Source organism: Amblyomma americanum, chromosome 11 (genome assembly GCF_052857255.1).
Source record: "Amblyomma americanum isolate KBUSLIRL-KWMA chromosome 11, ASM5285725v1, whole genome shotgun sequence".
NCBI classification, from domain to species: Eukaryota; Metazoa; Arthropoda; class Arachnida; order Ixodida; family Ixodidae; genus Amblyomma; species Amblyomma americanum.
Genome location: NC_135507.1, coordinates 101,097,811 through 101,169,899, shown reverse-complemented (window position 1 = coordinate 101,169,899; position 72,089 = coordinate 101,097,811). Strand labels below are relative to the sequence as shown.

Sequence of the window (72,089 nt, the reverse complement as noted above, 5' to 3'; positions counted from 1 at the left end):
CATTGGCTGGATCTTGTAGTCGGTTGCCAACGAAAGAAGACTATAATCAAAGATTCGACAGAATCCTGTCTGGCGAGGGGGAAGCATATTGGAAGCATTAGAAACATACACTCGCCAAAGAAAAATATTTAACACATGACGTTTCGAGACCCGTACGGGTCCCTTGTTCACAATGAGGATGGGCGGAATGGGCCGCTACTTATAAGCGGACTTGACTGCACAGTGAGTGGGCGTAGATATCGGGGAGATTCCCTCTCGTCCTGTTGATAGCATTCTTGGTCGTCTGTATGTAAAATGATTCGAGAAGTAATCGTGAAGATAGAGGTTTCTTCGTGTCCAAGATTGTGGCGTTCTCCCGGTCAATGGAGGGCTGCATCATTTGGGCATGCTCTGCAAGTGCGTTGGAGGACGCCCACTCACTGTGCAGTCAAGTCCGCTGATAAGTAGCGGCCCATTCCGCCCATCCTCACTGTGAACAAGGGACCCGTAGAGGTCTCGAAACGTCATGTGTTAAATATTTTTCTTTGACGAGCGTATGTTTCTTGTGCTTCCGAAAGAAGACTAGCGGCAGCAAACATAACAGTGTGCTCCTTGCTTCGAAATTAATAACACGCTTATATGTGTATATTTCTGATTGATTTAAGTGCACTCAGGTGTGAATGTTGAGATTTATTTATTTGTAATCTCTTTGCATTTATACTCCTTACATGTGTATCGTGCAGTTGTTTTACTCCTCTGGTACTACATGAGTTTGTGGTTGTGCTACATTAATGCGGAAGCATTAGATATTTTCACATCGAAACGCCGCCGATGTCCGAGATGAAATTCCGAATCGCCGAGAAAGGTCGCGCGACTTTGTGGCGTCATGATTGCCTGTCAACCATGGCAGGTGGTAACAGGCCCAATCGATTGAGAGGTTCCGTGACCTTGTGACCTCATAAAAATTTCTCCGCCATGGCAGCGGCAACGGGTCCACCGGATTGCGAGCAACCTGCACACCGTGGCAGGTTGGGATTAAATTGATCACTGGTCGAGAGAGATTACGTGATTTAGTGGCGTCATCGCAACGTGCCCAGGGTGGCGTGTGGCAACCGCCCAACCGTAATGAGGGATCACGTGACCTTATGACCTAGGTTCGGCTGCGTGATTGAAGTTGCCTCGTTGAATGCTAAAGAGTTGCTGACCAGCTGTCCAGAAACGCATAAAAAATGAAGAGGTCCCAGTTTTGTTCTCAGTTGTTCTCAGAAACACTACGCAGCAACAATGGGGATTTATAATGCTATTGCATTCCACTCTTGAGACATGTTAAGGCTCCCCCAAGAGTTTTTAATAAATAGATGTGCCTGACATCCGCAACTGCTTCTGTTCAGCTGCATAATTTTTGCAGTATTGAGAACAAGCTGCACCCTAAATGTCAGTTCGGCATGTCCTCCTACAAATTATTCTCTACGAACTTCAGTATTTTAATGTGAATAAACTTAAACTTCACTGATCTCACAAGAAACAAAGCCAGTCTCACGGCTTTGTGTTTCCGGGTTCTCCTACCCTGTGGGCCTTTGCCGTCCAGCCGTTGCAGACGTGCTGGTAGAAGTTGTCGCACGGTGAAATGCTCCGGTCAATGCTCTCCTGGAGGACAGCGGACAGTGCACGGCACGAGCGCGTCTTGCACTGCTGGCGCAATGTGCTGCGAACCGCGGAGAGCAAAAAAAAAGTTGCAAACATGATTACAGCTGTATGTGCGAGGCGCGAGCAAAGCAACATACCCACCGATTCTGGATCGCAACTTGCACCAGCTATCTGCTGCCGCTTGAGGGTACCATACTGAAAGCTCTTCATGGAAGCATCGCTTCCTAGTTTCCCTCTTAATAACGAATCTGTCTTCACCAGCCTGAGTACGCCCACTGCTGGAGAGAGGCCCCTCCCATATCTCCCCCATTCATCTTGTCCTTTTCCAGGTGCGGCCGCCTCATACTCTCAAACTTCTTTATCTCGTCCGCCCACCTGACCTTCTGGCGCCCCCTGCTACGCTTACTTTCTCTTGGAATCCACTCCGTCACCCTTAAGGACAAGCGGTTAACTTGCCTTCGCATCACATGCCCTGCCCAAGCCCATTTCTTCCCCTTGATTTCGACTAGGATGTCTTCGACCCGCGTTTGTTCCCTCACCCACTCTGCCCGCTTTCGGTCTCTTAACGTAACACCTGTCATATTCTTTTCCATAGCTCGAGCGTTGTCCTCAATTTAAGTTGAACCCTTTTCGTCAGCCTCCATGTTTCAGACGATAGGTGAGCACCGGTAAGATACACCTACGTCTCATATACTTTTCTCCTCAGAGATATTCTCTCTTCAGAGATAATTCTGTTCCCCTCTGTAGTGCCTAACGGCCCTTGAGGGTAAGTATAAATGAAAAATAAATGAAAGTGATAAACTGACATGCATGCTCATAAAATTTGAGTATGGGCTAGTTGGTTCACATTTCAAACATTAGGTTTATCAAGCTTGAACATAGGCTCACTTTACCCCAATAGTTATATAGAGGGAATATTTTTCGCACTAAGTATTGTTTCCGTTGTAGTTCACCGTATCCGAGAAAACATGCGTTAACTTTTAAATCAATGAGAGCGTTGTAGTGCTTATTCCAAAAAAAAAGAGAGCCGATGTTGTTTGCTTCCAAGCCATGCAGTAGGGTTACTGGAGCATACGTGCATGTCCCAGGCCTTTGATGAAGGAGTTCGATGGCTCCTCCACTATTCAAGAAGTTTGGAACGATGGCAATACATAACGAAGCAGGTGGCATGGTCCAGAGGCTTAGGTAGTTTACTTTTTACATAGCCCATACATGTGAGCCGGGGAGAAGTAATGTGTAGAGGCATCTCTAGAAAGAACCGTGAATAATGTGCCTCAGCTCGCGAAGGCCGGGGAGAAAAAGTTATCGGAAATGTAACCTCTCTGATCATGTGGTTATGGACTTCAAGGCCTCATACAGATACCCAGATGAAAGGACGTCGCTGCGATTATTTCTGCACTGAAAACATGCCAGGTACTTACTAGTTTTATTGGTTTACTAGACAGTTTGGGCACAAACATGAAACCAGCTGCGGAATCATAGTCGCTACGAGATTGAGGCACTATATAATTCCGCAATATTGACATAAGAGACTAACTCCTTATTAGTATCCACCCGAGCGTAGCCGAACGGCTACAAGCAACCTCTGCGGACAAATAGCTGCGCTTGGGATGTCCCTTAACACACAGTTGTAAAATATTATTCAGAAAAAGTTATTCTTTAGAAAAAGTCTTAATGTTGAACTCACGATGAAACTGAAAACGCGGAGCGAGAGAGACAGAAAATAAAGCATGAGACGGGGACAAGCTCCAACGAAGTGTCTTGCAAGAAACTGCCAACAACTAGAACCTTCGGCAAAGGTTGAATTAAATGTTTCCCTTTAAAGTAATATGTGCACCATACATTTTTGCCTCAACCACATGCGGACATGATTCATCAGTTCACTTAACGTTTTTTCCGAAACACCGAGTAAACCCAATACGAAGTTGACCCGTGTAGGGGTTCCCGTGGTAGGCGAAACACTGTTTATGAAACACCTACTGTAGGTGACTCGTGTTTTCCTTTTATGTGATTCTGCGAAATCACTTATGCGCCTTCGCGATGTGGCCTTCGGAATGGAAACTACTAGACCTACGACTGAAACCCTGTCTCGGTTGATGACCATAATTTTAAGTTTTTTGTTTTCCAGGATTATTTTCTGAAAGCACAGCTAAGTGTCGTATGTTCCGCTTAGGAGAATTCTGTAGATGGGTGGCTCCAAAGGCCACCCGAGTTTTGTAAGGCCATCTGATACTGTGCCGGCTCGCCCAAAGTTCGCATTGACAAACGAGGTAGCGCCCGTTGTTTCCGTAATCGTCTATGTGGAAAACATTCGTAATGGTCTTTCGTATCCGAAGGCTTTGTCACTAAAGGTTCTATCAGCCATTTTCACGAAATCGTCGCCACGCTACGAGAGCACATCTAACTCGTTCGATAAGGTTCGGCAAGCGCAGAACACCGTCGTTTGCTCCGCTGTCTGAGTGGCTAGCCGACACATTCTGACTTTAGTGTTAGAGTTTTCCTGAAAAAAAGTTACGTGAATGTTTGCACGCTAACGAGGTAAAGGATACGTTAGGCGTCAATCGTGAGTCAAGCAATACGGAGAAACCGTGGGAACAGTCGTCAGTTTCCACGCTACAGTACAACATCTGCAGCGCGACGACAGCGCATTTCTTACAACAGGCACTGCGCCTACACGTATGCATCAGCAGATCATTTCCTTCCACTAGAAGGATCTTTGTAGATACGCAGTGGTGCTACGAATTATGGGTGGGCACATATTACTGACAGCACATTTCAAGCGCAAAAACTTTTCTGTATGTCTCTGAAATTAAGCGCCTTGTATGCAAGTTGGGTGACATTCTGCTGTCTTATCTTTGGAGAGCAAGGGAGGGCGACTATTTATCGAGCGGTAAGCATTCAACCGAATGAGACGAAAAAAGATGCATTACAGCATTCTTTAATGCGTTGCATGTCTTCCATCCAGTGCTTATGAACAAACTGAGGCTACAAGGCATGGTTAACTGCGCCGAGAAGGTTTGCAGAAAGTGCGGCTCTTATCGTCTTCAGTTTAACCATAAAGCTGTAAGGTGAGATAGAAAAAGCAGCCATTACCCGGTGACATCCACACAAACAGTACCCAATGAAACGATAGAAGGGCAGATGGCCGCAGATATACGCACACAGACGGACGGACATATCAGAAGGCACAGTGGGGTAGACAGCCAAATGTTTCTTTCCACCACAGCTTTTTCTCTTTTATCAGATACTACGGTGATAAGTTTGACCTAAACAGTGGAAAGAAAGGAGAATACGTGCAGGTGCGGTCACAATATTACGAAGTATGCTACGGCGTTTGAAATTTTTCTCACGTGTTCTGTAGAGGAGATAAGAGTGTGTCTTCTGTTCACACGCGAACGCGCCAGTGACGTGTGCTAAGTTGTGCAAGAAGTACCTCCGAATTTTTGCCTGGTAAGATGTGGCAAAAACTGGAGAACGTCAGTGGACACACAATACATTCTCCAGCGATAAGCGTGGGAACTCCTTTAGACCGGCTCCAGCATTTCGTGTTGAACCTCGCGCGCGAGAGATCGAAAGGCTCGCTAGCATTATAATCGATCGACCGACCACTCCACAGAAAAGGCTCGCTAAGAAGCACCACATTATGAAGAAACATAGGGCAAAAGCAAATAGACAACCGAACAGACACACACTAGGGCTGTTTAGCAACTCATGTGCGTCTGTTCTTTTCTGGCCCATTCCTTCATAATTTTCGGTTACCAACTCGCCCAACAGCAGGCATTAATACAGAAGCACCAAGGATTCGCGCTCAGACACCAGACGCGAACCGCCCGGAGTGTAGCCCTGTAAGTGCAAGAATATAGTTACTTGGGCACATAGGGGAAAGTGGCGGCCAGGCCCACGATGAGCACCGTGGCGAGCAGGGCGACGGCGAGCACCCAGTAGGGGTCGCCGGCCTTCTTGGCGAAGGTGTGCGTGGTGACGCCACTGGCACCCGACGGAGTGTGCTGCACCGGACCGCCGTACTCCTGCATGCACCGTGGCGCGCATGGGGCGCCGGTGAGGGCGCATCGGTGAGCGCCATTCTGAGTATAGGCACGCACATAACCGCTAAGGTACAACAATACAAAGTCTCAAATCTGATCACGTGGTGCACTTACTTGGCGCGCAGCTCTATATTTATGCTATGTTGGATGTATGTCTACACGTTTCTTGATTTATCCCATATATCGTGTAACATGGGCAAAATGGGGAGATAGTTTAGCATGATAGAGCGATGGACACACCTCGCATTTAGCCGTGGCGTGATTGGTTGTTTGTTTACGCGTTAGTGTTTAAGGCCCCGTTCACGAGAAAATTCGGTGTCGGCGTAGTCAGCGTCGACGTTGTGAGCGAAAAATCGCCAGCATGGCTTGGGCAGGCGGTACACACTGAAAACCTAGGAGGGAGGTGGGCCACCTAGGTCACGTGATCTTGCGGCTTCATCACAACCGGCCCACGGGATAGTGAGCGAACTGTCCACCGTGGCAGGTGGCAGTTTAAGATTGGTTGCTCGGGAAAAACAACCTTGGTCGCACAAGGCCCACCGCTGGGAGGCAGCGGTGGTGGAAAACACTTATTGAAGGCTATTTACACCACAGAGAGAGCGGGGACTGGCCTTAAGGGCCAGCCTCTTGCACGTTCTAAGGAGGGGTTCCTTGTCCGGGGCAGCACTTGCCATCGCAGCGTAGTGGCGCATGGCTTAACCGCTGCACCACTGCGCCAGCGGGCGGATGACGATACCCAGGGATCCATGAATGTAAAGCAGAGAAAGACCTTCTTCGTATATAGGAATTAACCTTTTACGCTATCGCGTAATACATTTAGGGCAGAGCTTAAGTGTCTCCTCCAATTTTTGTTTGTCGGTCTGTTTCTCTGAAGTCTGCTTTCTGACTACCTGCCTACCTGCCCACCGGGTTGTGATCAAAGTGCCAGGTGTGGAGCAACCTAAGTCTCACAAGTCTCATAAGTCTCGAGACTTAAGTCTCACGGCAGAACCTCCCATCACAGGGCAGTCCTGCATTACTTAACCGCTGCAACACTGCGCCAGAAGTGGCACGAGGACTCCCAGTGATCTATGAACACAAATTAGAGAATGACCAATTCCACATATACGCGTATTAACCCATTATCGTCATCTGAACACCGGAACCGAAGTGCTAACACACCCAATTCGCATTTGACCAGACTGCCAAAACCGAACGTGACTTTTCACCCTGCTGCTACAGTCCACTATTTGTGTATTATTTGCTGGTACTTGTGGTTGTGTTTCTGTGCTTTGGAAATATAGCGTCTCATTGATTCCCGTTTTCATTTCGTGAATACCATTAATGCATTCGTTTTCTGGCACCATCTGTAAAATTTTGATGCCTGTAGTGTGAAAAGATAAAGAAAAATCATTTTCTGCCGTTAGGCGACCGCAACGCCTGGCCGAGAGGTGAGCTCTGTTTCTTTTATGTTGTTCTTAGATTTTCTGAGAGGAACATTACAAGAGTAAAAGGCGTCTGGCCCGAGTCATGAGGGGTTGTGGCCGCCGCACGCTCTCGTCGTTTTCCGCAGATGGTGCATGGGAAGTTTCCGCACCCTTCGCTGCCCGCAACTTCCGGTTGCGGGCAGCGAGGTGAGAGCAACAGACGCGCGCTCTCGCCGCATCCCCTGGCAAATGACAGCGGATGGATTTGCTCCATGAATGCGGCGCGCATTGTAGGACCCAGCTCCCTTTCTCTGCGCGTCGTAACGTCTGTCGCGATACCGCTGAACTCGCGGCCCTGCCCTAGTCAGTAAGTCGGAAGCCCTTCTTACGCAGCCATCTACTTCCGAGGAATGCCTCGTTCAGGTTTTGTAGCTAGCTGGCCCGCTCTGTGTATTATTTGCAAGTGTAATTAATGAATAGCAACTGAATGTTTACACCTTGTCGTCCCTTCCTTTCTGCCCGATCCGGCACGATTCCCCCCCTCCCTCCCCCGCGGTTAAAGGGCGTAGGCGTCGCATTGTTTCCGTGGAGTGGGAGTGCGGGGCGGAAGGCTGTCACCAAAATGCCACTGATTAGACTTGTCACGATACCTTCCTGATAGGTGAGTCTACCAACGCGGTCGCTTATCGAAGTATTCGACATTGTAAAAAGAGGAAATGAGTTTGTGAGTCATGCTTTTGTGTTCTTGCACAGAAAGAAGGATATGGTTGCAAAGAATATCTTCATTTTCCATCCTTGTTGAATATTGTAGTGTGAAATTAATGTGCTTCAGCGAACTTGTGCTTTCGTAAATAAAGACCACATTTTCCCTAGCTGCAGTTGCAACCCATCGCTCATCCTCTGTTTTACGCTTCTCGTGCTTTGGCTTTTTGCGTCATTTCCTTCAAGGTGCGCCCCTAGTAACAAGCCTGAGCCGCTGTGCTGTCCACAGGTAGCTACAGCTATGGTTCCCGTTAAAGAGGAAAATACGTGCGTTTCCCTTCATATAGCTTCAGTCTGATTTCTCACATGGGCGACTTGGTGCATGCTCCAGATAAACAAAAAGACCAGGCGAACAAATAACTTTCTAACAAGCTACCATTTTGCTAGCAATGCTTCTTGTTCGTCCTGCATTTCTGTGCAGTTTTTTTTCGTTTTCGTGCTTTACTGGGGCTGTTCGTCCCAAACCGAAACAAGGGTAGAAAAAAGTAAGACTGCTGTGTGTAGAGGCAAAAAAGATGCCGCCGCAGATGGTGGTTTCTGCGGTACAATGCCTCAAAAAGCCCATGGGATATGATTTGGGGTTAGACAGCACGGCTTTAGCCGCAGAATATCAGTACCCTTAACAAGCATGCCGCAGCTAGCTGTCTACTGAGTAGGTGTTGCGCTCATTCAAAGTAAAAAAATTGTGATGGCCTAGCTCCGTTAGGCCAGGATATACGTAGCGAAAGCGCGGTGACTTCTGGATCTGAAGAGTTAATATATGAAACCCGTGCATTAACTAGATGCGCCTTTATTCATGATGAAACCTTGAGCCGTCGTGGCGGAGTGGTAGCGTCTCCGCTTCAAACGATTCCCAGCCTTGTCACAGGTTTTTTTTTTCCGTGAGTGTGCGAGGGTTTCAGTGGCTTCCATAGATGCCGCCACCGAATACGTTAGTTAGCGGTTAAGCGCGTAGGGGCGGGTAAGGGCGGCTCCACGGCGAGGCGCGCGGTGTGACGTCATGCCAGACGGCGTGGCCAGCGCGTGGCGTCCGCCCAGCTGCGGCGGTTGCTAGGCAACGGCTCGAGGTCTGTCTCTGTGCCTCCTCGGAGCACCGCCACAGCGAAATTGCAAGCTCGTGGCCAATGTAGCCTTCGCTACAAAAAAAAAAGATATTAAAGAAGCCAAGGGTTTGGTGAGGTGGTGGCACCGTCGACGTAGCGCAGTTATGTGTTTTCAGGTACTGCTACACAAGACGCCTATGCAGACCGAGAGGGTCCCCCTCCTAGCCGTCTGTTATCTAAACATGTTCACAGTCCCCTCCTTTATGCTGTCACTTGGTTGGGTAGTTTTCTGCACTGCAAGTAAAGACACAGAGACGAAACCTTCCTCAAGCGTTTGAAAAAAATGCCATGTTCGTGCCACCGCGACACTTCAGCGCTATTCCGCAGCTGCTGTCAAGACGCAGGCCACTGATAGCCGGTTCAACCCCTCGCAACGACGCCACGATAATGTGGCAACTCAAGTTTTAGATGCGAACTTCCAGTCTTTTGTCTGGCGGCTCCCCCACTGAAAATGAAGGCAGCGCTATTAGGAACACCGCAGGGCAAGAGGACTTCAGTTGTGGTTTCCCTAATACCGCTACCTTCACGTTCAAAGAATGAGTCACTAGTTAGCTCAGCACCAAGTTCTACGGGATGAACATAGCACGCGCGGCTTCAAAAAACCGGTCTATGCACGAACTTCTGTTCATTAACTAATGGTTGGTCACTTGCTCGTGCTGAAAAAAATGCCAAGAAATGATTGAAGCGCTTTTGACCGCTGAGGAATACAGCATTATATCTCCGCAATAAATAATACTAGTCGAAAAAAACGAGAACTGCTTCTTCAAATAAACAGCGAAAAATTGCGCTGAGTTTTCAATAAATAAAGAGCGGAAGCTCATGCCGCTTATGAGCGACGCAGTAGCATAGAGGTCTTCGCCTGCCGTAGAATTAACGCTTGTGCCTTAAAAGCTGGAGTATGTTTCTCATTCTAATACGTACTTGAAAGCTCTCGTAGTGGATAGCGAACGCCAATCCTTGCTTTCGGTGTCCAGGTGAATACGCATTAGAGCGGCGCGAACACAATATACCGGTCTCTCCGGAATACCGGAATCTCTGGCCTGATTACAGTCCGTGGGAAAGCTCAACATTTAAATGAATTTTATCGGTAAGAAAAAATTCAACAGGATAGAAGTAATTTGCATTGAAATGTGACATTGGACTTGTTTTAAACTGGAAAAGCATACGCAGCAACCTGTAAAGGTTGCATATAATATTTGAGCGTAGCTGACTGAGTTTAAGTCTGCAAATTTGTTTCTTCACACTTTTTGGTAATTAATGTTCGCACATATACATGAATTGAGTAATTTGATTTGGTTAAGAAGCTTCGTTCATTAATTATTTATATTCTACACGATACCATCATGGACGCCTACAAGAGGGACCTGTGCTTATGCAGGCTTCAGATTAGTTTCTAATTTGAACAATAAATGAGCATGCCAGCGTGCATGTGCGCACCCACGTGCGCGAAATCGCGCGGGGTCGCTCACGTGTTGAGGCAAGGAATGAAGCCACCGAGAATTCGCCGCGTGCTGTCCCCTGACGCAGGTGAGCCTGTTAGTAGGAGCCCTTGTTGAAGAGGGGGCTGTGGCATCGCCTCTGCTTCCACTTTTCCGCTTAATGGGAGGGCGGAATGCGTGCTTCTTTTACTGGTAACTTTAGACCCATTTCAACGGGACAGCGCTAAAGGGGCACGTGAGGCGGAAAAGCCAGCGTCGTCGTCGTCGTTCTTGTCCGAAAAATCCCAGGAGCAACCGCGGCGAAGGCCTTGCGCAGCTGCTCCGGCAAAGTGCGGAACACCCCCCCCCCCCCTTCCACCACCACCACTCGGCGCGCGGCGGCTGACAAGCAGGGGTGGTCCGATAACGCAATCGCGTTCAACTTGTAAAGGCCAAGCTTAAGCGCCCCTCAAATTTTTGATGCAGCAGTGATATACATATAGCTAATACTGTTGATATTCCTTTATCTCAGACGTCGCTCTGATCAGATTAAAGGAGTATAGAAGCCTGAGTTTGGTGACATGTTTTCTTCTTTGCAATGATGCGTAAGGCACAACTTTGCATGGATCACCCTGCGTTAATCTCCTCCAGCCACTAAATGTCTTGTAACTGAAATTTTCTCTCAAGCGGTTCCGGCTTCCGCTTCAACACAACTATGAGGCCAAAGTTACGTATAGGTTCATTTGAGGCATGAAAAATTTGCCTATAACCTTGCTGTCGTAGCCAATACCTCGTAATAATCTATTGATACTAATGCCCTAGGCATCGTTATAGGGCAGAGAACAAGTGCTCCAAAATTAGGTGTCTATGCTCCATTCGGTCGCAGTCCGCTTTCTAAGGTCTATATAATCTAGACGATTGGTATCACTTCATATGGTCATCTGCCATTGGCCGCTGCTTCCAGGGACATGGGTCTTGGAAGAACACGCCAGGCTGATCGTGACGGGTACACGCAAATGATCCTAGAATGCCACGCGTTGGACGCCAATGCCACAATGTTGAACCGATGGTGACGCCGGATAACGACGGAGCTCGATGACGCTTTTGACGCGCCTGGGAATCTTGATCGCCTCTAATCCCGTCCAGGAAAAGAGCTCTGTGGTGATTGCGCGATGAGCAAGACTGAATGGATACCCAGTGTTAAGGTACCGGTGGCAGGTGGTTCCGCGACAAGATCTGCCTCGCCTGGTGGTTGGCCGTATTCTTCCCTACCTGCCGTTGCTCTCGACGCCATTCAGTTCTCGACAGAATGAAATGAAATGCAAATTAATTCATTCCAATGTACTGCCCCAGGTCCTCGCTTGTCGTCTATTCCATTGTGGCATTTCGTAATTGCTCTATAATCACCGCGTCATTAGCTTTTGCGCTGGACAAGAAAAAAAATCGCGGCGTTGCACAGCGTGCGCTCACCGCCTTGGCCGGGGCTCCTTTAGGTGAGAAGGGAGTGGACGGCTCGGTACCCGGCGAAATCGGACATTCGTCTAAGGCGAAGTCCTGCGTGATTCCGGCGGTGGCCATCGCGGCTGCCGGTGCTGGCACGCCCATGGCTTCTGTCGAATCGGGAATCATAACCTCCGGAGACGAAATATGCAGCCGCTGTTGGCACGCCGAAGCTACACCGCATTCAGGCACTCTTCTTTTTCTTCTTGACCACAGAATGTTTTGAGCCGCCGTGGTATTGTTTCCTAAGCACGTGCATCCAAATGAGAACCGCTACGGTAATTTTACCTTGTAATTCATAGCTGCTCGGGAATTATTTATATCCAATACCGAGAAGAATTATTAATTATTTAAAGAGCTTCACTGAGAGGTTAAGAACACGAAAGAAAATGAAAAAAAAACAGTGTGTGGTCCTTTTCCTACACCCTGGCATGCCTGAGCATTCTACACTGAAAGGCATAAATGACGACACGAATGAGATAAATAGCACACGCTGCTGCAAGATACAAGGTTGAGATTGCGGTTCTTGTTATCAGCAGGTGGGCTTAGCCTTCCGGTTAAACTCCGGGAAAATGGTTGTCACATATATTAAGGAGCCAAAATTAAATTTTAAAGGAAAAAGGTGGGAAGAGGACGCGAATTAACCGAAGAATAAAGACGAGCAAGAAGAAGCATTCGTTGAGGTAGAGAGAGATGTTTGGTGGAGAAGCATTCGGTGAGGTGGAGAGGAGAAGAAGGCGATGACAAGGCTTACGTGGACTAACACCGAGACTATAAAAGCGCGAGCGAGAGCGAGGCTCAGCGGGGGACAGCAGAGAAGCGGAGGCTCCGGCGGGTCAGGGACACCTTGGCTGTAAGAGAGCGACGCCGGCTACTGCTCCGGTGAGCTCGCGTTCTACGACTCCGCATCGTGGACTCAATGTCGTGCCTGAGCCCGTTCCGGGGAGTCAACAGAGGACGCTACCACCTGCTACGGCCAGGGGTGTCTCCAGCGCTGTTGCCACCCATCCGGGTGGAGCCCCCAACGCCAACAATGCCGGCATCATCTCCACGGGCGCTTGGACGTGGAGCTTGTACGACACCGCCAGCGACGCCTGCCCGAGCACGGCGAACGCCGCCTCGACGCCGCCTACTGATCCATACAACGCCGCAGCCACACCGAACCAACCGTGAGCACGAACGCCGACCGCTAATTGTAGAACACTAGTAGTAGACGCTAGTAGCAGTGTGCTCGGGTCGTGTGTATTTATAGTCTCGGTGCTTTGTGTTAGTTTTGTTAGTTTTGTGTTCTAGTGTGTGTGCCACGTAGGGTGTATTAAATGTGCGTTTGTGTGGGTACACCCGTCGCCTAGTCCATTCTTTCGGTCCGAGTGTTCTCCGGAGAGATCCGTGACAAAGTGGCGAGCCTGTGCCAGGATACATTTCCTTTTTCTTTTTGCTTTGTCTCGGATTTTTCCGATCTCTCGACGGCAGAAAGAATGGATTTGGCAAGAACGTTAGAACTGGCGCTCAAGCTAGGGTTAAGCAAGGAAGAGGCGATGCATGAGGAGGACGGAAAGAGGCAGGGAGAGGAAAGGGCGCAAGCACTCGCAGACGCTCGTGAAGCAGAAGAGCGCGAGGCGAAAAGAGCTCGCGAGGCAGAAGAGCGGGAAGAGAAAATAGCTCGCGAGGCAGAGAGAAGAGCTCGCGAGGCGGAAGAGCGAGAAGAGAAAAGAGCTCGCGAGGCAGAAGAACAGGAAAAACGAAGGATAGAATGGGAGAAGGAGTTTATTTTGTGGAAACAGGCGCATGTTGCGGGAGGATATGAGGAGATCACGGACAAGGACCAGCGCTCCTTAGCGGGTACAGAATCTCCTAGACCGGCCAGAGTGTGCCCAAAGAAGCTGATGACTCCTTTTGATGACAAGACAGATGATCTGGACGCATATCTGCAACGATTCGAGGGGATAGCTTTGGGGCAAGGCTGGGAGTGCTGTGAATGGGCCACGGCATTAAGCATGTGTTTAGTCGGAGAGGCACTGAATGTTTTTGGAAGGATTCCCGCTGCTGATTCCATGGACTACGAGAAAGTCAAAAAGGCACTCGTCTCTAGATTCAGGCTTACGGCAGAGGGTTTTCGTGAGAGATTTCGCACCGCGAAACCCGAGGATTCGGAAACCGCGAAGCAGTTTTCCTACAGGCTGACCAACTATTTTGATAGGTGGCTTGATAAGTCAAACACAGAAAAGAGTTTTGAAGGGATGCGTGACAAGCTGGTCACAGAGCAATTTTTAGCGTGCTGCAGCTCAAAGCTGGCGCTATTCCTGAAAGAAAGAAACTTGCGTTCATTGGAAGAGTTCGCAGACACTGCAGACCAATTCCTCGAGGCTCAAGGGCTAAGGAATTTGAGTAAGGCAAAGGAGGAAACCCAAAAGACCCTAGAGACAGATGCGGCAAAACGAAGAGCGTATGGCAGTGCATCTAAGGCGCCAGTAAGGTGTTTTCTATGCGGCAAGGTGGGACACCGTGCAGCTGACTGTCGGACTAGTAGCGCTGCCCAAAAAAACACAGATTGTGTGTCAAGGTTGTAAGAGGAGGGGTCATACTCTGGATGAGTGCCGATACAGAATGCAGGACCGAGCTGCATGCGTTGTCGACTCAAAGGTAGAACTTGTCATGCCATCCGAAGTTCCACAGCTTAAAGGAGTGCAAACGCCGCTGGAAAATGAGGCAGTGACTGGAACACCCAAGTCGAAAGCAGCAATGCCAGTGGTGGTTGGGCAAATAGGGGACCGTCCTATATTGGTGCTTTGAGACAGCGGAGCTAATACAGTCTTGGTTCGTAGAAGTCTGGTGAAGGACGAGGATCTTACAGGGGAAGCGTCGGCCGTCACTCTTGTAGATAGCACAGTGAGGTACCTTCCTGAAGCTAGGATTATAGTGTCCACACCATATTATACGGGGCAGGCAGTGGTAAAATGCGTAGACCAACCCATCTACGATCTCATCTTGGGGAACATTACGGGTGCAAGAGGTGTCGAAGACCCCCATCCCGAGTGGGGGATGCTCGACGTTGAAGAACATCCAAAGGAAGAAAGGCCTGCGACAGCTCAGACGGGTGCAGTCAGTTTCTCGTCGGCAGTGGAGACAAGAGCTCAAGCGACAGCCCGAGCAACGCAGCGTCCGCTCTACTCCTAGTGCGATGTGCTTGAGCGTAACACCGGGAGAAATTGCAATTAGGCAAAAAGAAGACCCGAGCCTGAAGACCTGCTTCGAAAGATTCGGGGAAAGAGTGAAAAGAAAGAAGAGTCGGATGTCATTCGAGTATCAATTGGTAAATGGTCTTCTGCACAGGGAATGCATATTTAGTTCAGGAAGGCGGGTCCAACAGCTGATGTTACCAAGAGATATGCGAGCGACCGTACTACGCTTAGGACATGACGCCATTATGGCCGGACACCAGGGTGTTCAAAAAACGGTGTCTAGGATCACCGAGGAGTTCTTTTGGCCGGGTGTTCAGAGTGACGTTAAGCGCTTTGTTCGCTCATGTGATGTGTGCCAGTGCACAGTTCCGAAGGGGAGAGTTGGTCCCGTACCTCTGGGCAAGATGCCAGCCATCGACCTACCGTTTCAGCGAGTTGCAATTGACATTGTAGGGCCAATCTCTCCAGTATCCGCCAAAGGCAATAGATATGTGCTTACTCTAGTTGACGTGGCCACTCGTTATCCTGACGCTATTCCACTGAGAACTATTGACAGTATCGAAGTGGCGGAGGTTCTTGTGGAAATGTTTTCGCGTTATGGGTTCCCGAAGGAAATTTTGAGTGACCGAGGCTCGAACTTCACATCGGAGCTAATGAAGGAGGTTAACCGCTTTTTGTCTGTAAGACAGTTACTGACGACGCCTTACCATCCCACGTGTAATGGGCTTGTAGAGGGGTTCGACGGCACCCTCAAAAATATGATCAAGAAAATGTTCCAGGAGAGGCCTAACTGATTGGGATGATATCTCCCAGCTCTTGTTCTCTTACCACGAAGTACCACAAACGAGTCTTGGTTTCTCGCCTTTCGAGATGTTATATGGGAGAACCGTTAGGAGTCCACTTGCAGTACTCAAGGAGCTGTGGGCTAATAAAGAGATTGCATCAGATCTCAAGACAACATACACATACGTTATTGAGTTGCGGAACAGGTTAAAGGAAACATGCAGGCTTGCACAGCAAGGCCTGGAATAGGCGCGTCAACACCATAAGAGATATTATGAAAAGAGAGCCATTCACAGGATTCTGAATCCGGGCGACAGGGTTCTCGTCCTGCTACCCACGGACCATAATAAGTTACTGATGCAATGGAAGGGCCCGTACCTTGTGCCGCGGAAAAAAAAGGATATGGATTATGAATTACTGATAGATGACACTAAGGAGGTTTTCCACATAAATATTGATACGTGGCGGCTAGAAGAAGCAGTAGAAAGAGCAGAGGTAACCTGCTACGCAAGGAACCGATGGCGTGGAGTAGACTCTCAGGACACAGACGTGCACCTCAGCGTCGTCTTCGTTACCAATCACTTCGTCGTCCTCCCAGCGTCCGTAGCATGACCCCCCCTTGCGGCAAAAGCACCGTCCCGGTGCGCACTACACAGGCCAGCTAGACGGCGAGTTGTAAGGTTTGAGGCGGGACACATGGACGATGTCGGTGCGGGGTGCAGCGGCCGGAGATGGCGGATGTAGCGGGGTGATCTCATACGTCACCGCGGTCACCGGACGTACGACCTGATAAGGGCCTGTATATCGGGGGAGCAGTTTTTCACAAAGGCCCACACGGCGGGAAGGGATCCAGAGTAACACAAGGGAGCCAGGAGAGTAGGTGACTTCACGACGGCGACAGTCATGACGTCGTTTCTGATTGACTTGGGAGGCCGACAGCCGCTGGCGGGCGACAAGACGGGCAGCGTCGGCGCGAGCGATGGCGTCCCGAGCGTAAGGACTCGTGGAGGCGGTGGCGGGCAGTACACTGTCGAAGGGCAGCAAAGGATCGCGGCCAAAGAGAAGGTAAAAAGGGGAGAAACCGGCTGTATCGTGACGCGTAGAATTGTAGGCGAATGTAACAAATGGGAGGCTACTATCCCAGTCGCGGTGATGGTCGGAGACGTACATGGAAACCATGTAGGTGAGGGTACGGTTCAGACGTTCAGTGAGGCCGTTCGTCTGCGGATGGTAGGCCGTGGCGAATTGATGACGGACGGAGCAGGAGCGGAGGAGTTCGGCGACCACTTTGGAAAGTACCCCGCACCTCCACCAAATGATACGTGGCGGCTAGAAGCAGCAGTAGAAAGAGCAGAGGTAACCTGCTACGCAAGGAACCGATGGCGTGGAGTAGACTCTCAGCACACAAGCGCGCACCTCAGCGTCGTCTTCGTTACCAACCACTACGTCGTCCTCCCAGCGTCCGTAGCAATATGTTGAAGGAATACGAAGAAAGGGGTCCCGTACGGTACGCCCTTAAGGTAGCATGCTCGGTAGTGGCCGAGAATACAGATCATGTAGCCGAGATGCCCCCGTGCAGTGGGAAGAAAAACGCAGGAGGGGATGAGGTACTGAAGAAGCCCAATTTGAATGCAGACAGAGGATTACAGCTCCACTCCAAATCAAGAGGGAGACGTTTTCGGATGGGCCAGGCAAAACGGAGGTCATATGTTGCAAATTAGACTTGTGTACAGATAGAGCTAACTGAACAGCTCTAGGTATCTCTGGGATGTATCTTGTTGTTGTTGTTGTGTTAATGCATCTCTGGGATTTATTTTGTTGTTGCTATTGTTGGTGTTATGTGATTATTCAAGGAAGTGTGTCGTGGACACGAACAGGTTTATTAAGGATTCTGTGCGGACAGTGGCAGTGGTGCGTTTATGTTCTGAGAACGCAATTTGGTGTGCTGTGTTAGTGGCGTGCTTTTGGGGTGTGATGTACATCTGCGGGGTAGTGTGTGCTGGGTCCAGAATCGCCACAGAAGATAGTCGGTTGGCTGGATGGCTTGGAGATGAGGGTGACGTGAGCAGTTTTTCATGGAAAAACTCTTGAGAGAGGGGGCCCTTGTCACATATATTAAGGAGCCAAAATTAAATTTTAAAGGAAAAATGTGTGAAGAAGACGCGAATTAACCGAATAAAGACGAGGAAGAAGAAGCATTCGTTGAGGTGGAGAGAGATGTTTGGTGGAGAAGCATTCGGTGAGGTGGAGAAGAGAAGAAGACGACGACAAGGCTTACGTGGACTAACACCGAGACTATAAAAGGGCGAGCGAGAGCGAGGCTCAGGGGGGCACAGAAGAGAAGCGGAGGCTCCGGCGGGTCAGGGACCCTTTGGCTGGAGGAGAGCGACGCCGGCTACTGCTCCGGTGAGCTCGCGTTCTACGACTCCGCATCGTGGACTCAATGTCGTGCCTGAGCCCGTTCCGGGGAGTCAACAGAGGACGCTACCACCTGCTACGGCGAGGGGTGTCTCCAGCGCTGTTGCCACCCATCCGGGTGGTGCCCCCAACGCCAACAATGCCGGCATCATCTCCACGGGCGCTTGGACGTGGAGCTTGGACAACGCAGCCAGCGACGCCAGCCCGAGCACGTCGAACACCGCCAGCGACGCCAGCCCAAGCACGGCGAACGCCGCCTCGACGCCGCCTACTGATCCATACAACGCCGCAGCCACACCAAACCAACCGTGAGCACGAACGCCGACCGCTAATTGTAGAACACTAGTAGTAGACGCTAGTAGCAGTGTGCCCGGGTCGTGTGTATTTATAGTCTCTGTGCTTTGTGTTAGTTTTGTTAGTTTTGTGTTCTAGTGTGTGTGCCACGTAGGGTGTATTAAATGTGTGTTTGTGTGGGTACACCTGTCGCCTAGTCCATTCTTTCGGTCCGAGTGTTCTCCGGAGAGATCCGTGACAATGGTACACCGAAGCACCTCATCATCATCATCGCCTCCAACCTCCCCACTGACCACTGCAGGACAAAGGCATCTCCCATATATCTTTATTTATTGATATAAATATTATTATATTAAATATTCCCTCAAGCTTCCTGATCTTATACTCCCACCTAACTTTCTGCCGCCCCCTGCTACGCTTGCCTTCTCTTGGAGTTTACTCCGTGACCCTTAAAGGGACATCGAGGAGATACTGAAGTTGGCTTGTGTCGATAGAATACCAGCTCCTAAACACAACAACTCCACTCTTTCTGAGAGCAAAGCTCTTTTAAGGTAGAAAAGAGCAAGAACTAAAATACAGGTATCGCCGCCACAGGCCAATCTAGCAAGTACTAGCGTGGGGATGAAATACGAGAAAAGAAAGTTGCATGGCGGTTACGTGTTTCATCGATATTGAAGTACGTCAGTTTTGTTTTGGAACCACTAGTGCAGTTCTATCACACGAGAAAGACGGAAATGACTATTTTTACTCATCCATTCGCTACACCTCTGTCGTGACGGTGCCTTCGGCGGCGACAGCGACGCTGCCAACTCCTCGGCCCTAGGACCTTTTTGCCAGACCCACCGCCTCAGCCCTTGAAAACATTGCACGCTGTGTGGGGTTGAGGTCGCTGAATGCAGGCCGCTGTTGTCGTTGTCGGAATCGGGAACGGGGTACATCGTAACGTTGGTGCAAGCATAAACGAAGCGACCACGGCTCATAGAGGCCTTCAACGTCCAGCCTAGAGTAGTTTCCATTTCGGCTGCTGCGAGAGCGCAGCGCTCGCTGCCAGCAATCATGGAGTGGTCGTTTCTGTTTCCACCGCTTTAGGTCACCGTTCTCCTACTTTGGCATCAGAGAGTCTCGAGTTTGAATCGTAGCGGCAGGATAAAGTTTTTCAATTTCGAATCCAAATCTCTTAGGAATAAATGCACCTTTCGCTGCCGGACAAGGGCAACAAAGCCACAAAATGCCGAACATTTGACAGAATTATTTGTTTTTTATAGCGTTATTTATTGCCTCTGGGCCTATGGGGAGTTGGGAAGAAAAGAGAAAGAAAAGAATGGGGTGGGTGTTAAATGAAGAAAAGGTGGGCCGATCTAATGAAGGCGAGGAGGGAGCGATGATGCGGCCCCTGCGTCCAAGCAATATATGAGGACGGGTTGTCCGGCTGGAGACCCGCTGCTGCCAGCTGGCGAATTCTGGTTGGTTTCAGCGCCGGGAAAACCCACAACAAGTGGTGAATGTCAGCCTCAGTATTAAGCCGTGTATGATTCCTGACCTGCTTTCTCCTCTTCCTGGCTCTTAGTGTTACACCTGTCATTTTTGTTCCCGCACCTCCTTGCCCTTTCCTTAACTTAGTTGAGCTCTTTTCGTTAGCGTCCACGTTTCTGGCCCATAGGTGAGTACCGGTAAGATACAGCCGTTATATAATTTCATCTTGAGCGATACCAGTAAACTGCTTTTCATGAGCAGAGTGAACCTTCCAAACGCGCTCCACCGCATTCTTATTCATGTAGTTATATCACCCTCGTTATCCGGATATGTGGTCGGCACCTGCCCGAAGCACTTCATTAAACAGTCATTTTAAATTTTAATTAGTAAATTTTAAAATCAATTAAATTTTATAAGGTAATTAAATAGTAATAGTAATTCATAAACGAATTCGTGGCACAGTCCTGTGACCTAGCCAAAGGCACAAAACCAGAAAAGTGTCTTTGTCACTGTTTCAAGTGAAGTTCGCATCCCTGGAGAAGTTGTTGGAGAAGGCGAGAAGACTTCCTCTTATTTCCTAGGTTCCGACGCAGGTAAACAATGTGCAGAAATCTGTGTGGAACCTGGGCTTAATCTGTGTGGAACCTTAAACGCATTAGAGAACCCGTGAATAACTAAGCATGCAGTGACCAGCATTTTTATATTTACCTTTCTTTTTTTCATACATGTTATGTATAATGGTGCGCATGTGGTGGTACTTTGATCAAGGGTATTTATCTGTGTGTTTCCTGCGATTAAAATCAGCTGCAAGTCCAGCGTCGTCCTGGGTTCCTCCCTGCGCGTCCTTCCGCTGGTTTATTTTTCCTTAGAACTAAGGCCGTATCGTTTCCATGGAAGCCTATATGAGGCAACCTACTGAAAAAATATTGAACATCCGCTGCTGTTGTTGCTCCACCAAATACAGCGAGCTGAGGCATAACCTTTGGGAGGGGAACCTTACTCTAATCTTTGAAGTGCCGATTACGAGGCCCTCAGAATTGCCACAGGTTGGGCCGACAAAGACCTAAGTTTTGTAAGGTCGTCTCAATGGCAACGCTCTAGGCCACCGTGGTTGGCACAACAGCACCACTGTGTGTACAAGAACAAAAAAGCACACAAGAACGTATAAAATGCCAATATTTTATTAGTGTAACACACCGAGATATCAAATACACGGCATCCGTTATAAAATTTGTCAGAATAATTTGATTGCTGCGAAGAGAAAAAAAAAGACATCCAGTTATCTACGCTCTTTGAGCCATTCCTTGTTGTTTTCTTTGTATTTCGCAATTGAAACGTCTTGCTGTCAGCAAACATGTTTGTCGTTTCTTTCTTGTCTCCATGTTAGTCAGAGTGCTGTGGCGCACAGTTGAAATGGCAGACAACCACGGTGAGGGAGCGGCTCAAAATCGGCAGGCGAAATTCTTCGTCCTCAGTGGAGCCGCGAAAGAAAAATCGCTATACAGAAGACTACAATACTTTTTCGCATCAGCTAGACTGCCAGAAGTCATCATGTGTACTTTGCTACTTTACTACATTTTTTTTTCATAGAATCATCCTGTGGTGAATTTTTTCCCCTTTTTGTCTTTATATTAGCGAGTGGTGTGTGAGAGTGTTTTTTGCTGTACCATTCCTTTGAATAGGCAGCAACGGTATAGACCTATATTATTGTTCTGCTGTGAGTGAATGTGTGCATAGATGATGACTCCGAGAGTGGAATATGTACTATTATAAGATACCGTGAGCATAGCATAGCAGATCTGACAGGTTTTAGGTCGTTGTTAACATATATGTGACGCCACGGTGGAACAATTTCCGGCAGACTAAGCAAGGCTAATCCCACCTGTAGCATACAACAACTCAACTCAACTCAACTTGAACTATACTAGTAAGCAAAGCACGTCTTCTTTCTTTCATGGTGCACAATAAACAACACAGGAAACCTCTACTTCGCAGTTGCTCCCAACATTTATCTAAAACAATCTACCAGAGGAAATTTTATCCAAGATTCATAAGTTAACTTTTCTTTAAAAGGAAAATAAACAAACTACTATTCTTCGCATAGATACGTAAAAATACAGAGCATGCCAGTTGTTGTTGTTGACCTCACACAATGGCACATACCCACAAGGGGGATTGTAGCATTCGAGGCACATCACTTCTTTTTCTCTGGCGCGTGCAGTGTCGCCAGTACGCATCCGCCATTACTGCGAGCAGGGCTTTTCTGGCTGTTGGGCATTCGCTGCGCTCAACGCCACTATGCCTTCCTAGCAAGACTGGACAGCGGACGGGCGGCATCACGCATCATTGTGTACTCCTTACGAATACAAGGTGCAGTATGTACGGGCAGTCCCAGTACGGCCAGTCCCAGGGCGGCCAGTCCCAGTACGGCCAGTACCAGTACGGCCAGTCTCAGCAGCAGGGTCCCAGAGCGGACACCAACCAGCTCCGGGGAATATTCAACAACCTCGACAAGAACCGAAGCGGTAAGATAAACGCGACGGAACTGCAGAGCGCCTTGTCCAACGGAACCTGGAAGCCATTCAATCCGGATACCGTACGCTTGATGATAAACATTTTCGACCGCAACCGAACTGGTTCAATCACCTTTGACGAATTTGTTTCACTCTGGAACTACATCAATGACTGGCTCAAGTGCTTTCAAAACTTCGACAAGGACCGCTCTAATAGCATCGACAAACGTGAATTGCGTGACGCCCTGAGCAGCTTCGGCTACCGACTGAGCGAGCAAACCCTCGACTCCATGCTCATGAAGTACGACAAGGATCGGAAAGGCTCAATAAACTTTGACGACTACGTCCTGTGCTGCATTAACCTGCAGACACTGACGACGGCTTTCCAGACCCATGACACTGACAGAGATGGCTTCATCACCCTTGGCTACGAAGACTTCTTGAAGCTAGGACTCAGCCTCAACCTGTGATCGTCGCTGGCCTGCCAGGACGAAGTGCTTGCCTCTAATTCGTTGTATCCAGCGGTTCTTCGGAACTGTAGGAAGTTTCCCGTGGTACTTGTACGTGCCGCTTGGCTGAGCTACAGCTCAGTCAAGAACTTTCACACTCATTCTGTGTCCAACATTTTCTGTCATGAATTTGTTTGCGCAGACACCAGGGCAGTATCGCTTCTTTTCATGAAACGATGTGCGTGGTGCGTGGAAGCTGTAAAAGAAGAAAAGAACCCGAATAAATCTGCAGCTGCAGAAAAAAAATATTGTGGACTTGGGCATGTAATAGAGGCCGTTGGGTCAGTGAGAAATTACGACCGCATTTGTTTACCATTCGATCGATTTGTCTTCTCGCTTTTATCAAATTTATTTTTGATTGCCTCGGTCTCAGGTCATAGTAGCCTACATTAAGCCGCTCTTCCGGTATTTATGATTCCTCTTTGTGAGAGAACCTGCTTAAAGTTGATTAACTCATTTAAAAATGAATATAGCCCTTGTGGTCGACAGAATATCAAATAGGAAAAAAATATTTGCCGTGATTTTAAGATCACTTGATCTACAAAGAGAGTAGCGCGCGTCAAAGCAGCTTTAAGACGGCGCTTTTGTGTAATCCTGCAAACAAATCCAGAAGGGACGGCTATGATTCACATGAGAGTTGCACATCTTGCACTTCACGTTCTTGAAACGTAAGGCGTTGGCTTTCCATGTCGATGTGCGTCTTAATGGGCTTCCCGTTCAGGGTGGCATCCATAAAATATTCTGGTTTGGCACCTCACCACAAAATCAAATGCTGCTCTGTTGCATTCAGATCGCTTTTCTCGTTACGTCAGTGATTGTCGACGGTTTTGCACAAAGCAGTCTTCCATCTCGTGACCTCATTGTCAGCATATATGCACCTCGGAGTTCACTGACGCTTTGCGCTGACGCCGAGGAACACTCGCATGCAAAGGATTTAACAGAAATGGACTCGCCTTTTTATTTTAGTGTGCTTCAGTCGTGGAGCCCTTCGTGGTTTGTTGTTGTGTCTGACTTGTCGTGAACGGTGACTAGCGCTGGTTGATACCGCGTCTTGACTACGGCTTGCTTCATAACGTCCACTGGTTTGTACAGTCGCTTTATGCACTTAACACCCAGGCCAGCATGACCTCCGAGTCTGAGGTGTCGCAGTAATCTCATCCTTAAGTCTAGTGATCATCTTGGTAGCGGTAGCGTGGAGAATGCGGCAAGTGGGTAGTGCATGATTTCAGAACCAGCCCTAAAAACGACACCAGGGAAGAGCTGTGTGTGTCCCGTTGTTCGTCTTGCGTGCGCTCACTTGCACTGGTTCTGCAGTTCAGCTATGAGACACCGGCTGCTTATCGACAGATCGTTCTAGGCATGTACACCAAGAAGCCCTTTCATTGTCAGCAATCTTTACTAACGTGCGGAGTTTCATTTCAAAGCGCGACATTGTTCCCCATATCGCCACTTCATCTGCCAGTAACATACTAGTCTTGACAGAAACCTGGCTTAACAGCGATATTTCCGATAATGAAGTGCTTGCTGACTTGCTTAATTTCTGTGTTTTTCGCAAAGATCGCCCAGATCGAAGGGGAGGAGGGGTACTGACTGCCACCGCTCGAGACCTATCATGCTCAGCCATTAACCTTTCATCAGATATAAAAATAATATGGGTTTTATGCCACGCTTCACCTAAATCAGTTGTGATCGGCGTTTGCTACAGGCCTCCTAACAGCCCAGATTTCCCTCGAAAACTTAATAACGCATTGAATGAAATTAAAGCTAAACACCCTAACACATGCACTTTCCTATTCGGAGACTTCAATTTTCCGAGTATCAACTGGAATAGTCTAACCGCTACAGGTAACAAGGATGCTAATGAATTTCTAGACGTTTGCCTTAATTTTAATCTCATTCAAACTGTATCTGAGCCAGCTCGTATAACCGAAGACTGCGCAAATATTCTAGATCTATTATTAACGGATAACCCTGAATGCGTTCATTCTACCACGTATCTACCAGGCGTCAGCGATCATCACGTCATACATGCTGGCTTCACGATTAAACCATCCTTACGCGCAAGAATTAAAAGAACTATCCGATTATACGATAAAGGAAACTATACAGCAATAAATAATGAACTTCGCTCATTTTCGCCAGCATTTCAATCTAACTTTAATCAAAGATCCATTCATGATAACTGGTCCTTGTTTAAGAGGAAAATCGACGATTTGGTCGACAGGTTTATTCCGAACATAAATATAAGAACTAACCCTCAAAACCCATGGTTCACAAATACACTCAGACGCCTTGAAAATAAAAAGAAGCGTCTTTTTCGATCGGCCAAGTTGCTTCCTAGTCAGAATGCTTGGAACAAATATTACGCAGCCGAAAAAACCGTACTTATCAAGCATTCGAGAAGCCAAGCGCACCTTTTTCAACTCCGATCTGCCTAAAATGTTGTCAACTAACCCCCGTAGGTTTGGGCAAGTCATTAACCCCCAGCACACACGCACTATTTCCCTCACCGTTGGTTCGGGTGAAACAGTATGCGAAACAGAAGGCGCCAATATGTTCAACGCAGCCTTTTCTTCCGTGTTTACTAATGAAACAGATCCGACATTTCCTCCAAACGCCCCAGTTATTCAAGATACTAGGCCTTCTCTTAAATTTTCTTCAGCAGGAATTTCGTCACTAATGAAAAACATTAAACTTTCATCCTCTGCAGGAACTGACAATATCAACGCTAATATGCTGATTAATACAAAAGATATATGTTCATCTCTGTTGTGCTTGTTATTCGCTATGTCCCTCTTCACAGGTCAACTGCCCATAGACTGGAAAATTGGGAAGGTCGTTCCAGTCTACAAATCAGGTAACAAGAACTCGCCACTTAATTACCATCCCATCTCTCTAACTAGTATTCCCTGCAAAATCATGGAACACGTCATCTATACCCATGTCATGGTATTCCTTGATTCGAACAACTTTTTTCAACCTGCTCAGCACGGGTTTCGTCGGGGTTATTCCTGCGAGATCCAACTTGCTACGTTCATTCACTATCTGCATGCTTATCTTGATTGTAATCTACAGACTGACATCGTATTTTTAGATTTTGCACAAGCCTTTGATAAAGTACCCCATAAACGCCTCCTGATAAAACTTTCCCAATTAAATTTACATCCCCATATTTTGAAGTGGATTGAAGAGTTTTTAACTAATTGTTCGCAGTTTGTCTCCGTTAACAATAAGAACTCACTCCTAGTAACGTCGGGCGTTCCACAGGGATCTGTGCTTGGCCCACTACTGTTTCTCGTGTACATTAATGATCTGCCTTCAAACGTAACATCTAACATACGCATGTTCGCTGACGACTGTGTACTTTATCGTGCTATTCTCACCACTGCTGACCAATCTTCTCTTCAAAATAATCTCAATGCTGTTCAGGAGTGGTGTAATCAGTGGCTAATGGAACTTAAGCCACGTAAATGTAATCTTTTGTCCATCAGCCGCCGCCGCAATCCTCTAATTTTCTCTTACGAAATATCAGAAGTTCCCGTACAACTAGTTCAGTCATACAAGTACCTAGGCATAACAATTTCTAGCGATCTTTCTTGGAGCTTGCTTGTTACTAACATAATATCATCAAGCAAACAAACAACGCGCTAGGTTTCCTCAAGCGCCATCTTCACCATGCTCCAAAACATGTCAAGTTATTAGCTTACAAATGATTCGTCAGGTCCAAACTAGAATTTTCATCGCCCATTTGGAATCCTCATCAAGCTTACCTCATCACTGCCCTCGAATCTGTTCAAAATCGCGCTGCTCGCTTCATTCATTCATCTTACTCTTATGACATCAGCGTTTCCTCCTTAAAAACAGCATCCGGATTATCACCCTTATCGCTCCGCCGTCGCATTGCCAACCTGTCTTTATTTCACAAATTCTTCCACAGCCGTATGCACATCGCACCTTATATTTTTCCCCCAGCACGCATATCTCATCGCACCAGCCATCACCTTCAAGTTGCCCGTCCACGCTCACGCACCGTCACTTTTTCTAATTCCTTCTTTCCTCGTGCAGCCGCAGACTGGAACGGCCTTCCAAACAACGTTGCCATCATCACTTGCCCAAGTCGTTTCGCTGAAAGTGTAAAAACTTTTCTGTTATTGTGAATCTGTGATTTTAATTGGTGCCAGCATCCGGATTATCACCCTTATCGCTCCGCCGTCGCATTGCCAACCTGTCTTTATTTCACAAATTCTTCCACAGCCGTATGCACATCGCACCTTATATTTTTCCCCCAGCACGCATATCTCATCGCACCAGCCATCACCTTCAAGTTGCCCGTCCACGCTCACGCACCGTCACTTTTTCTAATTCCTTCTTTCCTCGTGCAGCCGCAGACTGGAACGGCCTTCCAAACAACGTTGCCATCATCACTTGCCCAAGTCGTTTCGCTGAAAGTGTAAAAACTTTCCTGTTATTGTGAATCTGTGATTTTAATTGGTGCCAGCATCCGGATTATCACCCTTATCGCTCCGCCGTCGCATTGCCAACCTGTCTTTATTTCACAAATTCTTCCACAGCCGTATGCACATCGCACCTTATATTTTTCCCCCAGCACGCATATCTCATCGCACCAGCCATCACCTTCAAGTTGCCCGTCCACGCTCACGCACCGTCACTTTTTCTAATTCCTTCTTTCCTCGTGCAGCCGCAGACTGGAACGGCCTTCCAAACAACGTTGCCATCATCACTTGCCCAAGTCGTTTCGCTGAAAGTGTAAAAGCTTTCCTGTTATTGTGAATCTGTGATTTTAATTGGTGCCAGCATCCGGATTATCACCCTTATCGCTCCGCCGTCGCATTGCCAACCTGTCTTTATTTCACAAATTCTTCCACAGCCAAATGCACATCGCACCTTATATTTTTCCCCCAGCACGCATATCTCATCGCACCAGCCATCACCTTCAAGTTGCCCGTCCACGCTCACGCACCGTCACTTTTTCTAATTCCTTCTTTCCTCGTGCAGCCGCAGACTGGAACGGCCTTCCAAACAACGTTGCCATCATCACTTGCCCAAGTCTTTTCGCTGAAAATGTAAAAGCTTTCCGGGGGGGGGGGGGGGGGGCTGCGTTCGCCGTGGTGAGCAGACGTGCTCATATCGGCTCCGTCGTTAATGCCCGCTTTGGCAGTGCTGATTAGTTTGGATAACGAAGATTTTATTACCACTGTGTTCGTGAAGGTATCCGCTATCATCCGATACCCGACTTTCCATCCAAGGTGCGTTTTTCATCGATTCATCGGACTTTTCCTCGTTCACCGCCAAGAGGAGACGCTAGGCCGAAGCGAACCCAGGGCTCGCTAGGCCTAGCCAGCTGTTCTTCTGCCACAACATGGAGGGTTCCGCCGCCGCTTTGACGCACGGTTCCCAGGTTTCCAAATGTGCGTGCAAGTAGAAGGAGAAGAAATTACGCCCGAGGAATTCCGACGCTCGCCCGGATGGCTGCACATCGGCGGGCACACGAGCCGAACACGCCTGCAAGGAACGCAGGGTGAGTCGACTTCTCGTGCCGATACTCCGAGCTCTCAACAGAAGCCTAAATTCAACAAGAACGTTAGGAGCGCAGTTATTCGGGCGGCTCGCATGCCCGCCATGCCTGTAGAAGAAATTAAGATCGTCGTGCGGCCCCGCGATGGGCTTGATATTTTCAAGGCAGGAGCTGCATGCGTGGCTAATGCCATCATGGCGGCAGCGGGAATTGAGACGGCAGACCGAGCTGAGGATATGGCGTGTCCCAATACCCAGCAGAACATTATGGTGCTCAGCACTCCGAGCGAGGAACGAGCGGAGAAGTATGCTCGAATTCAAGCGATCAACGTCCGAGGCAAAATATACGAGGTGCGCGCGTACGGAACGACCGCCCACGACACAGTCAAGGGCGTGATCAGGGGCATAGCACTCGAGGACAGCGAAGCCGAAATAATGCAGCAGATTGTTACCAAGTACAACCCCCTCGCCGCGGGGGCGAAGCGTATCGGAAACACGACGACAGTAATCGTAGTGTTCAACGGTATCAAGGTTCCCAAGTATGTGCGTTACGGATCCACGCTCTACCCGTGCAGTCTCTACAGGAAGCAAATAGAAGTTTGCAAGGTATGCGGCAAGGTCGGCCACAGGCGCGACGTGTGCCCCACACCGGACGTTCGCGTTTGCCTTGCCTGCGGTGTTTCTAATCCAAGAGAGGGCCACAAGTGTGTCCCCAAGTGCAAGCTCTGCGGCGAAGAACACCCCACCGGGGACCGCCTCTGCAGAGCCAAATACAAGGTTCCATACGTCGTACGGCGACGGCGATGGGAACGCCGTAACGCCGAAGAAGAGCAAAAGCAAGCACTCGAATCAAGCTCGTTTCCACGCCTCGGACGCTCCCGCTCGCGCAGTGCGTCCCGTAGTGGATCCCGCAGCGCGTCGCGCAGCGCCATATTAGCACAAGTATCACGACTCAACATGGGGGTAACGAGCTACAATTACATCCAAGACTTCTTGACCAACCGCACGGTGGAACTGCACGCCGGAGACCTCAGACTCCCCGAACGCAAGCTCGGTAGCACGGATACCCCGCAGGGTTCGGTCATCTCGCCGTTGCTCTTCAACCTCGTTATGATCGGGGTAGCGAGGGCAGTAGCGGGGACCGGCGTCCAGCATACGATCTACGCCGACGACATTACCCTGTGGGCGGCCGGCGGCACCGACGCCAGCATCGAGCAACAGCTACAAGCCGCGGTTACCGCCATCGAGCACCACCTTGACGGCACCGGCCTAGTGTGCTCGCCCGCCAAATCCGAGCTGTTCGTCCTCACACCATTACGACCGGGACGGAAACGCGCTCCCCCTCGGGAGTGCGATCACATCAAGATCATGACCGCATCGGGGCAACGCATCCCCGAAGTTCCCAAGATCAGAGTCCTGGGCCTGCTGCTAAACAAGAGCGGCCGCAACGACGAGACCATCAACAAACTTACCACCAAGGCAATGGACGCCATCCGGCTCATACACCGAGTCTCGACACGACGGGCGGGCATGCGTGAAGACAGTCTCGTGCGCCTCGTCCAGTCGTTCGTGATCAGTCACATCGCCTACGTTGCGGCCTACCTAAACTGGCAGGTCACTGACAGGAACAAGATCAACACGCTGATCAGACGGGCTTACAAGACGGCGCTGGGCTTAACGGTACCACGAGTACGGCTCGGCTCCTGCAGCTCGGCGTCCATAACACCCTAGAAGAAATAGCCGAGGCGCAGCTCACCGCGCAAATGGAGCGCCTCTCTACCACCAAGACGGGGCGCAGTATACTGACATCCCTGGGTTACAACCCCCGAACCCCCAGCCGGCAACCATGCGAGATCAGCGAGGAGGCGCGGGCTCACATCCATGTGGACCCCATCCCGAAGAACGTGCACCCCGAATACAACCAAGAACGGCGGCAGGCACGGGCCCAGGCCCTCATCGAGAAACACGCCCAAGACCCGCACGCCCGGTACGTGGACGCAGCGGAATACAAACGAGAAGGCTTCGCGGCAGTGGTCGTTGCGGCGGCTACCGGCACCACGACAACGGCAGCGAGCGTGCGGTGCACGGACGCCACAGACGCCGAGGAGGTTGCCATCGCTCTGGCGATCTCCGAGACCGAGTGTCACACCGTGCTCAATGACTCGAGGAACGCCGTGCGCAACTTTGCCAAGGGGCGAGTGAGCGCGCCGGCGGCCGCCATCATCGGCAAGCTCCAGCCCCAAGACCGCCGCAGCACCATCCGTATCAAGTGGTTCCCGGCGCACGCGGGCGAGTGTGCATCCTCGCCGAACCACAACGAGACGGCCCATTCGGCGGCGCGAGCGCTTACCCTCCGCGCCCCCGAGAGTGACCGTTCCGTGTGGTGGTTCGAAACCAAGGACCGCGTAATCAGTTATGGCGAAGTTACCATGTGTTACCGCCTAGCTCGACGGACAATGCCGCCTCCCCACTCGGCACTCAGTCGGGAGGAGGCCGTCATCCTAAGACAGATACAGACCGGGTCACTCCTCGCCCCGGCAGTGCTACACGTACTTCACCCAGAACTCTATTCGAGCGATGTGTGCAATGTTTGTGCAGCTGGTCCAGCGGACCAATGGCACATCATGTGGGACTGTGCCAGGTTCCCGACCGAGGCTACATCCAGGATATACCCGCCCGAACTTCAAAGTGCAGTGCAGTCTGCAGACAAGGACATTCAACTATGGGCCGTCCAGCAGGCCTGGGGTGCGCTCGAAAAGCACAAGCCTCACGACCCACCACAAACGGGCCAAACGGGGGTAGTGCAGAGGAGGGCATAACCCCGGGTCGACGCTTGGCCAACGTCACGACGCGTCAAACCGTCGGTTGCCGGCATTTTCAATAAAGTTTTTCCTACCTAAAAGCTTTCCTGTTATTGTGAATCTGTGCTTTTAATTGTTGCCACCCCTTATGTAACATCCCTCTTTTGGGGCCTTTAAGGTAATAAAATGAAATGAAATATGCAACCTCGCCTATGTTGCTGCATCTTGCTGTCACCAAATATACTCCGCGCCAACTTTTTCTGGCAGTGGAGCAGCGGCTACAGAGCTATAACACGCACTCTTCCAACGCAGCTGAATACAGTACAACGCCTGCTTCCGGTTATTAGTTTTCACTTATGACAAAATATATTGCCACTAGTCGCTCTTTAAAGTTCAGTCTTGGTCAAAAATTTACAACCAAAGTGGAGTGCTTCCAAGCCGTGTATCGGGGCTCTTAATCATATTTGACAGTCCTAATCTCGGGAAGGTTGAGGACTTAAGTTCCTTCCACCTTCGTGAGATAAAGATCCCTGTGTATGCAAGAAGAGGACGCTGCATGGATCAGAAGCAGACAATTTGGACTGTATACGTTTGTCAAAGACTTTACATTTCTAACACCATTGTCAACCCTCATCGTTGAAAGTCAACAAAAAGCATTTTTCAGCATAGATATGAAACTGCTAGGCACTTATACAGTTACGAGAAGCTTCTACAGATGGCGCCAGCTGGACCAGCTTGCTACCTGTAGCTAATAATGCTACAGGCGGCCAGGCGCATTGACATGTGCCGGAATTATTGAGAGGAATGAAGCTCCACCATTTAGGCTTTCCTTCGTTGCCAGTGAAAGCTGTCGTAGAGTATAGTCATAATAGTACAGTGGTGAGCAGCCCTTTCTAGAGCGCGCCGGCGGTGCTCTGCGGTAGTGTTCCTGCATATGCTCCCGCAGGGAGCAGAGTTGCGCGACTGTTTTCCTCGCGCCGCTCTTGACGCCATTCGCCAAGCGGCCGTCACGTGATTCTGCAGACGACGTTTGTTTCATTTTGAAGTGGAGGAGCCGACTTTCCGGGCGCAACGCCGATTCCTCGCCAGCCCCAGTACCCTCTCGGCTGCCATCGTGATCGGACGCGTCCGGTGCGGTGTGTTCCCGCCTTTTCCGTGCGCTCCATTTGTATATATTTTGATAGTGTGCAGTGACGGCAGCCTCCAACTATGACGGGGTGCAGTGCGGCAAACTGCAAGAACCGTACCGAAAGCGGCAAAGCTTTTTACGCAGTGCCGTCCGGACGGTCAGTCGTACGTCAGCGATTGCGCTGGCTTTTGCGTATGGGACGCGTGAAAGCCGCTCCGAAAGGAACTCGAATATGCGAGGTAAGAGAATAAACAGCACAACTTTACTATATTTGCATGACTCACTTAGCCACATAATCTCCATTGTCTCATACCTCCCTCCGGCGTTGCATCCATTATTTGGCTATGTGCCTAGTCTGATGAAAATTACAGTTCAATATAAATTATAAATTGTTCAGCAGGCACGCTCAAACTCCATGCGGCGACTCATGTTTGCTATCAACAAATTATCTTCAGTTTTCCTGCAACGCTACAAGTTCCAAATGAAAATGTGAAAGGTTCTGTTCCTAACCTGGCTGCACGTGACAGAGCATTTCTCATGTGCAGCCGCTGCCAGCCCGTCTGCTTATACTGCTGCCACCTGCAACATTTTGCAGATATGGTTTGTTTTGTGAAATAAAGAATGTTTGACAAGCAAACTGTATGTGAAATTTTGTTCTAGTCCCGGTTTACTACACAGAATTGGGAGGCCAGTCTCTCAGCATGAGAACAAGCTTTGCCTAGACATTTCAACTATTTTATTTGTTAAAAATACACTAAAGGTTCCACTGACAAGGATGTTAACACTGGAAGAGAGGGGAACAAAAATAGCATGAAATACTTGAGAAAGCAAAATGGAATATTCCGATAATTATTTTTCCTTGAGTAAAAGCACAGAGCAGTCCAAAAAACAAAGATATTTCAAAATGCAGTGAATGTACATATAATTCAAGTAGGTCAAGAGAAAACGCAATAGTAATAGTGCTTAGGGAAAAACGAGCAATTAAATAACAGCACCAGAAAGAGATATCACTTTTAGAGATCTTTGGAAACTCGTATACCACAATTCAGCTGCAGTGACTTAAGGCAGGCTTCTCTAACTTTTGGATATTAAAGAAGTACGGCACGGGATGTGTTTGGCTTGAAAAGATGACCATGGCATTGGAAAAATGCAATGGAGGGCTCGAAGTCAGAGCGACAAATGATACGTATATTTTGTGAAAGATAAGCTCGCTTTTTTGCGATATCTGTGCCTTTGGTGGGTTATATTTACTTGCGTGCAAAATGCATAGCTTTAGACTGCCCGCTTTCACATCGTATGAAGCGTGGTTTCACAAGCTTCGTACCAAATCGGCGGTCGCGACCCTATAGAATAATGTATTTCAATGTGGTTCTGCAGGGAGATGCATTACCGCACTTCTCTTCATCGCACAACTCACGCAGGTTTTTCATTTCCAAGCATTTCTGCGCCATTATTATCCGTACTGCGAGCTATCGCTGTCATTCCGCGATCTTTCTGTCATGCTGTATGATATTTTCGGAAAATCAGATTATTTTTCGACGTTTTTTTCAACAAAGTATGATGGGCTTAGCATCGATCCCTGAGCACTGAGACAGCAAAAGGAAAAAAGGATGCCCGCAATCGAGCGCCGTCTGTAGGCTTTTAAAAAAAAAAAGCGAACTGCTCTACAACGCCAGCCCGGTAATAATCCCAGCGCCTGTGCGCTCGAGGAGCTGCTTTCCCGCACAGCTTGGAACAAAATGGCGGACCTTCGCGCAACTCTGCTCCCTGAGCACTGCGACAGTAAAAGGAAAAAAGGATGCCCGCAATCGAGCGCCGTCTGTAAGCTTTTTAAAAAAAAAAGCGAACTGCTCTACAACGCCAGCCCGGTAATAATCCCAGCGCCTGTGCGCTCGAGGAGCTGCTTTCCCGCACAGCTTGGAACAAAATGGCGGACCTTCGCGCAACTCTGCTCCCTGCGGGAGCATATACAGGAACACTACTGGATGGATGGATACGGCTGAACCCTTTACATCGGGCGGTGGCTCAAGCCACCTAGCCATGTCTTGTGAAATTTTACTCCTGTCTTGCTTTTAGCCACCAATCAGATAACCTTCGCTTGGTTACTTCTAACCTCTTAAAATCCACTTTCCCTTCACTATCCCTAAACCCCAATGCCTTGGGTAAGTCAGCCCCGCTGCCTTCCACTGTAGGGTGAAGCCCTTTACAGAAAAGTATCAAGTGTTCAGCCGTTTCCTCCTCCTCTCCGCACGCAATGCACAAAGTGTCTATCTCCTGGTACCTGACTCTATACGTCTTAGTCCGCAAAACTCCAGTCCTGGCCTCAAACAACAAAGAACTTCCCCTACAATTATCATAGATATTTTCTTTGACAATTTCCTGTTTAAAGGTCCGGTATGTTTCTAGTGCCGATTTCGTCAGCATCCCTGTTTTCCACAAAGCTCTCTCTGTTCCTTTAACCTTTTTCTTAACCGATAATTGCTGATTTGCCCCCTTACTGCTGTCCAGATATTTGCTTGTCAATTTTCTAGTTCGCTTTCTCCATTTCGTGTCAACATTCTTTATATACAGGTATCTGAAAACTTTCCTAGCCCACCGCTTTTCCTCCATCCTTCTCAATCGTTCCTCAAATGCTATCTTACTGCTAGCCTCTCTGCTCTCGAAAGACGCCCATCCCATATCACCCTGTACCCCCTGATTTGGTGTATTGCCATGTGCTCCCAAAGCTAACCTCCCTACTCCCCGTTGCCTAATTTCCAGCCTTGCTTGAACATCTGGCCTCATACACAGGACCGCATTCCCGAAGGTCAGGCTAGGGACCATCACCCCTTTCCAGATCCCTCTTACCACCTCTGCGGAGCATGTCAGCGCCATCTAACGTTACGCTCTGGGTTTGAATTGTGCCTCCCGTGCGCATGCGCGGCCAAAATAAAAAGGTGCCTCCTCGTGGGCTCTCGGCCCCATTTCCGTTCAGTGCTTACGCTTCACGCTGCCAGGGCCGCACTGAATGATGTGTAAAAGCGGCCGGAAAATCAATGCGTTTCGCGTGAATCGTGAGGCGGCTATCAGCTACAAGTAACATCGCATTTGCATCCGTACAGATCTAGGAACTCGTTTGCAGAAACGCACGATCATCCGCTATCACTCGCGTTTGCTTGCCTGGCTGTCTCTTTGCACTCGTGAGACACGACGGCATGATGACGCCCTGGCAACCGTCACAGCGTCACAAATGCAAGCAGTGAAGGCGGGGGTTTTACAAGGAAACGATGAGCAAGCATCCATGTGCTTTTGCCGCGCATGCGCACGGGACGCATAACTCAAACCCAGAGCGTAACTTTAGATGGCACTGACTTGCTCCACAGAGCACCGTCGGCGCGTATCTAGACAGGGCTGCTCACCAATGTACTCCTTTACACTCGATTATTCTGGGGTGCCCCTTCTTGCACACCTCCGCATGTCCAGTTATTATATTTAAAGCTCGATGCCGATAGAAATTAATCCTTTTGTTCCTGTTTCCACTCGGTCCAGGTTCATTCCACAACAGGTAGGCCGCCATACCAGCTTTCTGGGGCACACTGCAGTGCCTTGCCGGCAACGCTGGCCATTTGTGTCTTGCTTTCAACCGTAGCTGCAGCGAAGATACTTTGTTCAGCAAGTTTTAAACTGCTGGCTGTCCGTAAGAAACGTTGCCGTTCTTTGCATGCAGTGTTCGGTCGTCCATCCAATACACTTGACGCCCCTGTAAGAAGGGGACGTTACTGAAACTCGGCTTACTGCATACACTGGGTTGTTGGAGAAAAGGCCCCCCATGGCCTGCAAGAGCGCCTGGAAGTGATAGGCATCAGAGAACCTTACGTCAAAGTTTTCTTCGCAGTCGCGTAGCGTGTCGAAATTCCTAGATGCCCTGTGAGAAACGACTAACGGTTTGTCTTCATTCCCTCTGTTACTCTGGTCGTCGGCTATCGCCTCTTTAAGCTCAGCAGCATCGAATTCCTCATTCGTCATTACATACGTTTAGCATAGCGCGTATCGCTACCGCTTACCCCTTACCGCGCCCACGCGCCGTGCACACGCGCTGACTGGTCCCGACGGGACAGGCTAATACCCCTGTCACACGGGACTTCTTCTCGGCCTTTGCCGTAAAGTTGTCTTATTGCACTAAAGGAGGAAAACCGAAAAGGAGCAGCGATGCTGCTACACGGAAAATCCAAAAGAGCTAGAACGCGGCCTCCGTGAATGCCAAAAGTCACCGCTGTGTGTGAAGCGGCGCTAGTAACATTATGAAATTAAAACAGACGGTAGCACTTCAGCTAAGAGTGCTTTCGTTTATGTTGGAAAAAGTAGCTATCACGATAATAAACGAGCGTTCTGACGGTGAGAAACGGATATTTTGAAACAAAGTTTCTTTTTTTTTTATCGTTCTCGGTCTGACCACGGCAGGCGCACTTTTCCGTTCGGCTCCTCGTCGTGTTCGAGAAGCGTGCTTTGTTGCTTGTGTCCTTGTGCACACAAGCAAACTCAAAACACGCACACAACAAAGAGCAAACGAAGAAAAACAGCAAAGCGAGATGCGCAAGCATGTGTGTGTCGATGCGGCTGCTGAAAAGCGTTCAAGTCCGGTTTTAGCAGTGTGGATGTCTTTAGTCATAGCCTCCTCTACGGTTAAGTGCACTGTAATGCAAAATTAACCAATAATTAAGATAAATTAGATATTTTTTACGGTTTCAAAACTAATAATTGCGTCAATTTTTTATTCTTTGAGCTCGCTAGCTGGCGCTGCCGTCTGGGTTGCTCCTTTAAGCAACTGCCGCCTTTATTGCTACGGACCTTTATCGCAAAGGTCTCGACGCTTTGCCGTGTAGATGCGCGTCACGCGCCTTTGGGACAAAGGACCTTAATTTCTAAGGCCTTACAAGTGCCCGTGTGACAGGGGTATAACATGGTGCTGACTAAAGTCTCTCAATAGATGACTGTTGCAAATGGGTTGCAAGCCCCAAGGGTAGCGTTGGCCTGGCGGCCTGGGGCACAGCTGGAAACATCCGAAGGTCCCGGCAAAGGATGAGTCGACTGGCAACAGAACAACTTGTTTATTCTGGCATCGCAAAAGAGCAGCCGGTCAGGGCAACCACGTTACTCGAAGGAAGAAATCGAAGTCTCTCTTTGGCGTCCGGGGCAGCTGCTTTTATACCCACGGAGGCGAGGGCAAGAAGGAACGGTTCGGGATGAGGCGCCCTATACGTCGACGCTCGGACATGTTCAGACGTGACGTGCGCGTCCGCCGGGCCGGCGCCGGTCAGACCTCCTCGCCTCCCAGTTGGGGAGCTCCTCTCCCCGGCTGCCGCGCTTTGACAAGCGTGGGCACCAACATGCACACACACACACACGAAGACACGTGGCATTGAAACCTGCCTGGACGCGCTTGGCGGGAGGCGTTGCGGCAGCGATGAACGGGCCCAAAATGACCGCCACTTTGAACGAAGCCCCGGCGTCCGTTGCATCCGCGCCGGCTATACCGCGCGGCGTAGGCGAAACGTAACAGACCGCCCCGCCGGGAGAAGGAGATCCCGATGGTCAGGGGACTGCATCCGCTCTCCAGAGGGATGTCGCTCGATGATACTCGTAATCGAAACCGGTCGTCCCTCCACGTTGCTTGAGCGCAGCGCACAGAGGAGGCCTCGTTCTCAGGTTCAGGATCACACAGGACACTGCAAAGTGACTTCGGGAGAGTTGGCATTTTTGTGCTCGTTCCCAGCAAGCGTTAGAACTACGCCGAAACGCAACCGCTCAGTCAGCAAGCACGAGACAACCCTCACTAAGCTCTGCCAGGCTCTTTCCCCTTTTATACTACTGCCTAGTTCCTTACAGTAGTCAAGCAGCACTCAGAACGCGTCCACAAATTGGAAAATTGCACTAGAAAGCACATCATCACTTTGAAACACTAACAAAAGCAATATGTTAAAAATCCTGCCTGAGGAAGAAAACATCAGTAACAAACAACTTTGAGGCGGATTCCCACGTTAGGGGCTTCGACTTAAGCCATCGGCGTTACCGTTGAGACTCCCCTTTTTGTAACGCACCTCAAAGGAATATTGTTGCAAAGCGAGGCTCCAGCGCAGGAGGCGGCCATTTTTGGGAGAGATGGTCTGCAGCCATTGGAGAGGGCAGTGATCCGTCTCAATGATAAACCTCGAGCCGGCTAGGTAGCATGACAATTTCTGAACGGCCCACACGAGACACGCACACTCTTTCTCGGTGGCGCTGTACGCCTGCTCACGACAGGTCAGCTTACGACTAGCATACAGGACGGGGTGTTCCACTTCTCCATTGTCCCTTTGGCACAGTACAAAGCCCATGCCTCGCTCACTAGCATCGCACTGAACAACGAACCCTTTTGTGTAGTCTGGCGATCGTAGCACAGGCTGGCTTGTTAGGGCGCTCTTTAGGGCGCTAAAAGCTCTTTCCTTTGCCTCGCCCCAGACGACTGTTTGGGGCTCTGTTTTTCTTAGAGCATCCGTCAGGAGAGCCGCGATATCGGAGTACCTGGGGATGTACCTCTGATAGTAGCCGGCGACACCTAAGAACGACCGAATATCGGTCTTCGTGCGCGGTTGCGGGAAGTCTCGCACAGCGGCCACCTTTATTTCAGAGGGGCGGCGACGACCCTGTCCAATCCCGTGACCGAGGTAGACAACCTCGGCCTGTGCTAATTGGCACTTGGGAGCCTTGACTGTCAAGCCCGCTTCGCGCAGGCGGGTTAGCACTGCCCGCAAGTGTGCCATATGCTCAGACCAGGATGCGGAGAATATCGCTACGTCGTCTAAATACGGTAAAGCGAATTCTTCCTGTCCCCGCAACACTTTGTCCATGAGGCTTGAAAAGCAGTATGGCGCGTTCTTCAAACCAAAACTCAAAACTTTAGGACGGAATGTTCCCATTGGTGAAATGAACGCCGCATACCTACTAGCCTCTTCTGTAAGTGGAACCTGCCAATAACCCCTGACAAGATCTATGGTGGAAATAAACTGAGCGCTACTAACTTTCTCAAGGCGCTCCTCGATGTTAGGGATCGGATAAATTTGATCCTTAGTGATGGAGTTAAGCCTGCGGTAGTCGACGCAAGGACGAGGTTCCTTGCCCGGTACCTCAACTAAAATCAAAGGGGAGGTATAATCACTCTCACCCGCCTCAATAACACCGAGCTGTAGCATTTTCTTTACGTCAGTCTCCATAATATCGCCCTGGCGGGGTGACACCCAGTACGCCTTGGATCGTACTGGCTCTGGGGAGGTAAGTTCTATATCATGAGTAAGGACAGAAGTCCTACCAGGCCTCTCAGAGAAGTGACCTTGAAACTCTTGTAAGAGTTGGTGTAGTTCGGTTTTCTGCTCAGCCGACAGCGGTGCTTTGATGATTAAGTCACTAATGACCTTATCAGTGTCTTCCCTGTTCGTCACTGAGCCTATTCCCGGAAGCTCGACCGGAAGATCTTCTAACTTTCCCGTGTCGGGAATTTCCTCTCCAGTACCTGGTGCCTTCAACGCTACAGGCTCAATTTTATGCAGTTCGGACGTGCTCTGAATATCAGCTTGCTGCGCCTCCGACCCTTTTTCATTGTTCGACAACGTCGGCCCGCAACTACCGCCTTTGCAGCGAGCACCCGAACTCTCGATCTGGTTAAGGCCTGAACGCTAGCCTCACCAAACAAAAGCCCCTTCTCGCGCAGGAGGTGATCGGACCTGTTCGAAAATAGGTACGGGTACTGGGGGGGGGGGGGGGGGGCAGCATAGATGACACTACGGCCTCCGTCTCAAGTGCTCCGAAAGGTCCTTCAATAAGCACTTTTTCTACGGGCAGACACACGCTATGAGCTTCCACGGCTTGTTTGATCCATGCGCACTCGCCCGCGAACATATCGGGTTCTACGTAAGAGGGGTGAACTACATCCATTGTAGCTGCGGAATCACGAAGCACTCGGCACTCTTTCCCGTTCACGAGGAAGTCTCGCATGTAAGGCTCGAGAAGCTTCATGTTCTCGTCAGTGCTACATAATGACAAACACACGACTTCTCTTTTTGTTTCTGGACACTGCGCCGAAAAGTGACCCGGCTTCTGGCACGTATAACACACGCGCGCTTGCCTCCTCTCGAACCGCTTTCTGCGTTCGGCTTCGGCTGCCGCCGTCTCCTTACGTTCGGTCGGACTGCTTTCACTCGCATCCGCACTACGTGTGTCCCCCCTTGCTCTCATGGGTGTGAACTTCGGCCTCTCAGACTTGGAGCCAAATTCACCCTTTTGACCGTCCTTAGCTCCGCGAGCCCGACGCGTCACAAACTCCTCGGCTAGCTCGGCGGCTTTAGCCACTGTACTAACGTCTGGCCTATCCAAGACCCAGTACCGCACGTTCTTAGGTAACCGACTATAAAACTTTTCTAGCCCGAAACACTGCAGAATTTTCTGGTGGTCACCAAACGCTTTCTCTTCTTTGAGCCACTCCTGCATGTTTGACATAAGCCTGTAGGCAAACTCTGTATATGACTCACTTCTGCCTTTTTCATTTTCCCGAAACTTCCGACGGAACGCCTCCGCTGACAGCCTGTACTTTTTTAGCAGACTCGATTTCACTTGGTCGAAATCCTCTGCCTCCTCTCTCTTCAAGCGAGCGACTACGTCGGCCGCCTCGCCGGGTAACAAAGTTAGCAAGCGCTGGGGCCACGTTTCCCGAGAGAACCCCTGCTTCTCGCACGTTCGCTCAAAGTTAACCAGGAACAAACCAATGTCCACTCCAAGCTTAAACGGCCGCATCAGGTAAGTCATTTTGAACGATACCCGTTCTCCTGCACCGTGTGCCTGACTTCCATTACGAGCGCGTTCCATCTCTACCTCGAGACGCTTCATTTCCAAAGCGTGTTGACGGTCGCGCTCGTCTTTATCTTTTTGTTCTTTACGTTCACGCTCGTCTTTCTCTTTTTGCTCTTTACGTTCGCGCTCCTCTTTTTGCTCTTTACGTTCGCGCTCCTCTTTTTGCTCCCTCTCCTCAATGGTCTCAAGGCATTCCGACAGCTCGTCATCCTCAGCCTCCAACTCAAGAATAGCCCTTAGCAGTTCTGGTTTTCTGAGTCTGTCTGAGACATCCAGACCCAACTCTCTTGCAAGCTCCAGCAATTTCGGTTTGCGCAACGACTTCAAATCCATGGCTGCTCCGAATGCTGCTTTCTCTACTGCCTACTATTGTCTTGCCGCAAACTAACCCGGCAGCAACGACAACACAATTACCAGCTCTGTTCCTGACACTAACAAAAGCCTGGCAAAACTCAGAAGTAGAAAGTCCCGCACTCACCAAACCTCGCAGCCAATAATTCAGCGCAGTCGTTCCGCTGCAGGCAACCAGTCATCACACAGGGCTCGTTGCACTGCTCCCGGATGGTCGTTGTGCTGCTCAGCATACAGTTGACCGCATATCTTCGCTGCTGGCCTCCGTTGTCGCGATCCCACCGCTGCCACCAGTTGTTGCAAATGGGTTGCAAGCCCCAAGGGTAGCGTTGGCCTGGCGGCCTGGGGCACAGCTGGAAACATCCGAAGGTCCCGGCAAAGGATGAGTCGACTGGCAACAGAACAACTTGTTTATTCTGGCATCGCAAAAGAGCAGCCGGTCAGGGCGACCACGTTACTCGAAGGAAGAAATCGAAGTCTCTCTTTGGCGTCCGGGGCAGCTGCTTTTATACCCACGGAGGCGAGGGCAAGAAGGAACGGTTCGGGATGAGGCGCCCTATACGGCGACGCTCGGACATGTTCAGACGTGACGTGCGCGTCCGCCGGGCCGGCGCCGGTCAGACCTCCTCGCCTCCCAGTTGGGGAGCTCCTCTCCCCGGCTGCCGCGCTTTGACAAGCGTGGGCACCAACATGCACACACACACACGCACACACGACGACACGTGGCATTGAAACCTGCCTGGACGCGCTTGGCGGGAGGCGTTGCGGCAGCGATGAACGGGCCCAAAATGACCGCCACTTTGAACGAAGCCCCGGCGTCCGTTGCATCCGCGCCGGCTATACCGCGCGTTGTAGGCGAAACGTAACACGACAGAGTAACGACATCTGCTCCCTCCTCCTCCTATGCCGACGCTCCTCCTCTCGGCTCCTCCCGGGCGCCGACAGTGACAGCACCTATACTCCGTTTCATACATAGCTGTCTACACAGCCAAAGGTACGGAAGTAGTCCGTCAAAAAAAAACTAACAAAATGTGTCACTCCGCCTCACGTCGTGGCTGAGTGGTACGAAGCGCGGGCATGTTTGTTCATTTTGTGAGGGGGCCCAGGTTCGATCCTCAGCGTAGGTTTGTTCTTTTTTTATCTTTTTTCGGCGAATCTCTAGATAGAAAGTCTAAATGCGAGCCATATATAAGTGGCCTTTTTTGTTATCAAAATGAAATGACTTCTTTAATAAGAAGCGTGCTGTTAACTTTTTCCGCAGGGAAACGAAAGTGAAGTGAGAGTTGGCAACGGACGTGCTGAGAGGCGCTGTTTTTCGGTGTTCACGGATTTTTTCGCATGCTGCACACAATGAATCATTAATTGTGGGGTGATAGAATTCAGTGTGGCTTCAATTATTTTACTCCGCCAGAAAGACCTTCTTTCTTAAACCTCACAACTGTCCGAGGGCTCACTCCGGTCATCTCGCCCACAATTGCGAGAACGTCACGCACAGTCTTCTCGGGGTGGAGCTTTTTTATGCTTGCGTAGACATTAACTATCACCGCCTTGCAGTCTTTAGAAAACTTTGGAGACTTCACCTTGGAAAAGAGGCGAACAGGAGATGTTTTCGAAGTCGAAGCGGGGGAAGAAAACAAGCGAGCAGGTGACAGCGACGCCATTTTCACAAACAGACCTGCCGGCTCAGCTGCGAAAACCTGTTACAGCCGGCGCCTGAGAAAACGAAAAATCTGCGTCACTCGGTTCTGGAAAACATAAAAGAAAAATCAATCTATTTGCAAAATAAAACACTTCCATCGGTCTACTATAATATCAACTACTGTTCACTTTGCTTGTCAATTCATTTCTATTTTTATTTTTGACGCACTATATTATGATGCGGACGAGGATCGCAAACAGGCACCGTAGCCTTGGCTGCGTAGACAGCTAAGTATGAAACGGAGTATAGGCCGGGGGATGCTAGCAGACGCTCCCAACGCTCGCCTTTTGCCGCGCAGCAGACAGCGCGCCCGAATGAATTTTGTGTTGCGTTTTTAAAGCGAAAGCTTTACTACTCCAGCCAGGAAGTCATTTCGGCTCGTCGCGCACACTAGCCGTCTGTCATATGCGTGGCCCACGAACGACCTTGAACCGCCGTTGCCTAGAAACGCCGCAGCCGCGCTTCAAGAGATGGCGCCGCCGTCGACGCCGCTGCCGTCGCTCCACCAGACGTGCTGCGTTGGGGTAGAGGGAGAGGAGGTGTCGCCTCGCTGGGGGTATATATGCACTTCGCCTCAGTGGATGCTAGTCGTTATGGAGAGCGCGAAAGAGACGCAACAACGACAGAACAAAGCGAGGAAGAAACAACGCGCTTAAGAGACGCCAGAAGAACGCTCCGCGCGACTCGAGAAGCGTCGGAATGAAAATGCGGCTAGAAGTAGTCGTGCCACGTAAAGAAACCGTTTATTCTGAAAGAAACCGTTTATTGTGCATACCTGCGCCCACAAATAACTGACTCGGCGGCGACGTAGCAACAAGCGTGCTCGGCGGTCGTTGAACAGAATGCCTGCAGTTCTCGGCTGCGCTTAATTTAAAGCCGACAGCAAAGTTTCTAGATACGACTAGTAGAATAACCACATCAGTCTGGAACAACGCAGAATCGGCTCCGCCTGGGCGCGTTCAATCGAGAAAAATCTGGTCATGTCTTGCATCAGGAACAGAGCGATAGAGCGGCGGGAGGGCAGCTTTGGAGAATAAACAAAGAAACATTAAAAATCTTTGCGTGAGTATTAATAGTTGAAAGAGTAGTAAGGCCCGATACTAAATGACATTTTTCTATAATGAACGAAAAGAGTTAAATATATATTGGAAGCTTAGCGCTTTTTGGCACATAGAATAGCAATTTCGAGTGAGTGAGTGAAAAACTTTTATTGAACATTTGCGTAGTTCGGCGGAAGCAGGATCCGCGTCGTCTTCATATCAGGCGATCCCGGATCCCGTCTTCGCAAGGTCGGGCCCTCATTCCAGGGCTCCCTGAGCCGCGCTGCCTCGTAAGCGTGCTGCACCAGGGTCCTTTGGACCGTGAGCTCGCTGCTGACGAGCCGGCTCTCCCATTGCTCCGCACTTGTGTGTTTGTGTTGGTGGAATTTTATGTTTCGCTCACACTCCCATGTGATGTGGTACAGCATTGGTACCGCCCCGCACCACGGGCATGTGGCTCTGTATTTTGCCGGAAACATCTTGTTTAGTATGTGTAAATTTGGAAAAATACCCGTCTGCAGTCTGCGCCACCCGGTAGCCTCTTCCTTTGTTAGTGCCTTGTGTGGCGGAGGATATTTATACCTTAAGCCCCTGTATAGGGCCAGGTGCTCTGCATACCCCCCGTCGCAGGCTCGGGTGCAAAAGTCGTCCGGTAATCCCGCTCGGAAACTCATCGCTCGAGCATGGCCGTCCGCTCTTTCATTTCCATTAATACCTGCATGTCCGGGTATCCAAACCAGGCTGTGTGTGTGTTTTGTGTCCGAGACGCGCGCTTTTCTGAGTATGTTCATGGCTGCGGCCCCTATCCTTCCCCTAGTGTAGTTCCTACATGCCTCTTTAGAGTCTGTAAGTATGTTTAGAGATTTGTTTCCCTGGGAGCCGCAAGCGACCGCTAGAGCTATGGCAACCTCCTCGGCTTCTGTTGCGTCCGCAGCCTCTGCCGCTGCACAGGTGATCAGTTCTCCCTGGTGGTCGGCTACTACAGCCGAGGCCGTGCGCTTCCTATCCACCAGGTACAGCGCCGCGTCCGTGACGATCGTGTTTTTCAGATTGGCTAAGCCTCGCTCGATATACTCGGCTCTTGCTTTCCGTCTTCCTTCGTGCAGGTTCGGATCCATGTTCCTGGGCAGGGGTGAGACCCGAATGGCTTTTCTAATTCCATCCGGGACGTCCCTGTACCTGTCAAGGCGCTCTTGTGTTTCCACCCCTATTCTTTTCAGCAGTTCCCGGCCTGTTGGCGTGCCTTGGAGTCTCGTATACTGTGCCCTGATTTGGGCCTCCCTCAGCTCTTGGAAGGTGTTACTAATCCCTAGCTGGAGTAGTTTCTCGTTCGGTGTCTTCCTAGGTAAATGCAGGGCGGTCTTATATGCCTTCCTTAATGTTACATCTATGTGTTCCATGTCGGCTTTGGTTGGTATCTGGTAGGGCAGTGAATTGGTGACTCGGCTGACTATCAGGTTGCTAACGAGTCTGAGCGTGTCTTCCTCTTTCATGCCGTACCGCCTATGCGAGACTCTGCTGATCATTCTTCCTACCTGCTCTGCTGCTTTACTTATGCTGATGGTGTGGCTGCATTTCCTGCTTCTTTGCAGCCACATACCTAGCACCCTTATCATGTCTTTCTCTGGGATCCTCTGCCCTTCCAGGTAGACTTCCAGCTCCGCTCTAGTGGGATGTCTTCTGACTCTCAGCAGCTTCGATTTCTCGGTTGAGCATCTGAGGCCTCTTTCTCTGGTGTACTTCTCCACGCACGCGGCTGCTTCCTGTAGTCTGTCCTCCTCCTCCAGAGAGCCCTGGGTGACCCATACCGTGACATCGTCGGCATACATCGCGTGTTTTATCCCTGGTATCCTCTCGAGTTGCCGCGCAAGCCCGATCATCGCAACGTTGAATAATAGCGGTGAGATGACCGATCCCTGGGGAGTGCCCTTGCATGGTGTGCCGAAAGGGTCGCTTCTAAGGTCTCCAAGCCCGACTGTCGCAGTTCTATCGCTTAAGAAGGCCCTGACATAATTATGGACTCTTCTTCCGCAGTTGGTGTTATTGATTCCCTCCATGATGGCGTTGTGGCTGACGTTGTCGAAGGCCCCCTTTATATCGGGGGCCATGACCACGTTTTGCCCTGCTTTCGGCATCGTGGCTAGAACCTCCTCCTTAAGCTGTATTAGGATGTCTTGGGTGGACAGGTTCGCTCTAAAGCCGTACATGCTATCCGGGTATAACCTTCCTCCTTCCAGATGTGTTTGAATCCTTTTGGTGATTATCCTCTCGTAGAGCTTACCTAGACATGATGTTAAGGAAATGGGTCTGAGGTTTTCGATCGATAGCTTTTTGCTTGGCTTTGGTATCATAACCACCATTGCGTGCTTCATCCACTCTGCCGGAACCGTGCCGGATTGCCAAAGCTTATTGAGGTACACCACTAGCTGGGCTATGGCGTTGTCGCTGAGATTCCTGATTAGTGAGTTGCTGATTTTGTCTGCTCCCGTTGCCGTGTTCTTTGTGGCCGCTCTTACCGCCTCGATTACCTCTTTTTTGGTGATAGGCCTGTCCATGTTTAGATTCTCTTCACTTTTGTACTCTTCCTTGTAGCTTTCTATCTGATCCTTCCCGTAGCATTTTATCCTAACTTCCTCTAGCAGCTGTTCCTCGGTTCCATCATATTGATGTACCAGTCTCTGTAGCGACTTGCTGCCTTCGGTTTTGCTTTGGGTTGGGTCTATGAGGGCTCGGAGAATCTGCCACGTCCTAACCGTGCCTAGCGTGCCATTCAGCGAATTACTGAACTGCTGCCAGCCCTGCATTGCCAGTTGTATTGCATTATCATCATAATCATCATCAGCCTTACTACACCCACTGCAGGGCAAAGGCCTCTGCCATGTCTCTCCAATTAACCCTATCCTTTGCCAGCTGCATCCACCCTTTGCCTGCAAACTTCTTAATCTCATCCGCCCATCTAACCTTCTGCCGCCCCCTGCTACGCTTACTTTCTCTTGGAACCCACTACGTTACCCTTAAAGACCAGCGGTTATGTTGCCTTCGCATTACATGCCCTGCCCAAGCCCATTTCTTTCTCTTGATTTCGACTAGGATGTCATTAACCCGTGTTTGTTCCCTCACCCACTCTGCCCGCTTCCGATCTCTTAACGTCACACCTATCATTTTTCTTTCCATGGCTCGCTGCGTTGTCCTTAACTTAAGCTGAACTCTTTTCGTTAGCCTCCACGTTTCTGCCCCGTAGGTGAGTACCGGTAAGATTATGCTGTTGTACACTTTCCTCTTGAGGGAAATTGGTAAACTGCCACTCATGATCTGCGAGAATTTGCCATATGCGCTCCCCCCCATTCTTATCCTTCTAGTTATCTCCCTCTCATGATCCGGAGCAGCTGTCACTACCTGCCCTAAGTAGACGTATTACGGCCCAATTTCTAGGCTCTCGCTGCCAATTGTGAACTGTTGTTCCCTTGCTAGGCTGTTGAACATTACCTTGGTTTTCTGCATGTTAATTTTTAGACCCATCGATCTGCTCTGCCTGTCTAACTCGTTGATCATGATTTGCAGTTCACCTCCTGAGTGACTCAGCAAGGCAATGTCATCAGCAAATCTCAGATTATTTAGGTATTCTCCATTTATTCTTATTCCCAACTGTTCCCAATTCAGGCCTCGAAATACCTCCTGCAAACATGCGGTGAACAGCATTGGCGAGATCGTGTCTCCTTGCCTGACGCCCTTCCTTATTGGAATTCTATTGCTGACTTTATGGAGGACTATAGTAGCTGTGCAGTTGCTATATATATCTTCCAGTATTTTGACACAAGGCTCTTCTACCCCCTGATTACGCAATGCCTGTATGACTGTTGAGGTTTCCACTGAGTCGAATGCTTTCTAGTAATCAATGAAAGCTATATATAGAGGTTGGTTATATGCTGCGCATTTCTCTATCACCTAATTGATAGTGTGAATATGATCTATTGTGGAATATCCTTTACGAAAGCCTGCCTGATCATTTGGTTGATTAAAGTCTAACGTTTCCCTGACTCTATTAGCGATTACCTTAGTAAATACTTTGTAAGCAACGGATAGTAAGCTGATCGGCCTGTAATTTTTCAAGTCCTTGGCGTCTCCCTTCTTATGAATTAAGATAATGTTTGCATTCTTCCAAGCTTCTGGTACAGTCGAGGTCATAAGGCATTGCGTATACAGGGTGGCTAGTTTTTCTAGCACGTTGTCCCCTCCATCCTTCAACAGATCTGCTGTTACCTGATCCTCCCCAGCTGCTTTTCCCCTCTTCATTGCTTCTAAGGCTTTCTTTACTTCATCTTTCGTTACTGGCGGGATGACGCATTGCTGTGCACTGCTGTCTTTCTCATTAGCGCTCTGATTACATTGGCTACTGTACAGGTCTGTGTAGAACTCTTCGGCTACGTTAACTATCTTATCCATATTGCTAATGACATTGCCCTGCTTGTCTCTTAATGCATACATCTGGTTTTTACCTATGCCTAGTTTCCTCTTCACTGTTTTTAGGCTACCTCCGTTCTTTATAGCATGCTCGATTCTCTCCATATTAAACTTCCTTATGTCGGCTACCTGGCGCTTATTTATTAACTTTGATAGCTCCGTTAGTTCTATTCTATACGGTAGTGTTAGATGCCTTCATGTTTTGGCGCTTCTTAATCAGATCTTTCATCACCTGAGATAGCTTCCCGGTATCTCTTCGAACTGTCCTACCGCCTACTTCTACTGCGCACTCCGTAATTATTGATGTCAGGTTATCGTGCATTGAATGAACATCAAGATCATCTTCCTCAGTTAAAGCTGAGTACCTGTTTTGGAGCGCTATCCTAAACTCCTGTGCTTTCCCTCTTACGGCTAACTCGTTAATGGTTTTCTTCTTCGCTAGCTTTTTCCGTTCCTTCTTCAAGTCTAAGCTAATTCTAGACCTTTACATTCTATGGTCGCTGCAACGCACCCTTCCGAGGACGGCCACATCCTGAATGATGCCAGGTTTAGCGCATATTATGAGGTCGATTTCATTTTTAATCTCACCATTGGGGCTCTTCCAGGTCCACTTCCTGTTTTCTCGTTTGCGGAAGAAGGTATTCATGATCCGTAAATCATTTCTATCCGCGAATTCGACTAATAACTCTCCCCTGCTATTTCTAGAGCCTACCCATAGTCACCTACCGCGTGGTCGTCAGCCTGCTTCTTGCCCACCTTCGCATTGAAGTCGCCCATCAGTACAGTGTACTGCGATTTTACTCTATTCATTGCTGATTCTACGTCCTCATAGAAGCTTTCAACGGTCTGGTCATCATGGCTGGATGTGGGCGCGTAGGCCTGCACCACTTCCAGCTTGTACCTCCTATTCAGCCTAATTACTATAGCTGCTACCCTCTCGTTAATACTGTGGAGCTCCTCTACGTTGCCAGCTATATCCTTATTAATGAGGAAACTCACACCTAGTTCTCGTCTATCATCTAACCCGCGATAGGACAGTATGTGTCCGTCCTTTAGTACTGTATACGCCTCACCTGTCCTCCTAACTTCGCTAAGCCCTATCACATCCCATTTAATTCCCGCTAGTTCCTCGAACAACACTGCTAGGCTAGCCTCACTAGCTAAAGTTCTAGCGTTAAACGTTGCCAGGTTCAGATTCCAATGGCGGCCTGTCCGGAGCCAGAGATTCTTAGCACCCTCCGCTGCGTCACAGGTCTGACCGCCGCCGTGGTCAGTTGCTCTGCAGCCGCTGGGGACTGAGGGCCGAGGGTTAATTGGTTTGATCATAGAAGGTTGTGGTCAAGTACTACACCAGGGTGGCCAAATCCTGCTCTGGTGAGAGAGTGCGTTGTCGGTTCTGGTCACCGAGATAAGGCCGCACTCCAGGCCTGGTTATGCAATTCCATCGACACGCGGATTTTTTTTTAAAACCCGGTGGAGAATTGCGCGGCCCCAGGATTTGAACCCCGGTCCTCTTGCACGCGAGGCGGATGTTCTACCTCTACGCCATCGCTGCATCACATATTGCATATTGCATCGCTGCATCACATATTGCATCACATATTGCATATTGCATATTGCATATCGCTGCATTGCATGTTGCTCTGCTTTTTCAGTTATCTCAGCGATTTTCCTTTTAAGCTTTCGGTTTAGCTTCTGCCTTTTCCAGCGCTTGGTAAGCCCTCGTCTTGCCTCCCATAACCCGATGAGCCTTTTATCAACTTCCAGTGTTTGCTCTGTTCTATCCACAGCTTTCGTGTATCCCTCCTGGATTTGCCGAAGCTTTGGCTCCACTCCTCTACGGATTCGATTTCGCCCTCCAGCTGCGTGCATTGCACCCTGAAAGCGTCCCAATCCGTGATTTGTGCTGTGCCAATCTTCCTTTTGACCCCCTCGGCCACTATGCAGGTTCTGACTATGTAGTGGTCGCTACCCAGGTTCTCGAGAAGGTTTTCCCATTCGACCTGCTTGTTGCCTCTTACGAAGGTGAGGTCCGGGCTCGTATCTGGGCTCACGCTGTTGCCTTGTCTGGTTGGCTGGATCTCGTCGGTTAGGAGGTCGCACCCTGTGCTCTCTGCCGCTAAGCAGATGCCACGCCCCTTCTTGTCATCTCTGGGGTAGCCCCATCTTGGGCTTTTGGCGTTGAAATCGCCTGCTATGAGAAGGGTGTTTTGCCCTGCTAGTCTCCTCGCCTCCGCAAAGAGCCTGAGGAAGTCGCCATTTGTTTGCCTCGGCGGACTATATAGGTTAACTATTAGGGTGCTTTTGGCTTTCACTTTCTCCTTGGGAATTATCTCTGTGATTATGTGATCTATGTTTGTGTCCTCTATCTGTTTGTGTTATATGGCCACCACCTTGTTACTAATTAAGGTGGCAATGCGGCTGCCCTCTTGACATGTGTACCCTCGGAGTTTTGGTGTCGTGTTGTTTGTTTCCTGTAGTAAAATAATATCTGGTGTGGTTCCCCTGGAATATATGTACTGCTGCAAGAGGCCTTGCTTGCGTGCGTGCGTAGCCTCTGCAGTTCCATTGCCATAGCTCTAATTGTTGATTTCGCTCAGCCATGTTTGGTTAGCGCTACTCGTGCTGGGGGTTTCAGTGCTGAACCTGCGCTCGTTAAAGAGCCTATCCCTCGCATCGTTGGTTGTTCTCTGCGTGGTTTGACTCTTAACGTAGTTCCTGAAGCTCTGCTCTTGCATAGCTACCTTCTGCTGTGTCTGCTGCATTTCGCTGCGCATTTCACTACGCATCCCCTGTATTTCGTTGCGTATCTCGTTGCGCATCTCCTGTATGAGTTTCATTATTGGGCTGTCCGGCCTTATATCCTGTTGTAAGTCTTCCTCAATCTGTGTTGTTGTCGTTACTGGTACAAAACCTGCCCTGATTTCTTGTTTCTCTCTAATTATCTCTGCTAGCTGTATTCTTAGTTGCCTCATCTCTTCGCGGCACTGTTCCAATTCGCGCTTAAGACTGGCGATTTCCTCTGATAGTTTTTGGATTTGTGTGTTTTGTGTTCCGTTTGTGTTAGAGTGCGGAGCATATAGCGATTTGGGAGGGCCGTCCCGCCAGCTCACCTGCGAGTTGCCGCCGTTCTTCTTCTTCTGCTGCTGCTGCTGTTGTTGTTGCTGCTTGGGTTGTCTTTGTGGTTTCTGCTGCTGCTGCTTGCTTCCGTTGTCCAGTGGTGGAAAGGACTCGTCTTGTCCGCTCCCCTGGTTTTGATTCCAGGGTCTGCCGCGGCTGCGACTCCGCGACTTGTTTCTGTCCGGGTCTCTGCTTTCGTCCCCGAACCATCGCGGTTTCCCTCGTCTGCTGCGGCTTCTTCTGCGCCGACCTTGCTGCTGCTGAGGTCCCCAGCGTAGCTCGCTCGCTGGCTTAAGGCGCTGCTTGCAGTCCTTCGAGCCGGCTGCGTGCTCTCCGCCGCAAAGCATGCACTTAGGTGTACACTGGTGTGCCTCCGCCGGGTTCTGGCATCCGCACTGCCTACAGATCTTGGTTTGTGGGCTTGGACAGACGTCCATCCGATGTCCTTGCTGACCGCAGTTGTAGCAGACTTGTCTCGTTGGTTTGTATGCGTAGCACCACATCTCTCCTCCATGGTAGATCACTTGCTTGGGTAGAAAAGTGCCTTCGAAGGTGATGACGGCCGTGCTCGAGCTTCCAAGCATCCTGGCCGCCAGGATCTTCACCCCCTGCCTGCGTAGTCTGAGGTTGTCCTTGAGCTCATCCGGTGTAGTTCCTGGGTCCACCCCGTGGATGACTCCCTTCACCGTGTCCTCCGGTGCCGCCACGTGGGCGTTGACTGCGTAGGTTTTATCGCCAAATTTTAGCTGCGTGATATTTCTGATCTTCCTGGCTACTATCTCGTCGCCAGTGCTGATGATTATTATGTTAGAACGATTTCGTAGTCTTACGATGAAGTCTCCTGTCTTGCATTCGTGCCCGGTAGCCTCCGCTGCTGCCTTTGCCACTTGGTGTGTTTGCAAATCCTTGACTCTGAGTCCTCTCGGTCGGAGAACTACTTTTAAGTCGTCCTTCGAGAGCGGCGGCAGTCTCTTCCTCTCGCCTCCTCCTTTCTCTGCTTCTTTCTGCGCTGCTGGTGCTCCCCTTGTAGTTTGCATTCCTTCCGAGAGAGGCTCCGGGGTCGTCTTCCCCGGGGTCCTTTGCATCTCCATTCTTTGTTGTTGCTTTCTCCGAACCTTCGCCCCTACGACTATCCAATCCAGTTCCATGTCCTTGTTTTCGGAAACTTGCGTGTTTCTTCCTACTGGGTCGCTGCTGTTATGCGTCGGTCTCGTCGCTCTCACGGAGCCCCCCCGACTCTGCCGCCCGGGGTTCTCTTCGGCCGTGTCTTGGAAGTCTTCGTCCATATTTTCTGGCATTTCTGGTATAAAGCTATTCAAGCCCGTCATTGTGGGCTGTCTGTCGCTAGGGGTGTTCATCTGGGACTTCTCTCCGGTCTTCGCCCCCCTCTCGTTGAGGCCGGGGAGGCCGCGGAGCCCCGTACTCGTGTTAGGCCTAGCTAGGCCTACTGTCGCGCCAAGCACGTGGGAAGTTCAAGGACCGATAAAAATCGAAATGTTGGACCCACCAGCTCGTATCTTGGGTCCTCGTGGTCCTTTTCGTTATCGGCGTCGATTCCACCCCAAAAGAAGGCAGTCCAAAGGGTTTAGGCGGGTCAAAATACCCGAAAAACACGGAGCTCATATGCCACGCGTCCGCACCTGTCGGCGTTCGCCGAATAAATTTTGAAATTTCGAAAGAATACGACGCACGCGAGAAACTTTTTTTTGACACTGATTCCGTTTCGGAATTCTACGTCGTATGCCCATAAACAATGTACCAACGCGCGAAAGGCATCCGATGATAAGTCTATTCAATTACTGTTCGTAGAAAAAAACTCATTCGTTGGGTTTTTTTAAGTTGACATTTGTACGGTTGCGAAAGATGGATCTGTCGGCGAGAAAGTTAGATTTAGATTAAGAGATCTTTACCAGCCAGTCGATGCAGGACCGTGACGTCCTTGCCGATAAGGACGGGTTGCCACCATGTACAAGTGAATGGCTGAGTCGCGTAGCCTCTGGGATCCGAGTCTAGAAATCGGTATCGACGACGGCGTTTCGCTATCTAAACGGACAGGCGTTGCTGACACCTGCATTTCTTTTTCTGGTCTTTTGCAGCTGATAAAGCTTCAGTTTGGCATGAAAGGGGCGTATTTGTGACTAGAACACGGTACTCTACGGATATAGGCTAACTTTTATTTGTCCTTAGTGACGCTTTAACTACAAGAAAAACATGAAGCAATGAATGGATCAGTTTTGAAACGGGTATATAACACAGTATGCAGTACTTTAATTGAAGTGTTTTACTGAAGTAATTTTTGAAGTATTTATTGCAGAACTTTTATTGATTATTGAAGCCGCTCATGCGGCTTCAATAATCACATCAGACACACGCTGTTCTGGATACCAGGGCACACCGAGATTGCGGACAACCAAGAGGCCGACAAGACCGCTCGAGGGCACACAAACCGAGCGGTCTTAATCTCCGACCTCGAAGAGCCCGTAACGGTAAACCCAGGCTTTTCAGACATACTGATCTCATTCAGAGTGATGAGGATCAGATAACCCCCACCCCACAATATGCTAAACCAGCACGAAGCGGTACAATGGCGGAAACTGCAAACAGGAACATTCTCAAATCTGAACACATTAAGCTAAATGTTCCCCACCCAGTATAGGAACACATGCCCATAATGGGGCGAGAAGGCCACCCTGTACCACATGACATGGGAATGCAAAGAAAACAAAGCATTCCATCAGAGGGCGCTCTCCAACGGCAACCCGTGCACACAACGGGGGCTCATACAGCACGCCCGACGAGTAGCTGCCCTCAGTGGAGCCCTGGAATAGGGGCGCCAACGCTGCGAAGACACCATCTGAAGATGGAAGAGCTCTATTGGACCGCTAAATAACTGTACTTAAAGCAATGAAGTTTTTCCAATCCAGTCCAATGCAGTACTTTGGTCTAAAGTAAACAGATTTTTTTTTCATTTTACTTATATTTATTGAATTCGCGAAACTACAGTATGATAAATCTAGAGTGCTGGGTTAGAATCTAATTTGTCAGCTGAGTTTGACCCAGTGAGAAGCACAGTGGGGACGTTAGCATAGATGGCGAACTTTACTTCACTGCTAAAGTGCATAAGGTCATTAATGTAAAGACAGAATAATGAAGCCCCAAGTTACTTCCTCATCGTGCACATGCGCAAATTAGCTTTCGCGACAAAGTACCTTGTGTCGCGCTCAAGGTTAGCTATAAAATGCTTGCATTATGCAGAACTGCAGGCCAGTGAGCGTTCATGCTGCGTACGAAACCTCAAAGGCGAGTGGAAAATCTAGAATGCATTTTGAAAGTTCCCCTTTCGAACCTCGCGGCGACCAGTGGTGCAGGGCTTTAGCGAGAAACCTCATGTCGCCATGAAACGACGTGACTACGGCGTCATGTCGTGCAAGTGACGTCAGCAGCTGGAGGGTATCGCTGGTTCGCGGCGCCAACTTTTTGAGACATCAGGCACGCAGCTACCATCGCCGCGGCTACTGTGGCTGGCCAGAAACCTCCGCGTTCCCGATTCCTCTCCGCCTCCCTAAAGAATTCCCGCGCGAGTCGGCAGCTGGTGGAGGTAGCGAAGGGGCCGAGTAAGTGGGGCCGGCGCAGGCGCACCGACATTTCACCGGGCTTAAAGTGACGAGAGGAGAGGGAAAGGCCTAAAGACGCGGAAATTAAAGCGTTTATGGCATATAACTCAGCTTCCACAAAACGCATTACAAAAAAAAAAAGCGGCCGTGGCTTAGCTTGGTTAAGCCTGGTGATTGCGAAGCAATAGTGTGTTATTCTCGGATCAGCTGGTAGTATGGCTGGTGGTAGTCTTGGGTTATGCTAGTGTTACGGCTTACAGTGAATCATCTAAGAGGAAGTCATCCGTCGAATCACTCATAATTTCTTCCTTTGCTTCTGCTGTTTCCACAGAGGAGGTTGCACGGTGTCGCCGAGCTGCATACTGGGCACGCCGCTTAGAAAGTCGTTCTTCTCGTTCTTCTTCAGTCTCCGTAGCTCGCTGATGTTTCCTCCTTGCATTCTGCCGAGCTGCCTTGCTCGTAAGCACCATCTTAACATCTGGCTGTATGACTGCCTTGGCGAGAGGAGCGGAGCTGTTTTATACAGCTGGTGTGACGCCACTCTGACCGTAGCGCCCCTGGTGAGAGGAGCGGGAGTTAGGCCGCCGTTGGTGGCTACCGCCTCGCCTCGCGACGGCGTGAGATGGGGCCCCGTTTTTACACAGCTGGTGTGACGTCACACCGACCGTAGCGCCCCTGGTGAGAGGAGCGGGAGTTAGGCCGCCCTAGGTGGCTACCGCCTCGCCTCGCGACGGCGTGAGATGGGGCCCCGTTTTTACACAGCTGGTGTGACGTCACTCTAGGTCACGTGGTGTGACGTCACGCAGCGACGTCACGCTAAAGGTCAATGGTGCCAACCACCGCCTCGCCACGGAACGGGCTGAAGTGCGACCTAAAGTAGTATTGCTTCGCAATAAAATTCTTGCTGAATGGTGGTGGTGGTCAAACATTATTGGATGCACTGGGCCGGGTTTTAAAGGAGAGTGGAGGGTTTCACCGCTCCCTTGCCTGGGTGGTAGTCCTTATTCCAGGACACCATTGGCGGTAGCCGCTTCCGGCGCTCTTTGAACCAGAGCCCTCTGGGACTGCAGGTCCAAGCAGCTGGACAAGGTCGCCTCCCAGCCCTCTCTCGTTGGCTGATTTACTCTCTGTATTTGCGGATTTTTCTGGAGGTTATTTGAGAAACGGCGTACTTTAATATACTAGGCATACCGAAACTTAAAGAAGAGCTGCCTGCAGAGGCCGTTTAAGACTGCTTGATCTACTTTATCATAACATTTTAGTTTAAACTTCTCATTAAGCTGTTTCTGCATGCATTTACTTCATATTATCGACCTTTAGAGGAGTTTAGGCGAAAAGATTTGGAGAGAGCTTAGCAAAGCTGAATAGTGGGACTGCTTATAATGCATGTTCAAAAAGACTGCTTCCGGCTAAAAAAAGAAAAAGAAGTCCACACAACAGAGAATAGTAGAGGACACAGGCTGGACTAAAGACCGAAATTTTTATTGTAAACAGGCCGCCGAATAACAGCCAAGCTACGCCAAGCCAGGAGATGGAATCTGCGTAAGATAACTCAGAAAATCAATTTCTAGCAACGCAAGCGCTTCAGAGGGTGCACTTAAAAAGAAGCCCCACGTTTCACTGTCCGGAAGATTGCGAAGATTTAGTGCGCCTTGCGTGTAATTCCGTGGCCTGGAATGGACACACCCGGAAATGTAGGGTACATTTGATGGAATATCTGCTAAAGCAGAAGATAAGATTACCGTTTTTTCCTGCAACTGATCTGGTAAAAGAGCCCGTGATATGCGCCATTCTCTGTGGCATGCACTTTTGTGGTGATAGCAACACTACGCCAGCCAGCTCGGCTCGTCGCGTGGTCACACTTCAGCCGTATGCCGTGGCCCACGAACGACTTTGGACCGCCGTTGCCTAGCAACGCCGCAGCCACGCTCCAACAGATGGCGCCGCTGTCGACGCCGCTGCGGTCGCTGCTCGCTCCACCAGATGTGCTCCGCTGGGGTAGAGGGAGAGGAGGTGTCGCCGCGCGGGGGTATATATTGCCCCGAATCTTTACAGTGTTTGTTCATTCTTCAAATCTGCCGCCACGCTACTTTATCGCTTACAAATCTGCGACGCAAGACGCGACTAGATTTATCTCGATTGATCGCAGCCAGGCAGAGCTGATTCTACGCTGTCCCGGAAATTTGTCTGGTGTATTTAGATGTCGTCGTTGTCTTCGCCTCGAACTTCGCAGAGCACCTCAAAAGACTTCGAACAGTACTATACGCCATCAAGTCGTCTGGCCTAACCTTGAAAGCAGAGAAATGCCGCTTTGCCTATGAAGTAGTGCTGTTCCTAGGCCACATCGTTAGCAAGGAAGGAGTACGCCCAGACCCGCATAAAACAGCTGCTATTGAACAGTTTCCCCCGCCGGTCGATAAGAAAGCAGTGCGCATATTCCTCGGACTGTGCACATATTACTGACGATTTGTGAAAAACGTTGGGCGCATCGCCGAGCCCCTGACAAAACTGACGAAGGCAGACGTGCCATTTAAATGGGAAGCACCGCAAGCAGAAGCCTACAAAGAACTTCAGAGTCGTCTACAGTCCTCACCGACCCTAGGACATTTTGATGAAACCGCCGATACTGAAGTTCATACCGACGCAAGCAGCGTGGGCCTAGGCGCCGTCCTCGTTCAAAAAATCGACAGGCTGGAAAAAGTCATCGCATACGCTAGCCGTTCCCTCGGCTAACTATTCGACGACTGAAAAGGAGCGCCTTGCCATCATCTGGGCTACGTCGAAATTCCGCCCCTACCTGTACGGACGACCGTTCAGGGTAGTCAGCGACCACCATGCGCTGTGCTGGCTTGCCAATTTGGACCCCACAGGCCGACTCGCTCGATGGAGTCTGCGCCTCCAGGAGTTTGATGTCGCCGTCGTTTACAATTCCGGACGCAAACACTTTGACGCCGATTGCCACTCACGAGCCCCTGCAGATGCGCCGCCGCCGGACGACGATGAGGACGCCTTCCTGGGACCCATCAGATTCAGCTCCTTTGCCTAGCAGCAACGCTCGGACCCCGACCTAAAGCGCCTTATCGAGTACTTGGAAGCCAAAGTTTCTTCACCCCCCCGCCTCATTCATGCGAGGACTTTCTTCCTTCTGTGTACAGAAAGATGTCCTCATGAAGAAGAACTTCGCAGCGAACAAAACAGCCTACCTTCTTGTTGTACCTGCTTGTCTCCGCGAAGAAGTTCTACAGGCTTCCCACGACGAGCCGACAGCTGCACATCTCGGGTTTACTTGCACCCTCCGCCGCAATCAAGATAAGTGTTATTGACCCCGGCTGTCTGCCGATGTCGCACATTATGTGAAAACCTGCCGAGATTGTCAGCGACGAAAGACCCCTCCCACACGGCCAGCAGGATTTCTGAGCCCCATCGAACCCCCCTCAAGGCCCTTTCAGCAGATCGGCATGAACTTGCTTGGTCCTTTCCCAAAGTCAACGTCTGGAAATAAGTGGATCGTCAGAGACCGACTAGGTGAGCCGCTAGGGCGAGGCAAAAGCCTTACCGGCCGCCGCGGTGGATGAGTGGTTACGGCGCTCGGCTGCTCGCCCGAAACACGCGGGTTCGATCCCGGCCGCGGCGGTCGAATTTTGATGGAGGCGAAATTCTAGAGGCCCGTGTACTGTGCGATGTCAGTGCACGTTAAACCCCAGGTGGTCGAAATTTCCGGAGACCTTCACTACGGCGTCCCTCATAGCCTGAGTCGCTTTGGGACGTTAAACCCACATAAACCATAAACCATAAAGGCCCTATCGGACGGAACAGCAGTAGAAGTCGCCAAATTTTCCGTGCAGTGCATTCTTCTGCGACACGGCGCCCCCGATATGCTCATCACGGACAGAGGAACAGCATTCACGGCAGTTCTGACGCAAGCCATCCTGCATTACAGCCAAACCAGCCACCGGAGGACAACTGCATACCATCCGCAGACCAACGGACTGACCAAGCGCCTGAACAAAACGATCGCCGATATGCTCGCCATGTATGTCGATGCCGAACACAAAACCTGGGATGTCATCCTGCCTTATGTCGTCTTCGCCTACAACACCGCAGTGCAGGAGACCACCCAGATGACGCCTTTTAGACTCGTTCATGGCAGGGAGGCCGCGACCACGCTAGACGCCATGCTGCCCAACGTTACAGAAGAAGAGAACGTCGACGTCGCCGCCTACCTTCAACGCGCAGAAGAAGCTCGAAGGCTTGCCCGATTACGGATCAAAAACCAGCAGTGGACCGACGCCAGACGCTAAAACCTACGAAGACGCAACGCGGAATACAAGCCAGGAGACCAAGTCTGGGTTTGGACGCAAATTCGCTGCCGTGGATTGAGTCAAAAGCTTTTGCGCGGCTATTTCGGCCCTTACAAGGTTCTTCGTCGGCTAGGCGAACTGGATTATGAAGTCATCCTTGACGCAATGACTGCATCCCAGAGACGCCGCGTACGACCAGAAGTTGTCCATGTAGTCCGTCTGGAGCCGTATTATGCTCGCTAAAGGACGCTGCATTTGCCACTCTGTGTTTATTTTCGCACGACCCGTTTTATTTGTTGCTAGTCGCATTATTTGTTTTAATGCATCAGGTCGATGCTTCTTTGAGAGGGGATTAATGCTGCGAATCTTTCCAGTGTTTGTTTATTCTTCAAATCTGCCACCACACCACTTTAACGCTTTGTTTGCGACTAGATTTATCTCAACTGATCGCAACCAGGAAGAGCTGATTCTACATTGTTGCGGAATGTTATAGGAACTTTGCACGCTTTATCTCGTAAGTTCGCTATCAGCTTTAAATTGAGCACGGCCGACAGCGGTGGGCATTCTGTTCGACGACCACCGAGCACGCTTGTCGCTTCGCCGCCGAGTGATTCAGTCCATTGTGGGCGCAAGTCAGCCCAATAAACAGTCTTCTTTTAGAGACAATATATATATATATATATATATATATATATATATATATATATATATATATATATATATATATATATATATATATATATATATATATATATATATATATATGTAACTGCGGGGCCACGGCACCGCAGTTACGATGTCACGCTCACCGCTGATGTTCTTCCAGGTGCTGCTGCTATCATTCTTGGGCCAGCTGTCTCCTGTAACGCCGGCACCGCTATGGCTGGATATACCACAATTCCCTTGGTGTCCTGATGCCGCAAAGAATTGTGCGACCGGATCCTCAGCCGAGTACACCGCATCACCGTATCCACCACTGCCAGTTCTGGACGCTGCGGTGTACGCAGTCCGGCAACACGGAACAGCGTCAGCTGACCCAGCCGCACAAAAGCGCCCACCTTTCACCGACGCACCGGGCCACGGCACCGCAGTTACGATGTCACGCTCACTGCTGATGTTCTTCCAGGTTTGTCCGTACGAAACTTCCTGTTACCGAAATGATGATGTTTGCCTTTTCGCGGTGTCGTGGCCACCCAATTCTTTCAAAAGTGTTCGTGCTGCTTTGATGTACCTTCGGCGCGTCCTACTGCTCGGTGGCGATGTTTAGTCCAACCCTGGGCCCATGACTAAGGCACAAGAGGAAAAGCTAGACAATGTTGCTCTTGTGGTCCAGCGGCTGGAAACTAGCCATACAACAGTTCTGGAATCATTGAATAAGATCCTTAACATTCATATCAGCCTAAAGAATGACTTGGATGCACTAACAAAGCGTGTCGTTGAACTGGAATCTAAAATAGAATTGGCGCCAGCTGCTCAGTCCCAGTTCAGCCCGAATTTCGAATTCTCTAAAATGCAAGACAAAATTGACGATTTAGAAAACCGGTCTAGACGGTCGAATGTTCTTTTTTATGGCATCCAAGATACAGACGATGAAACCTGGGATACTTCGGAGCAGCTCGTGAATGAATTTTGCTCCACCAAACTTGATGTCTTATCAACCTCGATTGTGAGAGCGCATCGTCTGGGCCGTTTTTCGCCAAGTAAGAAGAGACCAATCATTGCAAAATTCTACAATGATAAAGATGTTGAATCTTTACTAAGCAACGGTTCAAAGCTCAAGGGTACAGATTTCAGCATCTCTCGCGATTATTCTGAGGCCGTCCGACAAAAGCGCCGTCATCTCTGGCAGTACGCCAAATCCGTGAAAAAGGAAGGCGACCGCATTCGTCTCGCATTTAATAAGCTTCACATTAATAACGATGCCTATGTATGGGACACTAAGGCTGATCGCGTGGTATGTGTTTCTCAGCACCCCTCGCAAGAAGACTGACGTTCTTCTGTCACTTCCTCAAATCAGATCCCAGCTTTCTTTTTTTCTCAAAGTTCGTCATGTAATACTCCCAAAACCATTTCTTTCCTTTACACTAACATCAGAAGTGTTTTATCGAAAGATGTCGCAATATCTTCGCTAATCGACTCGTGCTCCGCATCATTAGTTGCGCTAACCGAAACATGGCTCAGTGATGTTATTCCTGATGATTCAATTTTTGTAAGCCAGACACATTTTAACATCTTTCGCTGCGACAGACCGTACCGGAGAGGAGGTGGTGTACTCTTGGCGATAAGGGATGATTTGGCAACTGCGCCTCTCATGATTAGTTCTTTTCTTGAGTGTACATGGGTTTCTTTTAAGTGTTGTTCTAAAGTTATAATTATTGGTGTTTTTTACCGTCCTCCTAACATGAATAATGGCTTTTCTTCTGAATTTAATCGAATTCTGTGTGAAATATGTACGTGTTTTCCTAACTGTACTTTACTCATATTTGGAGACTTTAACTTTCCTAGTATCAACTGGTTCACACAATCCGTCACAGCGAGTGAAACTGAAGCTAACATGTTTCTTCAATCATGTCTTGACTTTTCACTATCGCAACTCATTACCAATCCCACGCGTCGCACATCGAGTACTGCCAACATTATAGACTTAATATTAACAAATAATCCCGATATTTGTTCAGACATTATTCATTTAGATGGCATTTCGGATCATGACGTAATAACAGGACGCATAACTGGTTCTTTTAACGAAAAGAAAACGACTGTTAAACAAATCAGATGTTACAACAGAGCTAACTATGAAAAAATAAATTCCGAATTCGAAATTTTTTCCACCCAGTTCATTAATCAATATTTATTGCGCACTGTTCAGCAAAACTGGGATTTATTCAAGAGTACTTTTAATAAACTTATCGATGATTTCGTTCCTCTAATGACCATTAGATGTAGCAGCAGTGCACCATGGTTTACCCAGAAGTTGCGACGTGCCAATAACAAGAAAAAGTGATTTTACCGACAGGCAGTGAAAAATGGTGTTCTAAGCGCGTGGGAAAAGTACAAGAAATGCGACAAGGACTACCAGTCACTACTGAAATCCACTCGACGTCACTTTTTCAATCACGACCTGTCATCTCTGCTAACCAACAACCCTCGTAAATTCTGGCGCATCATAAATCCTGGCTTTCAACCCGACATTTTGCTTTCCGACAGCGACGGCGTCATAATTAAAGAGTATGAATGTGCTCAGGTTTTCAACGACGCCTTCTCATCAGTATTCACCAAAGAAGACATTAGCGCATTCCCTGACTTAGATATAATCCAAGATATTTGCATGCCTGAAATAGTTATTAATGAAACTGGTATTTTAGCTTTATTAAACAATCTTAAAATAACTAATAGTTCGGATCACCTCGGTTTCAACAATAAGTTGCTGAAGAACACATCCCAAAGCATTAGCGCTGTGTTGTCCTGTTTGTTTTCGCAATCATTATCGCACGGATTAATTCCTAATGACTGGCGGATAGCCAAAGTAATACCTATATTTAAATCAGGTGAGCGTTCCTCTCCATTAAACTATCGACCCATCTCGTTAACCAGCACTGTTTGCAAACTACTCGAACATATCATTCACAGCCAAGTCATCAGCTATCTCGAAGATCATAACATTATTTTCGATTATCAGCACGGTTTTCGCAAGGAATTTTCTTGTGATACTCAGTTAGCTGGCTTTATTAATGACTTACAATTATCACTTGACGCGGGCTTTCAGGTCGACGCAGTGTTCCTGGATTACTCAAAAGCTTTCGATCGGGTTCCTCATCAAAGACTTCTACTGAAACTAGCACAGCTTAATATACACCCTAACGTGCTCGCTTGGATTAAGGACTTTCTGTCATCTAGAACTCAGTTTACCTCCGTTAATAATTCTAACTCTTCCTCTGCTAATGTGACATCTGGGGTACCACAAGGAAGCGTGCTAGGGCCTTTGCTTTTTCTAATCTATATTAATGATTTACCTGCCTGTGTAACATCTAGACTTCGCCTTTTCGCTGATGACTGCGTAATTTACCGTAACATTACTACAGACAGTGACCGCCAATCTCTACAATCTGACCTGAACGCAGTAAGCTCTTCGTGCTCATCATGGTTAATGGCAATAAACGTTTCTAAAACTAAACTAATATCTTTCACTCGCCGTACAGCTCGCATTCCAACCACTTATATTCTAAATGACAATACTGTGGAACTAACATCAACATACAAGTACCTTGGGGTGCACCTTCAGTTTGACCTAACATGGCATCACCATATCGACCTCACCCTAGCATCTGCTAACCGCTCACTTGGTTTTCTTAAACGTAACCTCAGATACGCCCCTATACACGTTAAAAAGCTTGCTTATATAACTCTAATACGCCCTAAAATCGAATATGCTGCGGCCATTTGGGACCCTATTCAAGCCTACGTTATCACTAACATTGAATCCTTGCAGAACCGTGCTGTTCGTTTCATATTTTCAGACTACTCACCCTTCACAAGCCTTTCAGCATTAAAAAAACGTGCCGAACTGGAAGATTTGTCATATCGCCGTAAACTTGCTCGCTTAACCCTTTTCCATAAGCTTTATCACCACCCATCCCTTCGCCGTGATTTGTTTCAGTCACCTGATGCTCTCTTTCCACGCCGTGATCATTCTTTCAAAGTTAAACGCGTAAACTGTCATTCATCGTCTTATGCCAATTCATTTATTCCCCGTACTATCACTGAATGGAATAGTTTGCCATCAGTCATCGCCACAGAAACTGACAATAAAAAATTCCAAGAGCTTCTTCGCTGTGACGGAAATGTGTAAATGTTTGCTGTTTTTGTTAGTGTTCAATTTTTCTTTGTGTGATGCCTTATGTTTTAATTAGCGTTTTTTTTTACACTTGTTGAAATGTATCGCGATTACTTATGATTGTACCCCCCCCCCCCCCCCTATGTAATACCCTCTTCTGGAGGGCCTTTAGGGGTAACTTGAATAAATAAATAAATATATATATATATATATATTTGAAGACAAACAAATGAAATGAGGGGCTTGTTTGACAAACATATTAAGGAAACCAACAGTCACCGAAAACCCAGGTGCACAGGAGAATTTTTTTTTAATTTCTAGTGCGAATCAATTGCCTTCGAAGAAAATTATGTATAAAGCAGTGGAAAAAAAAACCATGCCGCCGGTGGGATCCGAACCCACGACCTCCGAGTATCGCGTCCGGTGCTCTTACCAACTGAGCTACGGCGACGGCTGTAAAATCTGCTTTCGTTGTTATTTCTGTTTTGCGTGTAAACGAACCTTGAGAGTGTTCACCAGAGCCGCCCTCGTCCATAGCGGTGGACGTAGCACGTCCTGTAATACCGCAAATGTGACGTAGAACGTCATCTAATGGCGAGAGCAGAAACTGTGCGAGAGCACTCTTATGCTACCTATGGCATCAAGACTGCCAGAACCGAGACCCCCGTTAAGCTATTAGCAGACAAAGAAATGAAATGAGGGGCTCGTTTGACAAACATTAAGGAAACCAAGTCATCGAAAACCCAGGTGCATAGAAGAATTTTTTCTATTTTTTTTAATTTCTAGTGCCAATAAATTGCCTTCAAAGAAAATTATTTATAAAGCAGCAGAAAAAACAACCATGCCGCCGGTGGGATCCGAACCCACGACCTCCGAATATCGCGTCCGGTGCTCTTACCAACTGAGCTACGGCGACGGCTGTCCAATCTGCTGCTTTCGTGGGTATTTATGTTTTGCGTGTAAACGAACCTTGAGAGTGTTCACCAGCGCCACCCTCGTCCATAGCGGTGGACCAAGCACGTCCTGTAATACGCAGGTGTGACGTAGAACGTCATCTAATGGCGAGAGAAGAAACTGTGCGAGAGCCCTCTTATGCTACCTATGGCATCAAGACTGCCATAACCGAGACCTCCGTTAAGCTATTAGCAGACAAAGAAATGAAATGGGGGGGGCTCGTTTGACAAGCATATTAAGGAAACCAACAGTCACCGAAAACCGAGGTGCATAGGAGAATGTTTTCTATTTTTTTTTTAAATTTATAGTGCCAATCAATTGGGTTCAAAGAAAATTATTTTTAAAGCAGCAGACGCTAAGGACAAGGGTAGCGCTGGTGAACACTCTCAAGGTTCGTTTACACGCAAAACATAAATACCCACGAAAGCAGCAGATTGGACAGCCTTCGCCGTAGCTCAGTTGGTAAGAGCACCGGGCGCGATATTCGGAGGTCGTGGGTTCGGATCCCACCGGCGGCATGGTTGTTTTTCTGCTGCTTTATAAATAATTTTCTTTCAAGGGACTTTATTGGCAGTAGAAATTTAAAAAAAAATAGAAAAAATTCTCATATGCACCTGGGTTTTCGGTGACTGTTGGTTTCCTTAATATGTTTGTCAAACGAGCCCCTCATTTCATTTGTTTGTCTGCTAATAGCTTAACGGGGGTCTCGGTTCTGGCAGTCTTGATGCCATGTGTAGCATAAGAGGGCTCTCGTACAGTTTCCGCCCTCGCCGTTAGATGACGTTCCACGTCATGCTCGCGGTAATACAGGACTTGCTACGTCCGCCGCCATGGTCGTGGGTGGCGCTGGTGAACACTCTCAAGGTTCGCGTACACCAAATAAACATAAATACCCACGAGAGCAGCAGATTGAACAACCGTTGGCGTAGGTCAGTTGATAAGAGCACCGGACGCGATATTCGGAGGTCGTGGGTTCGGATCCCACCGGCGGCATGGTTGTTTTTTCTGCTACTTTATATAAGTAATTTTCTTTCAGCGGTTTTTTAATCTAAGTAATATTATCCCATTGATAAGCATAACACATTAATAAAAGAAGAAAATAACGTTCCCCTATGCACCTTGCTTTCGGTGACTGTTGGTATCCTTAGTATATATATATATATATATATATATATATATATATATATATATATATATATATATATATATATATATATATATATATATATATATATATATATATATATATTACGAACGTAGGTTGCCTCGGCTCCGCAGAATAAAGATTTAAGAGAACTGGGCACTTCTACAAGGACCCTGAAGACCGCACCGCGGTCGAAACGTTGATAAATAAAAGTGTCTTTTTAGAAGTGCCCACTTCTCTTATATATATATATATATATATATATATATATATATATATATAGTGTTACAAGTGGACGAATCATGAACGAAGAAGTGGCGGTGCGCGGAACGACGACGACGTTGACAGTTGGTAGCTGGGCGCTCGGTTCTGAGCTGAGCTGAATATATATATATATATATATATATATATATATATGCCGCGTATAGCAGAGAACTCATCGTTACTAACCACCACTGGACTCCCAGTATAGGAAGGGACAAACGCTTGGACATGTACATTAACGCCGTCCAGAAAGACATTATTTACGCCTACCAGAACCACACTCCAGGGAGGCAGAACTTGTCTAAAAACGAACGGGATGCATTGAAGGCTATGAGCAGAAGGACAGATATAATCATAAAGCCAGCGGATAAGGGAGGTGGTATAGTTGTCATGGACAGCGAAAAATACATTGAAGAAGGCTTGAGACAACTCTCTAACATTAGTTTCTATCAACGTCTTGAAGCAGACCCAACTGCGCAATACCAACATTTTGTAGCGGAGACCCTGGGTCAACTTGCGAAGAATGGGGACATATCCCTACGGTTATCTAAAGCCCTCACCGCACCACACCCGTCGCCGGGCCGATTCTACATGTTACCGAAAATCCACAAAAAGAATAATCCTGGCCGCCCTATAGTATCTGGCATCGGCACGATTACAGAACCAATTTCCAGTTACATTGACACACTAATTAGACATATTCCAACAACACACGCATCATACATACGCGACACAAACCATTTCCTTCGCGCAATAGCAGGTCTCAAACTCCCGGAAGGAGCCTTCCTGGCAACACTAGATGTAGTCTCTCTCTACACAAACATTCCTCATTCCGATGGCATTAAATCTCTGATCGAAGCGTATGAACAAAACAGAAAGGAGGAAACCCCTACCCCACGTGTTTTAGAAATACTGGCAAAAATAGTACTCGAATATAACAACTTCGAATTTAACAATGAACACTATTTGCAAATTAATGGCACAGCCATGGGTACAAGGATGGCACCAACCTACGCCAATATCTTCATGCATAGTATTGAATCCAAATTTCTGAAAGATTGCCCCATTAAGCCCACCCTATACAAACGCTACTTGGATGACATCTTTTTAATATGGACTGACACAGAGCAAGAACTCATACGTTTTATTGAAAACTTCAACCTCGTCCACCCCAACATATCTTTCACTTACACGTACTCCAACACCAAAATTAACTTTGTAGATGTTGAGATTTCGGTAAATAAAGGCTCACTTACCACCGGTGTATATAGAAAACCGACGGACCGCCAACAATACCTACACTTCCAAAGCTGCCATCCTCGTCACTCTAAAACAAGCATCCCATACTCTCAGGCACATCGATTTAAAAGAATATGTTCCCAAGACGAGGACTTCGTAAAAAATTCCAAACGCATGCGAGAAGTCCTCATTAAGCAACGATACCCCCCCGCCATTGTCGACGATGCCATTGAAAAGACATCTAAACTCAACCGAGAGCAAATACTGGAGGGATGTCGCTACAACGACGAAACAGACCACCGGGCAAATCTCGTACTTACCTTCACCAGTAACCCGCCTAACGTAAACAAAATCCTCAGAAAACATTTCAACATCCTCGAACAAAGCGAGCGCCTCACCAAAATTTTCACTGCTCCCCCTCACGTGATCTACAGACGACCAAAAAACATTAAAAATATTCTTGTACACTCAAAAACAAATAACCAGCCGGTTTTGGGGTGCCGGCCCTGTGGAAAAAGTAGATGCCAGGTCTGCAAACACATACAAACATCAAGCTGTGCAGTAAGCACAGGCTTCAATTGGGAAATTAATGGCAACTTTGATTGTGATTCCTGCAACGTAATATACCTCCTAGAATGCAGTGTGTGCAGTATGCAGTACACTGGACAGACCGTCAACCCTCTACGAATTCGCTTTAATAACCACCGCGCGCATATCTTATCCCTACCCAACCTTCCCTTGTCAAAACACATTAATGAGCGAAACCACCCATTTGATGCAATTAAGTTAACAGTCCTACAGGGTGGGTTCCACAACACCCGGGAAAGAGAACAACGCGAGTCGTACTTCATTTACAAATTTGAAACAATTCCTCACGGCATTAATGAAAGTCCAGGTGTATTGTCCTCCATCCGCCCCTTGCAGGGCCGTTGCTTACGAGAGCCAGCTTGACATACCTCGGTCGTTTCTTGCCAGCGACATCTTTTTCAAGCTCAAACAAATTTCTTCATTCCCTACCCCATCCTGCCCCTATCTTCCCAGTTCGATTACCTTGACGACGGGGTGCAATTGAAGAACCCTTGTCTAAGTGCTCACGCCATTCACATTTACCTCCCACACCACACTTGGCCGAACTCGGATGTTTTTGCACTTTTTTTTCTTTTGTGGGTGTTTTCAGGCACAGTGCACGTGTGTGTAGTTAAGCTCACGGCGCCGCTGATTCTACCTTGACTCGGGCTGCGGAAATGGTTCCAAATGACGGAAGTCTCCTGTCCTGTCTGCATTTTATTTTGTTTATTTGTTTACTTTTTCTGGCCAGGTCACGCGAGTGCAAGCATCTCCATTTTATATATGTTGGACAATTCCGCCACCGTCTGTTTCTGTACACCTTACTCGCTTAAATGCTCCCGCCATTGTCATTTAGCCGCCACACGACACTGGCATGAGCTCGGATGTTTTACTGCTGTGTGTCTGGGTGTTTTCATGCACAGTGCACGTGTGTTTAGTTAAGCTCACGGCGCCGCTGATTCGGCCTTGGCTCTGGCTGCCGAAGTTGTTCCAGATGACGGAAGCTCCGGCCCTGTCTGCATTTTATTCTGTTTATTTGTTTACTCTTTATGCTCGGGGCACGCGAGTGCACGCGTCTTTAACTATTGTGTGTAGGGCGATCCCGCCACCGTCTGCTCCTGTCCACCTTACACGCCGCCGCTCTGTTGCCTTGATGGGTAGCCATTATCCCTCCCGCTCCGTGTTTTCCTTCTTTTTTTTGTTTCCCTCGTTCGGGGTCGGCTCCCCGCGGCTTCGGGGTGGGCGGCGGGGTACAACACGTTTTTCTTTTTTATTTGTTCCCCCTTTTTTCCCTTTCTATCTGTATCTTTTCTAGTATTCTTTGCCTCCGTTTGTTTCTTTTGTTCATGTGTCGTACATGTGTGCCAGTGCCAACTCCATAAGAAGAGGAAGAAGACCCCTGTAACCTCAGTCTTGAGAAAGGACAGGCTCTGTCCGAAACGTCGACTCAAAATAAATCTATGGCTAAATGAAGCGTTTTCAACTTCGAATTTTTGCCTCTAGCAACCAAATACGTTTATCTTTCTATACTATATATATATATATATATATATATATATATATTATATACGCGCTTCGTTTCAGCGTATTGTCGTTATGGAGAGTGCGAATGAGACGCAACAACGACAGAACGAAGAAGAGATAACGCGCTCAAGAGACGCCAGGAGAACGCTCCACACGACACGAGATGCGTCGTAACGAAGATGCGGCTGGAAGAAGTCGTGCCACGTCCCGGAGTGACTCTTCAAGTGCGGAAGAGACCGGTTTGAGTTCTCGAGAGCGTCGGAATGAGATGGTGCGTAGACAACGTGCCGAGGAAACGAAGCTTTCGCAATTCAACTAGGGTTAACCATAGCTAAACCACAGCCAATTTTTTTTTTCGGTTTTAACCATTCTGAACGAGCTTAGCAATGAGCCGCATGCATCGTGATGTGATGATCATTGATTTCTCTTGTAGAAACCTGTCCGTTGCTGCTTTGTTTCTGTGTTTTAAGCACTTATGAAGCAGCCCAGACTCAATGCAACTCTCTTTCATTCCGTACTGAGAAATAGCTCCGGAAAAGAAAACACGCACGTGGAAGCGGACACAGGCGTTGGGCTGGGAAGCCGCCATTCCGAAGACACTCCTGCCGTCCAACACGATGTCCTGAACCAAAGGACTACAAGGGCCCGCCGTACAAACTGGAACGGAGAAGAGCGGTTCGGGACACGTTGTTTGGATGAAGGCGGCACGCTCACCAAGCGCTGAAGGGGGAGCTTGGACGAATGAAGGAGTATGCACGAGAAAGGAGAAAAGAGAGGAGGAGTGCAGCCGTATGCAGAGGACCATTCCGCTCGAAGCTCACAGTTCGACGAGGCGTGCGGACCGCGTTTCCACTTTGTATGCAAATGCAGCGCTGGCACAGAGGGGCAAAGAGGGGTGGGGGGAAGGGTCGAGCAGAATTCGAGCCGGCGCTCACGTTTTCGCGGCCTCATTGTTTGGCTGCGCGCCTTTCGCAGCGAGACGAGAACCGCATGATTCCTCCTTTTCACGTGACTCGGTCTTGCGCGTGGTTTAGTTCCCCTGGTGTGCCGCCGCGCACCGTTCTGTGTTCAATTTCGAACCACGTACGGGCGTCCTGTTTGCCTGTCTTCACCGCCCTCACCGCCACCATTCGCTCGTCCCTCTACCGCCCGCTTTAACAAGCGCGTTAACGCCTCCCTTGGACCGCGCAAGACCGGAGGGTGTACATGTGTGACGCCAGCGGGAGGGTTTCGACTTGTGGTTCGTCTGACGACACATTACTTTCAGAAACCGTAGACTGCAGAAGGAGGCTAAGCGGCGCCATCGTTATCAACTAGGCGGCCTACGACTATTGAAAAGCAATGATATTATCTAGGGTTCGGCGGGATACCGTCTGACGAGGATCGAAAATTGAGAAAGGCCATCAAACATTGTCATTTCTTTTATTTTTGAAATGCTGGTGAGCTTACGTTTGTTAGTTTGGAATAATTTTTTGTTTCTTTTTGTGTGATTTGTTCGCGATGTCATTACTAGCTTCTCCGCGTTACCTTCGTGTCTACTAGGACTCGTGTCGTTGACTTTTTCTGAAGACGTCACCGGCTGTAACCTTTTAGGGCGCTCTTCTCGAAGTAATCGCATAA

General features: G+C 48.9%; 1 protein-coding gene and 1 pseudogene across 1 annotated transcript; both read left to right on the top strand.

Annotated features, from left to right (window-relative positions):
- Window positions 1–22,233: 22,233 nt before the first annotated feature.
- On the top strand, window positions 22,234–23,249 carry LOC144110354 (programmed cell death protein 6 pseudogene; annotated as a pseudogene).
- A 5,514-nt stretch (window positions 23,250–28,763) lies between these two features.
- On the top strand, window positions 28,764–51,001 carry LOC144109829 (uncharacterized). Its single transcript, XM_077642611.1, has 2 exons — window positions 28,764–29,457; window positions 50,856–51,001. Exons 1-2 carry the CDS (start codon window positions 28,764–28,766, stop codon window positions 50,999–51,001), a joined length of 840 nt encoding a protein of 279 aa, XP_077498737.1.
- The last annotated feature ends 21,088 nt before the right edge of the window (window positions 51,002–72,089 follow it).

Excerpts from the sequence above, each read along its gene's own strand:
- LOC144109829 (XM_077642611.1), top strand. The coding sequence starts at position 28,764 with ATGGCGGCAGCGGGAATTGAGACGGCAGACCGAGCTGAGGATATGGCG. Across the intron at positions 29,458-50,855 it reads CGGACGCTCCCGCTCGCGCA|GTTCTGACTATGTAGTGGTC; the intron begins GTGCGTCCCGTA and ends GCCACTATGCAG.